The sequence below is a fragment of the Convolutriloba macropyga genome, chromosome 3, assembly GCF_964194025.1.
Source record: "Convolutriloba macropyga chromosome 3, txConMacr16.3, whole genome shotgun sequence".
In the NCBI taxonomy this organism is placed as follows: Eukaryota; Metazoa; Xenacoelomorpha; order Acoela; family Convolutidae; genus Convolutriloba; species Convolutriloba macropyga.
Window position 1 is genome coordinate 14,366,331 of NC_134470.1, and position 72,089 is coordinate 14,438,419.

Consider the following 72,089-nt stretch of genomic DNA (forward strand, 5'->3'; position numbering starts at 1 on the left):
TTTACTGTGCTGTTGAGTACGCCTATTATCTTAAATCAACCATCGGAAAATGTCTTTAGGTTTTGTAATTCCGATGGCTTTGTCCAATAGCTATCTATAATGTTCAAAATCACTGCGTTTGCTAAAACTTTTGTTAATGATTGTACAAACGCTGCCCAAATCCACTAGTGATTTTTCTTCTATGTTCCCAAATTGGATTTGCATATTGATCGGTTCTACTTGTCTCAAACTGTCATGGTCTGAGACGAACACTACACAGTTGTCATCCAATTCGTCGTAGTCGGAATCGTAATTTACATCGACACTGTTAACTCCTGGCTTTGGTTTAAATGAATTCTTCGCTTTTCGGCAAATTTTTGCAAAATGGTTCGCGATGCTACAATTTATGCAGGTTGTTCCCCGTGCTGGGCAAATTTGGTAATAGTTGGGCGAGACCAATTATATCCACAACTCGGACAGACTGTAGGCTAGAAATTGTTGATATTTTTTTGAAGGTTGTTCCATTATATTTGAATATGTTTGATAGGTGGGTTATCAAATTTTTTAGACACTGCATAAGCCGACGACTCCGATATTTTTATTTAATTCTGTATGCCTATTTTGAGGTTTGTAGCTAGTTGTAGTGCTTTCTTTGCTGTCCTTGTTTCTTTCAAAAACTCTCTCTGTTGAATGTTAGCAATGAAATCCTCGCGAATAATATACACCTCATGGCTACGCAGGTCGCATTTTAGGGAGATATCGCGAAGGCATCTAAAAGTTTTTTCCATTGGTTACCCTATTAGTTGTTGTCTTGTGAGGAAATGGTATTGATCAAAAGCTATTTCCTTTATTGGGTGAAAACATTGTCGAGAGTGTCCCACACGTCTTTTGTGGAAATCTGATCAATTTGAACGGTCGGTTCTTGAAAGCTGAAGATCCGGCAGTCTTCCGTGCCTAGCCAAAAGTATGTCAGCGAGACGGCTTTTTTACCTGAAAATTTCCTAGGTCTGTTGCCACATAGAAATCCTGTTGCCTCAATTTTTTGGCGTTTGTTGAGCCATATGTTTTTTAGTTGCTCGCTTCGGAGGCAACGATATCCTTCACTTTTTGCAGTGCTGTATTCCACATCTTCCTCGTAAATTGGTTCTGGTGGGAGTGATAATTTTTGGGGTTGCCCCTCGTAAAACGTTGATTGAGATGCCCTCTTTTGCCAATATTAGGAGCTTCAAGATGATTGTCCTTTTTTTCCATCTTAGTGGGGGCTCTGAAGTCGGTCATTCCCAGAACGGTTCTCTTCCAAGTAGAGCGCGTTCGTTAGTTGCCGACTGCGCCATGTGAAACCTCAACCATTAAAGTTTACAATTGAATAGCCATCGCTTGTCAAAGCTAGTAGTTTGGATTCGTGGCACAATTCCACTATCTAATGTTCATATTGAGTTTGCAGCTATTATAGTTTATACGGAATTCTGTTACAATTTCAATCTCAGTTTCAAACTTGGAAAGCTGACGCAAATCCACTATCAAATTACCTTAGTTCAAAACAAGAGGTTTTGTTAAGCAACTGAAATCAAAAAAAGATTATGAGAGAATTTAATTGGTTAAGGTTAATACAACTGGGAGATGTGTTTCACAGGATTTAGTACATATCACATTATCTATATATCACAGACCTAAAAAGAGCCAAGAAAATTCGTCGTTCGATATCTACAAGTCTTCAAAGATTATAGATCTCTGAAAAGTTCTTCGGAAACTTTTGCACTTTGCATATAGTTCACTACTAAAGTTGGTGTACTATGACTTCTAAACCAACGCAAAGTTGGTTTTTTGCATCGTTTCCATGGCTGCAAGAAAAAATTTTTCTGTGAGCAATGCTGGGCAGTGAAGAGAGCTCATCAAATCAAAAAAAACTTAACAACTGTTACTATTTTTAATTTGCGTCCTATTATTTGAGCTGCTTCTCAATTTTTTTCAGCTGGTGGTCTTTGTGGTAAAAAAAGGATAATTGCATGATTTGGGTTTCAACTTGCCTCAAACCGAAATTTTTCATTCCCTCTGGGTCTGGCCAACATTTTGATAAATTGTAATTCTTGAATTGGTAGTGACGGTTATTAGTTATTAATTTCGTGATGCTTTTTTTGAAGAAGTGTTCGTCTATCTATGTTTGAACGCCACTTCAGAAAAAAATCAGAAAAGGTTTGCCTTATAATCGAAATTTGGCAAAAACTATGCCTTTTCCTAACCCTACACGAAAACTTTTAGAAGTATACTTGTAAATTAATAAAGGTATTTCTGAAAATTTTTTTTTAAAAAGTTCAGAGAAATTCGTTTTAACCATTATTTTATGCTGTTGCGCCTTATTTATAGAATTCCAGGTCTAGCTTATTTCATTTCTCTAGCAATTGTTCCAAATAAGTCAATTTTGGAAGTCAAGCCCGAGTTGTTAGCAGTCATGTTTTGGCTCACTTTTTATTAATAATTTTTCATGGTTTATTGTCAGTTTGATCATTTTTGAAAAAAATGGCAGGGTTATACGATTTCACTGACATGACTTCTTTTTGCCGAAAATGAACGAAGTGACTTTTGACAAGAGCCTTCAAAACACAAAACACAATCACCTAAAACATTCACAATCAAAAAAAACTAGTATATATATATATATATATATATATATATATATATATATATAGAATGTAATTAAAAAAAAACAAACGACATTTTTTAAAAAGCACAATAAAACGATAACCCCCACCCAAATTAAATCGTTTTTGATAACATATTTTTGACGCCCAACCACGTCAAGCAACCTATTCGACCCCTGAAAAGGCTAAGTATTACTTTGAAAAATTGATTAAATTGGACCTGAACAATTGATCTGAACCATAAGATTTTTTGATGTTTCAGTATACAAAGATCCGGAAATTTTACAAAAAAGGTCCAAAGGTAACAACAACAGGGTTCGCAAAACATCACAAGAGGTTGAAAGCAGATTGAAAAAATCAAAGGACAGTCTTTGAATTTTTATCTTGTTATGTACGCCCTCGCTTTCTTTGCTTTCGGTTTTGGGGTTTTTATCCGCCCCAAATTTCCCCAAGTTGGGTGCCCTCCCAACCCCCGCGCCTTCTTTGATTTCTGTTTTAGGGCTTTACTCGCTCCATATCCCCCATGTTGGTTGCCTTCCCAACCCCCACGCTTCGTTTGCTCTTCGTTTTAGGGTTTTGAGCGCCCCAAATACCCCCAGGTTGGTTGCCTTCCCAACTCCTGCATTTTTTTGCTTTTTGGTTTGGGGTATTACCCGCCTTCCGATCCACACACGCTTTCTTTACTTTTCGCTTCTTTTGAGTATCATACAAATCTCAAGTTACCCAGCATGATTACTGTCTTAACCTTTTGCATTTCCTTAATATGTGTGGACTTATTGGTAAAGGCTGATACAGGTAGATTGCAGCTAACCAGCAACAGATTTACCGGTACTTAGAAAGTAAATATAAGTAGGTGTAAGTTGCAGCAGGTAGGTAGCAGACATTAGGTAGGTGAAAATTGGGAGCTTGCAGGTATGTACGTTTGGTATAAGATTGCAGGTAGGTAGCAAGTGTTAATTAGTTGGTTTACTAACAACCCGTAGGTAGGTTTACTTTTCATAAAAGTGTAGCAGATAGATAGCAGGTAACAGGTTGGCATTTACCAGATCGGCAACTGGTATATGTAGCAACTTCTAGATAGCGTTGATAAGTAGCCCCTAGAAAATATTTGTACCAGATACTTGTCAAGCAGTTAGTAATTTGTAGTTGGTGTTCCTTATCTGGTGAGAGTTACATAAGCCAAAAAACCAAAATAAACTATTCTCAAGCAAAGTAATATAGACAGTTTACGTTACAGACACCCGCTAGCTCGGTCAACCGCTAACTGCGAGAGCGACCAGAAAAGAAACAACTACCTTGAAAAATATTCTTTAATGTTCCATTGCTCAAACAGAAAGCCCCTCTGAAGAAAAGCCAGAAACACTTCAGAGACAGAAGATGCCTGAATCCTCAGAATTGATGATAACGGACGATATACATTTTCACCTTGACTATTTGAACTCTTCGATAGATGAATTAGAAGTTATTAGATTGTTATTAATAAGATTGTTAACATACTACAAGAAAAAGTCTAAGAGATAAAAGAGAAGCAGCGAAAACATGAAGCCGTAGTGTCACAATTATTATTTCTGATTTGTCAATCAGAAAAGAGCAATTGTTTTTGCGAACATAGTCGTCTTAAGATAGAAGTAAAACAAAGTATCAATAATTTTAAAAACTATGTCAAAAGGAAGTCATAAATAAACACTGGAGAGGACTTCAGTCTCAGTTTTGGTGCCACCAAATGAACTAATTTTCCGTCGGAAAGTTCTATTTTTCAATTTTCTAACCCACCTTATCCTGGTCTTGATATCAGCAATCAGGAGCAATATGCAGTTAGTTCATCAGCTCCCACTGTGAATAACAAAGTCAGTTTTTTTGCCCAGCAGCCTACAATTTGATTCTAACGCCGCTCCACCGTCATTTCTTATCACACAATATTTCAATTGGCCCACTCCACAGAGTGTTTTCCCTGAAACAAATCGTAATGCATCAAGCAATATTTTCGATCAAGGGTTTCTAAACGCTAAAAGCTGAAACTAATGTTCAACCAGCTCAATGTCAATATGTTTCCGAAAATCTGTCCCAGAATTTCACGAGGAAACGTTCAACGGTGATCCAATGAAGTAGAATAAATGGTATAGCATTTTAATAGCAACTTTCGACCAATCACCCATGTCCTCAGCTGACAAAATGATCCATTTGAAATCATTGTTTACAGGGGAACGTAAAGCACTAGTTGACGGATACGTTTGTTACGGTGATTTATGCACAGCAGGACTATCGAGACTGCAAGAACATTTTGGCAATTCAAAGAGGGTTGTCAATGCTTCCCATGAAAAATTTGTCGAACTCTGTTTTATTTATGACCAGGATTTCATTATCAATAAAAACATAGTTTAACAAAATTACCAAATCAAGTCAGACTCGAATGGAACTACTACGTCTTGGAAAAATCCATCACACAGCCATCTTTAAATTCGCTTGCTAACTGGCTTCTAAACTATGCAAGAACATGCCAAGATTTAACAACAAACTCCAATTTCCCACCTTCTCAACATGTTGGTGCTCAAAAAATGCCTTGGAAATTGTCGCTCTCTACTAGAAATAATGATAGTGGGAATCCGAAGCATCAATTCCTAAATAACAGGGAACAAATTCAAATTCAATCTAAAACGAAAGAAAGTGTTGGTTGTCCAAACAATGACAACTGCCAATACTTCTATGTATGCACAGCACTGAGTCCCTTGAAACGGCAATATCATTTAGTGAAGCAAAAGGTTTGTTTTATATGATTTGGGCATCACCATGTAGATCAATGCAGTTCAAAAAACGTCTGCCATTCAAAAAACTGCTGCAAAAGACATAACACACTACTGCATGATAGTTTTCTTAACAAAAACATCTCAAGCGTTAAAACAGTGGAATTTGTGGGAACAGGTCAGATAACTTTTGTAGAAGTTCAATTGTTAAACGGGAACCAGTCTGTAAAAACATATGAATATCTAGACAACGGAAGCTGTCAAATTCTCCTGCTCTCCTGCTGAAATCAAAACCTTAATCTCAAAAAACAGGTAAAATGCCAATAAGTGGCCATCACACGACTAGAGAAATTGATTGCTCTAAAGTTTGCTCTGACACAAAGCCATTAGAGAGCTCTTTTGAAACTGTAAGACTGAATGATGTGATGGCAGTACCAGGTTTGAACATGCCCTCAGTGTGCAAAAATCATGATCGTCTTAGTCATATAAACTTTCCTGAACTTGAAAGGAAGAATTTCTCAATTACTATAAGCATTGACAACTTAGACTAACTCACTATAAACAATTTATAAAAGGTCCAAAAAATGCCCTTTGGGGCGTTGAAACTCCATTAGGCTGGACCTGTGCCGGTAAAACGAATTTGGTATGGAATGACTCTACACATGTACAGTACACTCAAGTGTAAAACTGTCCTAATATGGAGGACTCTCTTTTCAAATTAGTGCAAGATTGGATGAAAGTTGAAAATGTGGGCGTTGAGTTGCTCCGAAAACCGTTTTCCGAAAACGAGAAAAGAGCGATTGACTTTTTAGAGTCAATAACAAAGATAGTTGACGTTCATCATCAGGTAGGTCTCTTCTGGAAGCAAGGCGGAATTCTTCCAAACAACAGATGAATAGCATTAAAACAACTAGATCAATTAGATCAAAAACTTTCAAAAAATCCACTACTAAAAGAAAAGTACCAGGCTACTCTTGACGCAAACTTGGAAACAGTATGAATTGTTAAATTTCATGACGCCAACTCTCTTAAAGATAATGCCTCCTTTTTGCCCCATCACCCAGTGACCGATGAAAACAAACCTGCTCAGTTTCGTAGAGTTGCAAACGCTTCCAGCATTTTCCAGGGTCAGTCCCTCAACTCTAATTTACTGAAACGGCCAGATCTGCTTAGCAACTTAACTGGTGTCATTATGAGGTTTCGTAAAAATCAAATTGTGCTGTGCGCAGACATAGAACAAATGTTAATTCAAGTGAAAGTTGACCCTATAGAGCTACGTACTTACGCTTCCTCTGGATGAACAAAGAACACAAAGAAACTTATGAAGACACCATTCATTTATTTGGTGCAACAGATTCACCCTGCATAGCTTCCTACGCGCTCAGAAAATCTGCTCAGGACAATGCAAAAATATATCCAAGTGCTCAAAAGGTCATAAAGCGGAACATTTACATGGATGACTTGTATGTCGCCGTATCGAGTCCGACTGAAGCTACAAAAATTGTCCATTAAACTCGCAATGTTCTTGCTACTGTTGGTTTTAATATAACGAAGTGGAATTCAAATAGTGTTCAAGTACTTGGCCTGCTGAATTCTGATATCCGACTTAATCTAAAATGATCCCCACCACAAAAGGTTTCTGGTCTACTCTGTTATCCAAAAACAGATACATATGTTGTAGAGCAAAAACTGTTCCATAAGGTCAATTTCTACAAAAAAAAATGAGTCAGCGTAAAGTACTTCGCTTTGTTGCTTCCATCTTCGATCCCTTAGGAGTTATCGCAACCTTTGCAATAAGATTTCGCAAAGTTCTCCAAGCAACATGGAACCACGGTTCAAAATGGGACGAGCCAGTGCAGCTCGATGAGAATTCTTATTTCGAATTCTCGCAAATTGTTGATCGAGATGTCGATTTCATCAATTGAACTACACTCGTTTAGAGATGCGTCCGAGATTTACGAATCCGTCTCAGTCTTATTTGTGATTGGTAAAGCAAGATTTGTGCCAATAATGGTCCGGTAGTATAGCAGTTTTATACTGGCTACGGACACCTGAGATTCGTAATCGGATCTTCATTGCTAACAGACTAGCCAAAACTTTGGATGTTTCTTCTGAGTTTTGGATGAATATCAACTCACGTTGGTTATTAGGCCCCTCATTTTTGTCTTAATATAAGAAAATAAGTGGCCGAAACAAGATTTATTTTGTGCTCAACACGTAAAAATTATAGTGGCTGATCAAGTAAAAGAATTGAAATGCCAAATCGACATACCCCGTTTCGGCAACTTGAATCGTTTACTTAGAGTTGCAGCACTTTGCTTCTTGTTTGCCGATAAACGCAGAAAAAGGAATCCAGGTTGTCAATAGCCAATTATACAAAAGCTTACTATTACTAAATAAAAAGTGCCCAACATCAAGGTTTTAAATCGTAAACTTCGAATTTAAGAAAAAGTATTGGAGTATCAACTACAAATATAATTTTCTCTTTATCAACATTTGTTGATCATAACCAGCATTTGCGTGCTCGAGGACGATTGTCCAAAGCATGAGACTAGAAACTGCGCGCTTCCCGATGATCCTAGACAGAAACAACCAGAGTGTTGGACTAATGATAAACCATACCAATCAAACAAACATGCACTGTGGCACAGAACAAACAATTTATAAATGGAACTCTATTGTATTTTGAAGTGCAGGCCGGTAGTCAAACAAACAGTTAGACAATTTATTCCATGCAGACGTATGATCCAGGAAATAATTGCCCACCAAATGGCAGACCTCCCAGACTTCAGATTACCAAAAAAATTATCACGTTTTTAAATTACAGGCTTAGACTTCGTAGGTCCCTTTTCAGTTAAAAAATATTGAAAAAAGGCCTAGATACATACTCCTCTTCACGAGCTTAGTAGTACGCGCTGTTGATCTAGAAGTTGCCGTCGACTTGTCAACAGTTTCAAAATTTGATTGCATTCGTCGTTTTATTAGCCGTAAAAGAAAACCAAGGTTCTTTCCCGATTGTGGAAAATCTTTTGCTGGATCAAATAACTCTTTACAATCGAGTATAGCAAGCCTTAGGGATTGCCAAAGTTTTGTTGCAAGTCATTTACATGTGATACAGGTGGAAGTTGAGTAGGTGCTTAATCGTCCTGCGGCTCCAAAATTTGGTGGAGTTTGGGAGCGCTTGATGCAGATATTTAAGTTATCTCTTTACAAAGTAATTTTGTCCAGTACCCCATTCAGATGATATTTTGTGGACGCTGGTCTGTGAGATCAACTATGAACTCTAGACCCCTAACAAATGTTCCGAGTGAAAATAACGATCCTCTGCCTCTCACGCCAAACCACTCTCTGCTCGGAAGAGCGTCATTGAACTATCCTCCCGGTCTTTTAAAAACGCAAAAAGTCACCGTGTCCAAGTCATGGAAATCTGCTCAAGAACGAGCTTCGCATTTTTGGAATAGATTTCTTTGCGAAAAAATCTTTAATCAAAGACTAGCTCGAAGTGGAACAAAATTTCTGAAAACCTGAAGGTAAATGGTTCGGTTTGGCCACATGAAGACTTCACGCCGCAAGGTCTCTGGCCTATCGTAAAAGTTATAGAAATTTACCCCAATTCAGATGGAGTAGTACGCTTCGTGAAGCTGAGAACTCCATATGGTGAGACAGTATGACCAGTCATCAAGCTAAGCAAAATCTTTGTAAACAAATGAATTGTATTTGCGTGCTCGTTGTCACGAGCAGATGTGTTCTTTAGATTTTCAATAGGAAAAGGTCTTGAAGCTTAGGTCAATTCGTCTCTAAAAGTTGATGCAAGCAGTCACATTATTGTAAAACTTCACATCAAATATCTAATTTTGCGACAAATAGTCTCGCACGGTTACATTATTCGCAGTCCCTTTTGAGCGCCAAATTTTTTGGATATCCTCATGCTCAATTTCGTTGCTCCCCCTTTTCAGTCGCCCATACTTTTAGTTCCTCCCAAAGTTCCGATTATTATATTTGCGATTGATTACTTTTCTTGATAATTTTACATCGATATCAAACAGCACAACAACGGTTCGTAATCCTACAATTAGGGCCGAGGATGTCACTGACATGAATTTTTTCGTCGAAAACGAACGGAAGTGACTTTCGACAAGAGCCTCAAAAACACAAACCACAATCATCCAAAACAGTCGCAACCAAAGGAAACTAATATATATAATCTGAATCAAAATAACAAATAACATTTTGTAAATAGCACATTGGAACGATAACCCTCGCCCAAATTAAGTCTTTTTGTTAAAATAGGTGAACAGGAATCAATTTAGGAACAATTTAGAAACAATTTAAGAACAAGGAACTTATCAACAATTTTTTTCCTCCACTGTCCTATTTGTTTTGGTTTGCAATCTGATTGCTGTCCATATGTTAAGCTATTTTAGTAAAATTGACATGTAACTTTTTCCAGAAGAAAATTGTAATGATTTTTGCTGTTTTTTGTGTTTTTGAACACAATAATCTGTGGCACCAAATGAAATAACCAGCGCGGCCATTCGATTATTGTTTTTGCAAATGTTTGAAGCGTAAATTTTCTTCAAAGTTTTTGCGAAATTGCAATTTGTTGAGCAACAATTAATTACAGTCAGTTGTTACTGAGATCAATAGGTTCTACCTTTCAAAAATTGATCTAACAAGTCTTTGGGGGCTTTTTGCAAAAACTGTGTTTTCTGGTTGTTGCGCTTTGAAGAGTATTTTGATCCCTTCACAGAAATAGGTTCTCAAAAACATTGTTCCCAACAGTTGCGATTTAAATTTTGAAAAAGATTAAAATTGCAAGCTTTTTTCTCGAATTTTTAGTGGATTAAAAAATTTGGTGGATTCACACAACTGATTTTTTCTTTTATATCCAGCACTCTTTGACATCAGTATAAAAAATGGGTCCCTTAGCTTCAAAATGAGCGAAATTGGAGAAAAACCTTGATTAGTATGCCAAATTCTACACGATGAATCTCAGTCAGAACTTCTTAAAGAGTCCAAAACTTTGCAAGTCTCGTAGCTTTTAAAGTGACAAAGTGAATAATGGTTCTGAGGCTGAGGACTTATTTTCGAATCTGTACAGAATGGAAACCCATTTTTTAATATACATTTTAAGAGAAGTGCGTTTTTTATTCCGCAAAAAACTCTCGCGAGCTTCAAGTATTTTTTTGCTTCGACCCCAGTTGTGGGGGGAGGAACTATATACTCAAATGGGTTTTTTTGTAGACAATTTTTACAGACAATTTTGGCCGACCGATATATTTATCGTAGAAAATCGAGTGGTACAATAAAAAAGCTCGTCCAGCGTAGAAATTGAATTTAAAAAGATATATTTGTATTTCATTTTTTTCGAGAAGTTATCGAAGACTGAAGTTTTGTGTCAACAAAGGGATATATGGCATGATTTTGTTCACTTATACTGTAACTTTTCCTCAAATTAAGATTTTTCTATAAAAACAGTTATTCAAAATTACATTTCACGCCACAAATGAAACCAATTTTGGGTTCCTAATATACGAAAAGCAACAAAATGACTAGTTCTGGTCTCACAGGGAAGTTAACTATAAAAAAACGAATTCTATTTCACAGCTCTTTTTTTAGAAAGTTTTTCACTATTTTTTTGGTTTTTTTAATTCAGCTAGAGACTAGTAACTTTTCATGTCCAGGTTCCGTTAATGACAAACCTCATGTACAGTCAAATGAAGCCCGATGATAAAAAAATCGCCTTCAAGTAATCGCTCACGTTTTGTTTTTTGGATTCGACTCTCAACTTTCATAAATTCAAATAAAAATTTGATTTTGTTTTAGAGATTTTACAAAATTTTTGGCGTCCTATGGTATAAACCCGCTGTCTAAAATTTTATGGGTTTTGTAGAGAGCATTAAGTGAACATATCTAGTGCATTGAGTGGGCAGCTAATGGCAGTTAAGACTTTGAAAACAAATTTTCGATTTTTTTACAACATTAGTCAACATAAGCTTATCTACGTGACCTGTAAGTCAGTCTCAATGATGACTGCAACCGCTTCTTCCCTACTGCAAGAAAAAATTAAACCGGTCGGCGGTTTTATCTACTAATATTGGTTATATGACTTTAATGCAACATGCTTTCGAAAGAATTTTTTTTAATGTTTGGACATTTCGTATTATGGGTTCCTTTTGAAATTTTATCGCGTTATCCTAATATTGATAGCTCCCATTGTTTTAGCAAAGACACTCAGTGGATCATAGATAAAGATCGCAGAGAAAAAACCTTTGTTTTAATTGGCTTCAACACATTTTTCTCGCACTTTTCAACTGAATTTTTGGTTTTTGCCTGTATTTGTTGTTGTTTTCATAATCATAAGACTTATTGTGATGTCTTAATATATACCTATTAATGACAAACATCTTTGTCTTCACATCGAGGAATAACAGAGTGTATTGATTGATTTCCGCTGAAAAATATTGAATTTGATGGCTGCTAAGACTTTAAAAATATTTTTTGAAAGGTTTTTTGAACATAAATCAATCTTAAGCTCATTTTCGTGAACGGTGAGTCAGTCTCAACAAAGACAGGAACCCTCATTTTGTCTGCAAAATAATCTGGTTGGCGGTTTTATCTTCTAACTATTGGTTTTTTCACTTCCACGAAGTTTTGGTGCATGAGTTTTCACTATTTTTTTTAAGTCTACGATTAATTTTTTCGTAAATTTGGTTTCTTTTGAAGTCTTATCACATTATCTTATTATTGATAGTTCCTGGCTTAGGGAAGAACATTGGATCATAGATAAAGTTGTGAGAGAAAAGCTTATGTATTAAATGGCTTCGACGATTTCTTCTCGAATTTTTCTACTGAATTTTGGATTTTGCTTGTTTTTGTTGCGGTTTTTATAGCCAATAATTTATTAAAAAGTCTTTTTTGATAAATTTTGAATGACAAACATCCCTATCGTCCCCTCGAGGCACAATTTAGCGCATTTAATTGCTTCCGTAGAAGGCTATTGAACTTAACGGCTTTGGTACTACGGGTTTTCTCAAAAACTTCGTGGTTTTAATGTATTTGATCACATTTGTTGATCTTGAGAAGTCATAACATTCAAATCAAGGTAAATTGCATTGTGTGAAAGAATTATTTGAAAAAAAGAAAACTTTACTGTAAAGTTCAGTTTCCAATGGCTTCGACACTTTCCTCGCTCAATTTCTTTTTGATTTTGCTGTTTTTGCCTGTTTTTTAGGTAGCATATTAGGTAGCCGTAATATGCTGGCCGGTCTCATAAGCTTGTAATTGAGGGTTGAATAAACAATGTAACCCGAAGCAGTCATATTGCAAATAGTCTTAACGTTTATGAAATTATGCATATTCATAGAATTTTTAAACTTTTCATTTTTTCTTGTTCATTTCCTCAACTTGTAACTTATTCTCACCATTGAGAGGTCCCATCCAATTCCTTGAAATTCAAAAATTAACTTGCCCGCGGATTTTTTTTTGTAACTGATGTTTTGTTTTCTGGACACTATTTGCGTATTCATAAAATTTAAGCTGTATTTTTGTTTCTTTTTCTCTTCTTGTAGCACAATCGGGTAATAACAGATCCCAACGATATTCAAGTGTGATCCAAAAGAACATTTTCATTCTTTCAGTTTAATTTTAGCTGAACTAGTATAAAAAACTTAAATACAAATACAGTATAGTCAGATAAAAGCTAATGATTTTAATGGCTTCGATAATATGTGTTTTTCCCAAATTGTTTGTAATTTTTTTGAGTTTTACCGCATCTTTAGTCCATTCCTATGAATTACCCTAACCAAATACAGGTTCCTTTAGTTTCATTGACTTTTAGTTAAATTATCAATTCGTATTTTGTTACGAGCTAATGATCTTTAAGGTTTTTGAAGTTAAGTGATATAAAAAATATTGATTGGTTATCGAACTTCGACTCATTTTTTCTTCTCTTTGACGAATTGTTACCTAGTCTCACTAATAAAAATTTCCATCTGCTGTGTAGTTGAGAGAAATTAAATTTGTGTTTTAATAGTTTTATCTGATTGCAATTTGACGTTGTAACTAGGTGCTTTTAAATTTGTATATTGCGTTTTTGCCGTGAAATTTTTGTTTTGCTCACTTTGTTGTTTGTTTTTTTCTCGTAGTCCTTTTGATCGCAGATCTCGTTAGTGCTCTAATGAGGCATGGCATTATGTATTTCAATTAGTAGTTAGGTTTTGTAACAATTTTTTAAAACTCAAACATCTATTTTTGTTCTCTTCATTTGGTTGTCAATTAGGTCAAAAATGTAGATTAAGTTGGGTCGGAACATCATGTGCGAACGCACATTAACGAGCCTCCTTGTTTGAAATTGATGTTAGAATAATGTTTTCGTGAAATTGCAAGTGAATCATTCCCTGATCATCATTAATATCATAATCACCATGAAAAAATGAAGACATACTTTTCCGTGAAAAAAAATCTATTGGTCAGCAGATAACATTTTAGAACACAAATGCCGCAATTCACAGACAATAACTGACGAGGGGGTATTTGAGAATGATGCGCCGAGCATTATTTTCCCCGCAGATTTAGAAAACGGTTGCCCATTTTTATCAACATTGTTTGAACCTTAGTTAGAACACCCGACCTATCATTTCGGTCAGTGCTATCTCGCCTCAAGGTAAATTGCATGGCATTATATTCTATGGAGTCAAGTGTATGATTTTTTGTTAGTTATAACAGAGCAGTTATAACAAATACGGAACGGATAAGTTAAAGGAAATAAAAAGATGCTCTTCAATTACACACCGCACAATTTGTACTATTTACATTGAATAATGCGATAGTATTTCCTATCTTTTCCCCCCACACACCTTTTCTACCCTCCAAATCATGTGTGTGTATATTATATCCACTCTCGTTTTTAGACCCGCACGTATAATTTCACACTTTCGTACATGTATTTTCAGACTAGTTTATAGATTTGTTCCTCATTTTGTGGTTGGAACATTAAAAGAAGGCATAATTAGACTCTTTTTTTTCAGAATACGTCTGAAAATCTGAAAATGAAGTCACATTTTATCCTTCAAACAACAACAAAAGTCAGAATGTTATTAAGCAGACAAAAAATCAATCGCTTTAATTTTCAAATCTCACTTTATTTGTTGTATTTGATCAATGAGACAGTAGTCAGAAATATTAGCTTCAAATATGAAATAATTGTGAAAAAATGTGAAAAATTAGTATTTCAATTTTTCATTCATTTTTTCTTCGTTTGCTATATTTAACTTTTTAACTTAAGGCTGTCTTTTTGTTCGCTAGGTTTGAACAAGAATAGTGGCGATCATTATCTTTTTCAGAGCTATTAAATGAATGAAAAGAAACCAATCTACAGTTCTAAAAAGATTAAATGGAAAAAAGTAAACGCTTTTGAATTCAAGTCTATTTCCCTTTTCTTCAATATTGGAAACTCTTTGAGCTGAAAATAATCTGTGAGAAAGCCGCACAATAGTGTATAGGTTGTTTTTCTTTTTCCGCTCTAAGAAGCTTTTTCCTCAGCTTATTACTCTGCGGGGGGCATTTTAAACGGGCCGCTCTAGAGGGTGGGGGGGGGGGGGGGGTTAGGGGTGTTAGAGACCTTACGCGAAAACTGACCGCTTAATCAGCCTTTGATTTGTCGCGCGCTCAAACACATTTTCGTTCAAAATCAGACAGAAGAAAAGGCACTGCAAAGAAAGAACAAAGAGAAGTGAATAACATTAGAACAAAAACTAGTATGTCTCCCTTAGAGATAGATATACACTACTTTCTTGCGTCGCTTAAATTATATTTCTCAACATTTTCTGTCCTCGCTTTCAATTTCCCCCGAAGCGAGCAGAAAAAAGAGTGTACAAGTTTGTCAAATTTTCCGCCATTAGTTACTTCTGTTTTGTATTTGGCTGTTTTTTCTAACAACCTTTTTTCTCTCTCCTCTCTCTCTCTCTCTCTCTCTCTCTCTCTCTCTCTCTCTCTTTCTATCTTTTTTCTCTGCTCTTTTTCTCTGTATTGCACTTCTATCTGTGCCCGTCCACTATACAGCATTTTCGCTGATAGACAAAATCTAATTTCCCTTAGCATACAGAGCTAGGTGTATATATAGAACTATATGAAAACAACGCGTACCCCAAATGTGAAAAAAGATTTCACGGTGTAAAAATAAATTTCATTTTTCTTCATGTCCCATCTGTGGGGAAAACATGAAGATTTTAAACGGCGTACGGTGACAAAGCTGAAATAATGGGAAAAATACGCATAGATTGAAAAATACGTCCGATTTTTCACTCATTTGATGTATAATTAAGCCGAGGGAAGCCATTTAAAAATTTATACGAGAAAAAAAACCGCAACAGCATTTCAGTATCACTCTCAAAAATGTATATTTAGTTTTGATAATACACTGCTACAGAGGTCTACATTATTTACCTTTCGTCAACATATTATAATCATCCCATTATAATAATAATATTTATATTCCCAATACGCTCGCTATCTACAATATATCCCAAATTTTGCGATCTATTATTGCGGTTTTATTTGCTTTATCCTAGCTGCTTCATTAGAGCATCAGATTATTGTTATTTTTCCCATTTCACGCATCATTTTGTTGCATTATTTTTGTGTCTGTTCGTTTATCACTGAGCGTGAAATCTAACTTTGACTTTGAACTTTATTATAAATATTTATCAAAACATACTCTAGTATGAATTGCAATTATAATTATTTTCAATTATTTTTCAGAACAGAAACACAAGAGGTTTTCAAAATCTCATTTGAAGCGTTGAAGTGGCCCAATTAAACGTTCTGAATTCCTTTAGTGAATTTAGATTGAACAGTACAAAGCTTTTGAGTGCCAATTTGGTGAAAAATAGGCAACTGGGTTACTCTGGACCAACTTTATAGTGCCACGATTACAGGTGAGTTCCTAAGAATGAATGCAAAAAATAGTACCTGATTGGCATATGTCCATCAATGTACAAACGTGAACGTTTAGTTTTCGAACGTATGCTAGACCAACTCACGCTCTAAATTCCATTTAATGCTAATAGCGTTGCCAAGTTCTGGTTTCGAAAGGCAAATTTAGTAACGGTAGTCAAATTCTATTTTTTCTAGTTTCCACACTTTTTGCTCCATGGCAGTTTAATTTTGTTAATATTCAGTTAACATCTTCTGGTTTGTACTTTATTTTTACTTATTGTGGAAGCAGAAGCCATATTTGAGTGTTTTGCAAAATATTTGGAAACAAAATTTTGGTATTTGTCACTTAAAGATCAGCTGAAACTCTCCCAAACATGAATTTGTCTAATTTTTATGGTAGGCAGCACAAGTTGCTGATTTTAAAGACTTTTTAATCGTACAATTTTGAAAAGTGGAATTCAATATGAGGTCTTCAACAAACATATTCGTAAACGGGTTTCTATTTTATTTCTTTTTGGTTGTATGAGATTAGAAAGAAATTGCATTTCACTGATAGCTATTGAGTTCATTGGAAGTTTTCCATATTCATTAAAAATGCTCATCTAAATTTATGGTAAGTCGTTTGTTATTTAGTTACGTAAGTGGTTGACAAAAAGATACAGTAAGCAGATTTTGATTAAGTTGTTGTTTTGATTGAGCCAGTTTTTTGCAAAGTTGAGTTGTCATGTAAGACAAACAAATCACTCGATAGGAATTGAGTAAACCTAAGATGAAGATTTTCCGCAAATAAATAAAATAATGCCTTACCGAGGAAAAGTTGTCTTTCTTCGTGCAGCTCTGCGACGATTCTTAAAAAACAAATACTGAGTTATGTCATTTTAGGTATTTCGCGTATTAAGAATTCAAATAATCCATGCAAAGTTAAAATTGGCAATTTTCGACGACAACCTTATTTTAAACAGATTAATTCTTTGACCTATTACTATGCTGTTTCCTTCTTTATACAGCAAAGTTTCCTACCAAAGCATAAACGAGAACGAAAACGCTTTCCTAACCAAAAATAGGTTAAAAAAACTGTTAATTTCACCATAACAAATTTGTATTTTTGCGTGCGTGTGTGTGTGTGTGTGTGTGTTTGCGTGTGTGTATATGCGTGTGTGTGTGTGTGTGTGTGTGTGTGTGTGTGTGTGTGTCTGTGTGTGTGTGTGTGTGTGTGTGTGTGTGTGTGTTTATGTCTGTGTGTGTGGGTGTATGTGTCTATGTCTGTGTGTGTCTAATTTTTTGGGCGTGTCTGTGTGTATGTGAGCTTGCACGTGTGTTCAATCTATCTGTTGATTTGAAATCAGTGTACCATGGTCAACAAAAAATTTCAAACTCGTATTTGATAACAATCGCTCGGGAAATTGTGTCTACCAGACTTTATTGTTCTGGGTTTTTTGTTCAGACAATTTTGGCCGATCGTCATATTCATTGTAGAGAAATGTGAGTAGTATCATTAAAAAGCGTGTCCAGCGTAGAGTTCGGAATTAAGTATATTTTTTCGAATTTTGTGTTTTTCGAGGAGTTATCGAGGTTTAAAGTTTTGTGTGAACACATGATGTTTGGCATGATTCTATTCACTTTTTTTGTTCAAATTAGGATTTTTCTATGAAAATATCGGTTCAAAATTACATTTTATGCTACAAATGAAACAATTTTGTGTTTCTAACAAACGGAAGGCCATAAAAGGGTAGTTTTTGTCTCAATGGGAAGTTTACTATAAAAAAATTGATTTCAATTTGAGAGCTGAATTTTGCAAACAGTTTTATATATTTTCTGTTTTTTTTCAAGTTATTTAGAGACTAGTCATATTTCAAATCCAGAATGTGTTCATGACAAGCCTCCTTTACAGTCAAATGGTTCCCAATGAGCAAATAAATCGTTTTTAAGGAATAGCTCAATTTTTTATGAGTTTCCGTAATTTTTTGGTGAAATTTTGATTTTGTTTTTGAGATTTTATTTAAATTTTGTAGTCCTTTGACATAGAATTGTTAACAAAAATTGCAATACGTTTCTCAAAGAGCTGTAATCGAGCCTATGTAATAATTTGAGTGGACAGCTAATGGCTGTTAAGACTATAATATTAAATTCAATCTTCTAACTATTGTCTTTATAAATTGGACGCCTCGAATTTTCAATTTTTTTAACGTTTGGTTTCTTTTTCATAATATTAAATCCTTTTGAGATCTGATCAAATTATTCTATTACTGCCAATTCCCATGAAACTTTCAATAGATCGTACATAAATTTTGCAGAGAAAAATTTTTCAACTGAATTTTTGGTTTTTCCCTGTTTTTGTTGTCGTTTTCAAAGTCATAAGACTTATTGTAATGTCTTCTTGATGATTTAGGATTGACACAAATTTTTGCTTTCTCATCTAAGCATAACTTTTAATAACTTATTATTTATTGATTTCCGTTGAAAGCTATTGAAATTAATGACTTTGATACTACGGGTTTTCTCAAAAATTTCGAAATTTTAATATATTTGTTCCTATTGGTTTGTTTTTTGAAGTCTATTTGATACAAAAAAATTGCTTTGTTGTTAAAAATTGAATCGAAAATTCAAAAAAAATGTTTAGTGAATAGTTCATTTTTTAATGGCTTCGACGCTTTTCTCTCTCAATTTTTTTTCTTCGCTTTGCTGTTTTTGCCTGTTGTTTTTTTCTTTAAGTAGTCGCAAATGGCTGAGAGGTCTCAGAAGCCCCCTAACTGAGTGTTTACCGAATGAAGTACTCGATGCAGTATGTTTATAGCAATTAGCCTTAAAGGTTATGAAGCTATTTGTTTTCAAAGATTTTCATAAGAACTTTTTAGTTTTCGTTGTTATTTTTGTCAACTTGAATCTAATTCTTATCTTTGGGAGAACCCACCGCCTTTCCTATGGTTTATAAAAGTTATTTAGTGATCAAAATTTGTGTTCATTTTTATATTTTTCAAGCACATTTGCGTTATATCAGATCCCAAAGATTTTCAAATCAGGCCCAAGTGAACATATTTAGATTGTTAAAGTTTAAACTGAATTAGTTTTAATAACATTTGAAAGAAAAAACATTATATTCAGATAACAGCAAAAATTTTAACGGCTTCAATAAATTGTGTTTTTGCGGTTTGTTTGTAATTTGTTCAATTTGTCTTCATTTTTAGTACATTTTTGTGGCTTAGTCTAACCAAAGACAGTTTCTATTGGTTTCGTAATGACTTTGTAGTAAATTTATCAAGAAATTTTTGTTTAAAAGCTGATGGTTTATAAAAATTTTAACTATTTGGTTTAAAAAAATATTGGTTGATTTTTGAGTTTCACCTCATTATTGCTTCTTTTTGTCAACATGTTACCTAGTCTCTTTAAAATAAAGTCCCATCGGCTTTTTAGTAACAAAAAGTAAATTTGTGTAGTTAAGATTTTTCTGACTGTATTTTGACGTTGTTAGTAGGTGCTTTTAAGTTTATATGTTGAATTTTTGAGGTGAAAAACGTTTTTTTCTTTTTGCTAATTTTGGTGTTCATTTTTTTCTCCCGTAGTCTTATTAATGGTGTGAGTTCTCGTGAGCGCTGTATTGAGGCATGGCATTATGTAATTCATTTAGTAATTTGTGTGACAATTTTTTTGTCAAAAATATAGTTGAGCGCGGGTCGGAACATCATGTGCAAACGCGCATTTGCGAATCTCCTTGTTTTATTTACGATCAAATTCAATCTAGCGACCATAATAAAAAAATTAAGTGGACATGCATGTTTTAGTTTTAGCTATGACCTCAGTCTCAAAGTTTTAAATGTGAATCACGCGAAAACACCCTTGTAGAATTCATAATAGCTTCAAAACCCATCATTATTTTCAATGAATTTACACGTAAAATATTGGCGTTCAAAAGTCCAACTAAGCTACAAAAAGTTTACTTTGATTTACTTGCTTCGAGTTGTGTTTTTTTTGATAAGACAATTTGCACAAGTATTTGTTTATGGTTACGCTTGACAGCTTTTGAGTTTTTGCTCGACTTTTTGCGTTTCACTAAATATAAATTGTTTGCTCAATTACAGTTTTCAACAGCTTGTCTTAGTTGATTCCTCATTCTCAACTTCTGGCAGTTGACCTCAATTGGCTGCAGTTTTACTATTAAAAATCAAAGAAAAAGAGTACCAATGTTGGGCTCATCTTTCCTTCAATTTCATCTTCTGAGCTATGATAACCACTAAAACCGTCCTGTGGAGACTTTTACTGAATTTATTACCCCTGAAATCAAACCATCGCTATTCCTGAAAAAAAATCCTTTATCCTGCGAGTCCCACTTGAATCCAAAGAGAAACATTTACATTTAATGTGGATGGCTGGTTGTTTAAAAGAAAGTTTAACCGTACAAATGAAGACGCAGTTTTGAAACAGGTTTTATTAATTGTAGTATTGAGCGTCTTCATTATTATATCTCCTGGCTTAGTGGGCAACTAACATTCAAGTTTTAGACCTCGATTTATGAAAAGACTTTATGATTCTAGTAGCGGGGTCCAATATTGACTATAAATACACGGTCCAGCTCCTATATAAAGTCGAGGTAAAGTCTTTTCATGGTCCAGATAAGGTCTTTTCTTAACAAATTATGGTCGAGCATGGTCTTTTCATAGGCCGAGCATGGTCTTTTCATGAGTCGAAGTTGCATTTTTGTGGGATTAATAATAGATAACTTTTCTATACTTATTTTTGTAGATGTGTAACATCTACCAGCAACACCAAACTAGCGGTGCAGCAGGCAGTCCACCTTCGATAAACAGGTGGAATTTTGCCAAAAAATGTTAAGAAATATTGAATTCGAAAGATAAATTTGTTTTCGCAAGTAACCTATATTGCGAATTTGTTCGGCTGGTCTCAACTAGTTAACAGAGCTATAACAATCGAATTTTCATTGACAATTTATTTTGATTCATTTGATTTTTAAGTTCATTTTTGAAATATATTTATAATAGCACCGTTCATTTTTTGATAAATTCTGAGAAACAAAGGAAAAACTTGAAAACCCGTGACTACGTTATAAGCACTAGCCAATTTTCAGAGCAAAAGTAAACTTTTTAGGTCCAGTGTGAACATTTTAGGTCGAGCTAAAGTTGAGCATTACATTTGAGTCGAGCTAAAGTCCAGCATCAAAAACTTGAAAACCTGGGTCCAGCCAAAGTCTAGTTGTTTGAACGATTAGGTGCAGCAAATGTGTTCTTAGGACTGTTTGAGTCGAGCATGGTTTTTCATACCACATTTGAGCCGAGCACGGTCTTTTAAAAAGTTGAGGTCTGAAGCTGGGATATTGAACCCGCCCTAATGACAGTAGGAAGTGTTTGCGAGTTAACACTTCCTGGGGATTTAAAAGGAAAACATCAGTTTTCTAAAAAAAAAGAGATTAAAATCCTTGAAAAACAGGTTGCAGTTATCTTTACAACGTTTTTTTTCGAAAATTTAGTATTCGTATACATGTAGATGTGTATGTGGCTGGGTGCATGGTTGTTTGTGTGCGTGTGTTTGTGTGAATTTGAGTATGTGTGTCTGTACGGGTTTGATATGTGTGTGTGGGTGTGTGCCTGTGCTTTTGTGCAAATCGTTTTGATTTTAATTTTCGCTTTGATATTTGCAAGGCTTGGTGGACATTTAAGTTTGTTATGTGGTATTTTTTACGACGTGTCTTCGTATACGCTTGCGGCTCCCGTAATGTGCTGTAGAAAAAAAATAATCGTTCACATCTTAGAGTGGGCGGTATTGCCCTTCTTGAGTGTTTGTTCGCAACCTTTCTATTTGTATTGAAAACGTCTGAGTTCGCCTTTTGACATCAAACTGTGATATGCCTCATTGCCGCTCATAAAAACATCTTTTTAAGAAGACAGAATCGATTAAAATTTTTATAACCAACGACCCGCAGAGGAACCACTTGACGTTGTTAAGTTTTCATTTTTAATAGTTTCTTACTCGGGACTCGATTTATGGCAAAAGCTCGAGTGGGCAAAGTCAATCATTGTAGCCAGTAGGTGAAAATATTCAACTAACTTTTTTGAAAGTTAGGCGAAAAACCAATTAAAACGCTTAAAGGGTGCACTTCAGAGGCCACTTGACGTTAAAGTGTACTCAAATGTCCCCAACAACTGTCATAACATGAAAATAAGCGCATGTAAAATGTAACTTTTTTCAAACTTTTACGTCATTTTTCCCCTGGGTAATATTCAAGAAAAAGATTTTGTCACAAGTGACAGCGGGAAGGGTAAAGAGTTTAAGGGTAAAGAAGGGTAAGGATTTTCGAAAAACTGCTTCATTCTAAGTAATTTAGATTTATGGGGTTTGAAAAACTTGTTTCAAAAGGTCAGAAACTTGATAAAAATGTTTGCTTAATTGTTGGATGGAATTGAACTGAAATGTGCTTCAAATGCACAATAATAAAAAAAACTTTTTTTGGTGTTTTCGTATGCTTTTATCATGTTAAGACAATTGCCGGAGACACTTTATTGTTCCGACCCCACTTGTGGGGGAGGAACTATATACTCAAAAAGGTTTTTTTGTTCAGTCAATTTTGGCCGATCGATATATTCGTCGTAGAGAAATGTGAGTGGTATCATTAAAAAGCTGGTTCAGCGTAGAATTCAAAATCAAATTTTTTTTTGAATTTCGTTTTTTTTTCGAGGAGTTATCGAGGATTGAAGTTTTGTGTGAACACGTGATATTTGCTCACTTTTAGTGTAATTTTAAACACTTTTTTTAAAAAAAAAGTATTTCAAAATTAAATTTCTTTAATTAAAACATTTTTAAATAAAAAAGTATTTCAAAATTAAATTTCACGGCAAAAAATGGTCCATTTTTTTGTTTCTAGTAGACTAAAGGCGATAAAAAAGACGAGTTCTGAACTCATAGGGAAGTTCACTATAAAAAAAATCGAACTCTGTTTGAGAGCTCTTTTTTTAATAAAACTTTTCTCTTTTTTTGCTTTTTTTAAGTCACCTAGAGACAAGTCACTTTTCATATCGAGTTTCTATTATTGACAAACCTCCTTTACAGTCGAATGAAGCCCAATGAACAAAAAAAATCTTTTTCAAGGAATTGCTCATGTTTTTTTGGCTTCGATTCTGAGTTTTCGTAATTTTAAATGAAATTCTGAATTTCTTTTTGAAATTTTACTATTTTTTTGGAGTCCTATGGCATGGATTGATTGACTAACAGTGCAATATGTTCCATAATGAGCATTAAGTGAACATATCTAGTGCTTTGAGGGGAAAGTTAATGGCTGCTAAGACTTAAAAAAAATTTCGAATTTTTTTGAACATTAAAGAATCATAAATTTATTATTGTGAACTGTAAGTCATTCCAGGGGTGACAGCACCCTCTTCCTCCGTAATGCAACCAAATTTAATATGGTTAGTGGTTTTATCTTTTAACTATTGCTTATTTGACTTCAATGACACAAGATTTCAAAAAAATTTTAAAAAGTTTTGGATATTTTTGTATTATTGGTTACTTTTGAAATCTTATCACCTTATCCAAATATTGACAAGTCACATTTGCTTAGAGAAGATGTTCAGTGGGTTACAGATGAAAATTTTATGAAAAAGTTATGGTTTAAATGGCTTCGACACGTTCTTCTTGCAATTTTCTATTGAATTTTTTGTTTTCAACTTTTTTGTTGTTGTTTTAATAGTCATAAGACTTATTATGATGTCTTAAGGATTACCTATGCATGACAATTTTAAACATACTCCCATTGGGGCGTCTTTGAGCGTATTTATTGACTCCGGTTGAAAGCTATTGAGTTTAATGGCTGTTAGATTAAAAATAATTTTCTGGAAGATTTTTTTGAACACTAACAAATCTTAAATTTTTTTTCGTGAACTGTTAGTCAGTGTCAGTATTAACAGGACCCACTTGTTTTCTACTTCAACTAAAAATAATCTGGTTAGCTGTTTTATCTTCTAAATTTTGGTTATATGACTTCAATGACACAAGATATCAATTTTTTTTTAAAAAATCTTGGTTACTTTTTTTATTGGTTACTTTTGAACTCTTATCACATTATTCAAACATTATATACATTATACAAACATCATTGTAATTTCATTGGCTTAGAGAGGACGTTCGGTGGATCACAGAAAAAGTTTTCAGAGAAAAGCTACTGGTTTAATTGTCTTCGACACTTTCTTCTCGCACTATTCTTCTTTATTTTGGTTTTTGCCTGTTTTTTTGAGATTGTTTTGAAACATGAGACTTAATGTGATGTCCTGTTAATTATCTATGCAAGACAAATAACATTTTCCTCCGATCGGGTTATATCTGAGCGTAGTTATTGAGCTCTGTTGAAAGATTTTGAGTGTAATTGCTCTTAAGAGATTAAAAATAATTTTTCGAAAAATTTTTTCGAACATCAACCAATCTTAAATTTTTTTTTCGTGAACTGTTGGTCAATGTCAGTACTGAAGAAATCCCTTTCCGTTCTACTGCAGTGAAAATTAATCTGGTTAGCGGTTTTATCTTCTACCTATTAGTTTTAAAACTTCAATACCTCGAGATTTCGTATTTTTTTTATTTTCGGGTACTCTATTTTTTTGGATCCTTTTGAAATCTTATCACATCATCCTACTACTGATAGTCCTCATTGGATTAAGGAAGAAGTTAAATGGATCATAGATAAAGTTTTCAGAGAAGAGCTTGTGATTTGAATTGCTTCGACGTTTTCTATGGTATAGTCTGACCAAAGACAGGTCCTTTTGGTTTTGTAATGACTTTTTAGAAATTTATCAAGGATTATTTATTTAAAAGATAATGATTTTTAAGATTTTTGAAACTTGTTGTGAAAAATGTTGATTAAGTTTTAAGTTTCGCCTCACTGTTCGTTCTTTTTGTCGTCTTGTTACCTAATTTCAATAAAAAAACTTTCCATCTGCTGCATAGTTAGAAAAAAGTAAACTTGTGTAGTTAAAGTTATATCTGACTGCATTTTGACGTTCTTACTAGGTGCATTTAAATTTAGATAATCAGTTTTTGCTGTGAAGTTTTTGTTGGTGCAAATTTTTTTTGTCTCTTAGTCTCTTTAATGTCAGATCATGTTGGTGCTGTAATGAGGCATGGCATTAGGTAATTCAATTAGTAGATAGGTTTTGTAACGATTTTTTAAACTCAAACATCTATTTTTGTTATCTCTTCTTTTGGTTGACAATTTAGTCATGAATGTAGATGAGCTCGGGTCGGAACATCATGTGCAAACGCACATTAACGAGCCGCCTTGTTTTTTTATAGCGCCAATTGGAAATCAAGCACGGTCCTTGTGTTCCGATTGTTTTCACCTAATTTCCGCAAAAAAGCTATTTGATAAATTGTGATTAATTTGTACAAAAATTAGCTTTGAATAATCTCATACGCCCCTTTGTTAAATATTAAAACGGTAAACTAACTGAATCACTTCTGCAATGTTATTACTCTAGTATACCTCTGATTTAATTGCCTTTTACGGTAATACTCGTATGATTTTCTTTATTTTTTTCAAAGCAGACTTCGAGACAAAATGTCTAGAATTTTCACTTTTAGACGTGTTGACGATGGCGTGGTACATAGTTTTGTACAAATGCCAGTGTTCATCGGTTTTCCAACGTCACTATAAGTACGCAACTTCCCATTTCAATAATTATATCAGTAGGTGGTTACTTCGATATTTTTGCTTTTGAACAATATTTTACTTATAAAAGTGCAAAATGAGCAGTTTTTAAGTCAAAATAAGGATCATTTAAAATATCTATTGCCATTGTCATACGGCAATGGATACCCTTCATGTATCCATATCCGTATTTTAAACTAATTTATTGTTGTATGTTCCTTTTGAAGGATGAATGACACTTTTAGTTCAGTGCTATATACTTCCTCCCATTTTTAGTAGTTAAGTCTGTTCACCCCGTCTGTACCGGATATATACTCATTCACGTTGTAAACAAATCAAACTTTGCTTCCTTTCTGTATGATTAAAACCTGAACAAACTTTCTTTCATAATCTGTATTATCATTAATTTTCATTCCCCAATTTGTAGCGCTAACGCTCAGTTCAATTTAATCCTTGCAAAATACCTCTCGTTTTAACTGAGTAATTCAGTTAGAGTCAATCGCACCGCGATTGCCAAATTTAGAAAGGCTTTAGTTGAAAGTAACAACTAAATCATCCATTCGCGACGCGAGTGTCTATCTCAGTACTTGCAAGGCCATTTGCGATTCAATTGACTATACTCCTTGTACACGAGTATAACAGCCATCAGAAAACTTCAGAAGAAAATCTCCAACAGTTAAAATATATAGATCAGGCTTGTTCGGGTTTCACCTTTTCAACAACAGCAGCAGCAACAACAACACTGGATATCAACTAGTAATGATTTCATATTTCCTTTTACTATTGTCAACAAAAAATCGTTTAACTTAGCGCTAATTTATTGGTTGAAACTTAGAGCTAGAGTTTGCATCATGTAAAACATATGCAGGCCTTCATTGTCACTTTAACGTGAGAAGTTCGCCGTAGACTTCGTTCTACCTTGGTGATAGCAGGAAGAAAACATTGCAATTGGTCGACCAAAACTAAAATATTTCTTTTGAGTGCAAAAATTTTTTATTCATATAAAGGATGTCTATATTCGTACTCGTGAGCAACCTCCTTCCTTCCTCGTCAAGGAGAGAATTCTACTTTCCATTGAAAATTAACCAATCACATCTGTTGACAAATCAAGCAAAACTAAGCATTAACTTGGAACTTTTTTAATTGCTCAAAAACGAGTTTTTTTTAGCTATTATATTAGTCCAGTCAAATTTACGACTTGAAGAGGTTTTTTGTCAGAATTACTAAGTGTTCATAAAAGTGTTCGTCTCATAGAATTGGCGGAAAATAGTAATCTTGGTAGTGAAGAAACTACACTCATTCGTGATGCATTCATATTAAATATGCTTGATCACGAAACTCAGAAAGGGTTATTGAAGGAAACAGTAGACCCACCAAAAGCATTGGAAATCGCCATACAAATGGAAATGGGAGCACAGAACCAGCAGAAAATTAACCAAAACTTAATGTCAGGTAATACTTCAGTGAATTACATCAATAATAATTCAATGCGCAATCGCAACGCGAATGGACCTTCCACAAAGCGAGACTTCACTCGCTACGCATCTATCCCAAAAAACTACTAATATACGAGTATTTGTATGGATTGTGGTCTTCGCTGGAGCCACAACCATAAGCAGATTTGTCCCGCGAATGGAAAAAAAAGCCATAATTGTGGTATTATGGGTCATTTCGCTAGAAAATGTCGAAAAACAAAACAGCCACAGCTTCCAATTCAGAAAACTCAAAAATCAAATGTAAACCAAATCGATCAGACGCCGGAAAAAAGTGATGATGAAGAATCAGTAAACTATATCACGAGCTATCAACAATTGTACGACCAGGTGTACGATTCAAACTATGATAGCGACTCTGACGACTACGTAGCAGCGATTTCTTCGGATTCAGTTCATCAATTAGAACCAAGAAAGACAAACATCTGCTATGATTGACTCTGGAAGTGCTGTGAGTATCATCACACAAAGTCTAGCGAACAAAGTCCTACGATCTACAAACTCAGCTAAATGGATAAAATCGACAGAAAAAAGGAATTTGAAAACTTTTTCAAATGAGCCGATCAAGGTCATTGGACACTTGGAGACCACAGTAGCCTACAATCAATGGCAAGACAAATCAGCTATATTGACTGTGGTAGACGATGGACACAAAAATATCATCGGACGAGATCTGTTCACTACTTTGGGACTTGCAGTTGTCCAACAACAACCAGAAACTGGTAAATGTGTTTATAACATCAATAATCCTACATTTAAAATTAAAGAGTCAATCGCGACGCAATTTCCACATCTCGTATCGAGAATTGGTTTATCTAAAACACATGTAGCAAAGTCAAAGTTTCATCAAACGTTCACAGCAAAGCATCAAAAAGTTCGACGTGTTCCGATAAATCTTCAAACTAGAGTATCAAGCGAATTAGAAAGACTACAGAGTGAGGGTCATATCGAAAAACTATCTAGTTGCTCTGACGAACACTTCATCTCCCCGATTGTAATTACAGTAAAAAAAGATCAGTCGATAAAACTCGCATTAGATTCAAAAGTATTAAATAAAGCAATACATAAAAACAAATACCAAATGCCTAATGTTGAAATGTTAATTGACACCATATCACAACATCTCACAGATACACAAAATGGTCAACAAGCATATTTCACCACATTAGATCTCAAATATGCATACAGTCAATTAAAACTACATCACGATACAGCAAAACACTGTAATTTTAACATCATATGTGGAGAATCTACAGGTACATATAGATTCAAAACTGGTTTTTATGGACTTACAGATATGCCGGCGGAGTTTCAAAAAGCCATGGATTATACACTCATAGGTTTACAAAACACATACTGTTTCTTAGACGATATTATAATCGTTAGTACCGGCACTGAAGCAGACCATTTAGCCTACGTCCACAAATGTCTAAAAAAATTAGATGACGATAACTTGAGAATTAACCTCCAGAAATGTCATTTTGCTAAATCTGAAATAGAATGGCTCGGTTACAAATTTACACAGACTGGAATATCACCCTTAGAAAGCAAAACAGCCGCAATCTTAACAATACCACCACCAACAACATTAAAACGCCTTAGATCATTTCTCGGGTCGGTACATTATATTGGTAAATTTATACCTCACTTAGCACAACTATGTCATACACTTAGACCACTACTAAAGAAATCAGTAAAATTTATATGGACGGACGAACATACTAAACATTTTAATCAGATTAAAGAAAAAATAGCAAATAGTACAGAAAATAGCCATTACAACCCTAAACTGGATGTTCGTATAAAATGTGATGCCTCCCGTTCAGGATTGGGGGCAGCATTGGAACAAAATACACCGGATGGTTGGAAACCAATAGCCTTCGCGTCGCGATTCCTCAATTCAACGGAAGAACGCTACAGCGTCAACGAATTGGAACTATTGGGGATAGTTAGGTCAATTGATTATTTTAAATACTACTTATACGGAAAAAACTTTACGGTAGTGACAGACCATAGAGCCCTATTGTCAATACTTAAAGAACACCGATCAAATAAGTCATACAATAGTCGACTGTCTCGATGGATAGATAGATTGCTACCGTACAATTTCACGATTGAGCATATGCCAGGTGCAAAAATGGGACTCGTTGACTACATTTCTAGAAACCCTTTTGCAAGAGCTAAAAAGATATCTACATACGACGAGCACTTTGTTGTAGCAACAATTTCTAAAATCCGTGATTCAATGAAACATTTAATTACCAATAGACAAACTACAACTAAAAAATTTAGAAACATATTAAAGTTGAATTTGCCTTCACCAAAAGTTACACAACCATTTGCATCGCGATTAACCATATCAAAAAGCAATAATTCAACTAATTGTGATATAGCATCTGCATCGCAATTAACCAGTTCACCATTGAAACCTCCATTCGCACCACAATTAACACATGCTAATTCTAAATTTAATCCGTATTCTGTACATCCATTTGCGCCGCAAATGCCACCTAAATCTACAAAATTACAATTTGTACCAAATCACTGTAAAATAAATAATTCACATTCCATTAACAAATTCACTGAAAAAGAGGTGCAAATCGTAGACAGCAAAGAATGTGAACAATCTGAACAATTATCCTTAATACAGCCTATTAATGGTAATAAGTCAAGTAATACACCTAACAACACTAAATTAAGCGCGAAAACACAAATCCCCAAATATAAATACCACTCACCCAAAAACAACTCGCTTTTTGCCCAAATTCTGCCTAAGAAACACTACTTTGTGAATAAACTCAATAAACCTTTCATTTCAAATAATTCCGTAAATAGCCTCAGCACGATGTCAAAAGCTAAAGCAACCCGCTCGAAATCGACCCCTACTAAAGCAAGAGTAACGTTCTCCGACACAACACCTTCAACACCCGAATCAAATGCAACAACTCATACTGAAACCCCAACTGGTAGTATGATAGACGAAGCTGAGGACATAATGTTCACCGAGACCCTAAATAAGGTGTTCAGTAGGAAATTTCTAGCAATACTGACTGGAAAAGACGCGATATTGAAAGAAGTAAGGGACTGTGTACTTCGAAATGATGCAGAACGACTACAAGAAATCAGTCCCTATCTCTTTTCATATTGGAGAGATCTTAGTGTGAAGCACGGGTGTGTCTGCCTAGACGAAAGGATTGCGATACCAAAGTCCATTAAAGATGCGGTGTTGGAGGACATAAACTCCACACACCCAGGCAGTTTCGCTATGCTTTCCTTGGCTCAAAATATCTGGCGGCCTTACATACACAGAGACATTCTGGCAAAGGCCAGTGAGTGCAAAGCTTGCACAGATATTGGTAAGAATCTAAAATCAGTGATTTCGCACCGCAAATGGACACCTCTACCTAAATGTAGTGAACCAAATGACGAAATACAATTAGATTTCGGTGGCCCAATTTTAAATGAGAAAGGAATAGAACAATATTTCCTTACTAGTATAGATAGATACTCTAAATATCCCACAGCAGAAATAGTAAATAACGCATCAGGCTCAAATGTAATCAAATTCTTAAATAATTATATATATCATCATGGAGTGCCTAGAACTATTAGATTAGATCAAGCTAGATGTTTTACAGGAAAAAAGTTTGAAACATTTTGTACCGAAAACAATATTACACCTATTTATGCACCTGCAAATGACCATAGAGCAGTTGGATTAGTAGAACGTACCATTCAAACAATTAAACGACAATTAGCTTGCATGAAATCACAATTAAATAAAAAATTTAATTTAGAAAATTCACTCAAAGCAATAATACAACGACTTCGTATATCAAAACAAAAAACAATCACAACCACACCCTTTGAGGCACATTTCGGTAGAAAATGTAACACACCTATATCAAATATTACAACTAAATCTGATAGTAAAAATCTCAACTATAATGCAATAATTAATTATTATTTAGACGAGGATACAATCCCGGGCCGTTCCTATCTTACAGATGAACAGTGGGCGGATACAGCTCTTTGTTCCGATACGGAAATTGAGCGAGTCATTTTTGCCGCAAGTAACCGCGCAAGAACAGAACAAGACAAATGAAAGACGGGGAAGAGCGTTTTATAAAGCCAGATGTCATTCACCGTGCAATTCCCTGCTCTGAACGAAGCGTACAAGTGAAGTTGGCCCGAAAAATACATGAAAACCAGCGCCAAAAGAAAAACTTGGACGGTCTCTACGAAGTATTAGCACCTGGCAGTACAGTGTGCAAAATAAGCCCAACGACGAGTGTCATCAAAGAACCCTCCAAACCTGAAGTACGGGTCAGAAATTCTGACATCGCCAACTTTGGAACGCGGGCCGAACTGGAAACAACTTTAGCACAGTACATAGACAGACGCCCAAAGAAACTAAACGAAAAAACTCTCGAACAAAAAATTCAACAACATAAACGAGATCTTTTTCGAAAAAATACCGGAGAGAAAAAGATAAAGCGAAACAGAAAAAACACAGACGATGTAAGTGTCATTTCGTCGGCACGATCCTGTATATCTACAACTAGCAATGTCGCAAGATCATTGAAAATGAGAGTACCAAAAAGAAACCCGAAATACGATGAGGCATTCAAAAATCGATCCGACCTTACACAAATATTAAATTTCAGTCCAATCGCGCCGCAAGTGGTATCATCTGATATAGCAGGGCCATCTGGAACACAAACAACCTCCTCGACTCAAAAACAACCTACACCCATCTTGCGAAAGACTTCGAAACGCAAAATCACGGTCAGCGATACATCGGATTCGGATACGTCTTCTATTAGAAAAAGCAAAAGGACACTGAAGAAAAAATCCCAAAAATCGCAAACAATTGTCGAAAAAGTTCGTAACGCAGAAGGTTACACTGATTACCAAGACACTGGCATTGCGGGAGGATCAAATCAAGGAGATGAGTACTCGCAAAATCAACCAAGGGAGATGACAGTTCTCCAGGCCGAAAATGCTGAAAATAGCGACAGCGAGTGATCTTCGATAAAGAAACTTTCATAAACTTCTATTCTATCTATTATTTAATATTTTATTACTTACTAACCGGTGAATATTTATTAATTTTCTGATTTTAATCTAGTAAATTAATTTTTCCCCAAGAGGGGGAAATGTCATGCGGCAATGGATACCCTTCATGTATCCATATCCGTATTTTAAACTAATTTATTGTTGTATGTTCCTTTTGAAGGATGAATGCCATTTTTAGTTCAGTGCTATATACTTCCTCCCATTTTTAGTAGTTAAGTCTGTTCACCCCGTCTGTACCGGATATATACTCATTCACGTTGTAAACAAATCAAACTTTGCTTCCTTTCTGTATGATTAAAACCTGAACAAACTTTCTTTCATAATCTGTATTATCATTAATTTTCATTCCCCAATTTGTAGCGCTAACGCTCAGTTCAATTTAATCCTTGCAAAATACCTCTCGTTTTAACTGAGTAATTCAGTTAGAGTCAATCGCACCGCGATTGCCAAATTTAGAAAGGCTTTAGTTGAAAGTAACAACTAAATCATCCATTCGCGACGCGAGTGTCTATCTCAGTACTTGCAAGGCCATTTGCGATTCAATTGACTATACTCCTTGTACACGAGTATAACAGCCATCAGAAAACTTCAGAAGAAAATCTCCAACAGTTAAAATATATAGATCAGGCTTGTTCGGGTTTCACCTTTTCAACAACAGCAGCAGCAACAACAACACTGGATATCAACTAGTAATGATTTCATATTTCCTTTTACTATTGTCAACAAAAAATCGTTTAACTTAGCGCTAATTTATTGGTTGAAACTTAGAGCTAGAGTTTGCATCATGTAAAACATATGCAGGCCTTCATTGTCACTTTAACGTGAGAAGTTCGCCGTAGACTTCGTTCTACCTTGGTGATAGCAGGAAGAAAACATTGCAATTGGTCGACCAAAACTAAAATATTTCTTTTGAGTGCAAAAATTTTTTATTCATATAAAGGATGTCTATATTCGTACTCGTGAGCAACCTCCTTCCTTCCTCGTCAAGGAGAGAATTCTACTTTCCATTGAAAATTAACCAATCACATCTGTTGACAAATCAAGCAAAACTAAGCATTAACTTGGAACTTTTTTAATTGCTCAAAAACGAGTTTTTTTTAGCTATTATATTAGTCCAGTCAAATTTACGACTTGAAGAGGTTTTTTGTCAGAATTACTAAGTGTTCAGGCGGCTTTTTTACCTACAAATGAGAAAAAAATGCCGTTTTTTGTTTGTTTTTTTAAAATAGTTCTGAAAACTATAATTAGGATATTTCAGCAATTATTGCAATTATTATTATTAGGATATTTCATACTGAGGGGACTGATTCTCTTTTTTTCTGACAAGTTTTTTGGGGTTAATAAATGCAATAATAATGTAGTTAATTTTGTAATAAATGGTTTTTTGCTTTCGAGTTTCAACCTTTTTTCTTTCTTGATCAATTTTAACCTTTAAAATAGCTTCCATTGGTTTTATCAATGATATCTCCTATAAGAAAGAAGTAAGTGATAATGTTTTGCCATTGCTGGTGACGACGAGAAAATTTGTTTCCTTGGGACTTAAAATTTCTTTTCAATTCTCGATGTTCAATTGAGTTTCCAGGACTGTGTTTACTTTATGCTCAATGTAGGAATTGAGTTGCAGAGTTGAATACTGGGTTTCGGAACTTTTTTTGACCAGTCATTTTGGGTCAGCTATCAACTCGATCAGTTTTCTGAGGTTTTCAGTTTTTGTCCACCTTTGTTTCTAACTTTTGTCCATTTCATACTGAGTTACCTTATATTCCTGGTGGACGGAACATCACCCTGCACTTTAGTTCTCTTTGCCATTTTGTATAGTTTTTGAATAGCGTCGTATTTTTTAAAATATGATTGCTTCAGTGATGTCACTTCTTAATTTGTTTTGTTACGACAGGGATTAAAATTCATGTTTAACATTGTAATTGACTGTTTTTTTTATCATCAATTTTTGTGTGACAGTTTATAATCTGACAATTTGTCTATTTTTCTTTAAAATGGGATAAACACTTAAAGCCGGGAACAGTTTCCTTAGAGCCTTACTAGTCTGTTAATATGGTATTTACCAAAGATGTCGAGGAGTAACTCCGCAATCTCGACATCTTAAGACCCAGGACTCTGTTCGCCCCCTCCCCCTCCACATTCCCCCATTCCACCCACCCTCCTTAGGCTAACCACTCCAAGCTCCAGCTAGCTGCTGACGAAGCTTACGACTCTTCAGCCGTGTGAGAGCAATTCGCCCAATGTTAGTCGGTTATCTTTTTTTATACTGCTAGACGCCCTACCCGCTACAGTCCTAGCTCTCCAAAACTGTTAGTGAGCAAAATAATTAGTTTGTAGAAAAAGCTCATTTTTTCTACACGTCAAAAGTTAAATAATCGATACAACGTATACCAAAATTGAAAAATGGTACAAAAGGTTTTTATATTGAATGAATGGAGTTCGAACTCTTCAAAAGTTCGAACTCAATGAAAAATGAGTTTGAACTTTTCAACCAATACAGCTGTATGATTTCTGCTTTGTTGATGAAATTGTTTTCTTGTTTTGATCACCTTTTCATTTTGAATTTCATTGTATTGCAAGCTTGAAGAGGGAAAACCATTATATTAATCAGGAAAATTAAGGTGTGGCGTGTGGCACTGAGTACCAGTGGTTTTTATTCTACTTTTTAGCCCTCAGAGACTTTCTCCTTGTTAACTAACAGTGGGTATCAGGTTACTATCGTGGCCATTTTAATGATCTAGTTTTTAACAGTGTCCGCCACAAAATATTTTCGAGGAAGAGTATTTAATCATGCTCTAGATCACACAAAGATGCAATTATGCTATTTGGTACCCAAGTTGGAGAAATTCGTTTTTTACTTTTATTCAAAATTTTTTGTTCAGGTTCTCACACGTTTGGATTTACGTTAACATTGCTTGAAGGCGACTGACTGAATTTCGCATTTTAATGTTCAACGTAAAAAGAACTTATCAAGACATCATAACGAAAAACAAAATTAGAGCTGACCGTTACAAGCGTTTACCCCAACCAAATTTTATAGTATATTGACTTACTTTTGTGGCCAGTTTCCACTTTTGCATCTTAATACATTGTAAATGTGGACTCTATTTGCTTATATTATCAGCTAATCCCTTCAATTAGTCAATAAATCGTAGTCACTTTCATTTAACAATGGTTTATTTTGGTACCAGTAAACCCTTGTGATAATAGAAGCATTTTACCTTGCCCAGCAAAAGTTTACCATCACAAAGCCATGCTTGCCTGATTTCCTATTAATTATAAACGGATCAAACACAAAATTAATAAACGTGAAACTCTCTCTTCTGCAATCAGTGACCGTATTTTTTTCTATGAAATTATGATCCTTGTAAGATTATCAGCTGTTTTCTGCATTTAAAAATGATTTGAAATTTTTGTCTACCTGTACAAAATAAAGCGAAATCAAAAAAAAAAAATCAGAATTTCTCTTTTTTTCGCTAATCACTACAAACCTTTACTTTTTTAAAGAATAGAATTGTTTTTAATTATAGTTGGTAAAATCTAGGTTTACAGCCGATCATTGTTATTAATATCAGTTCAGTTTCAGTCAAATCTGGAATCACTCTTGCTACTTTTTAAAAAAATCTTTTGAGGTGTTTCTCTTGTTCTCGCTCCCCAATTTTTCTTGCAACCAATTCACAATCCATACGATGAGACATAAAATTTGAGCTCCTCCCTCGTTGGGTGAGACGCCAAAAACTCATAAGTTTTGATTTTCACCGCTTATTGGGTGGCACAATCTCAAACGAAGAATCGCCTCGTAACGAGTGCAACAAGGAGTCAAAGAGACAAGTTAGAGTTTACTACAAGCTAACAGAAAAATACTTTGAAAGAAATTTGCTGTTACGTACAAGCCAATAATATGAACTAAACATAAATCAGTGCATTATATTATTATAATGGGCAGAGATATAGCAAGTGGAACCGAGCTACAAAATCAAGAAAAATTACTCGCAATTGTCTAAAATGCACTTTCGTCGTTTATTGTAACCATATCATCGTTTTGTGTATTGATAGATGTATTCGATGGTCTTCCACTGAGCATAGTTGTCGGTCATTTATACATAGACATTATTGAAGATTTTCGAATGAGAGCAGGTTGTAGTTGAGATAATTGTTGTTTTGTAAGGACTGTCATGTTATTTATGTGTTGTCTTTGGAGATTGTCTGCATGTTCATTTTCAACTGTCATTACAAGTTTTAGCGGAACTTTGTTGTTGTCAAAGTTTAGGAATGAAGGTGTGAGGCGTTTAAATATTGCAAAAGGTTGATAGGGGTACATAGCGAGAATATGCAGGAAAAAATTTCCATTAATCCCTAATACTGTTAGAATTATAGATAATTTGAGCGGTACGTATTCTTTGAGTTGATGGGCGAGTGTTGGCCTCAGTAATTTCTTTCCATGAGCGATTTGTTTTCCTTGTGTATTAAGATGTTTCATTTGAGTGATTTGTGGACTATCAATCATTTGTGTTCTGACTTCTCTTATAGAGCGACGTTTGCCTGCCTCAGTTTTGGATTCAAAGCAAGGAAGATCTTCTAATGACGGCATTTTGGCTATCAAATATTCAAGAGAGTCTGGGAGTATTAATCGTATTAATCCAATCCGCATCCATGGTATTTTGTCACAAATCTGGAAATCCGGTCTTATCTTCTTATCTTAATAATTTTTCTGATCAGTTGGAAGCCACATTCAAGTGTAATTAAGCAGACTTTAAATCCAGGGTGTTCTTTTTCCTTGGAATTTTGTTGTTATCAATATTGTATTCTCGAAGAGTAGACGATTCGCCAGCTGAAGTAATGAGCCAAATTTCATATCCTTAGTTTGAAGCCTTTTCCGTACTTGGCAATAAGTATCCCTCGGTGTCACAAACGGCTAGGACTGTTAGAGTGTTATGAAAGTAAAGATGGCAAGGCAAGATGATGATCCTAATAGTGTTGCCAGACTTTCGTGACATATTTTGTATTGAGCCAAGACGCTTGTCAAATTTTTCTCGAGAAAGAATAGCACTTTCCATAGAACCTTCTGATATCGCAAGGTAGGGGCCTTCAGTAACCCACATCAATGCTACAGATAAGCCCGCGTGTGGCATGGGTAAACGATGCGCTTCATATACATTGAATGCTGTCTATCTTGATGACATTGGAATTGCTACAGTGAGCGATATACCTTCTTCAAGTGTCGCGACTTCTCTAACTAATTGTGCATCAGAATAAAACAGAAGATTTGTCATAGCTATCGCCAGCGTAAGACGGTCTCTTGCTGTCCTCTTACTTCTATGAACAGGTCCCAAAACTGCAATCAACGATTCTCTTGGGACTAGTGACATTGGTAATCTTCTGTTTAAAAGAATCGGCACCGAGCTAATTAGGTTTATCTTATAGGCATAAAGTGCTGAACGATAACTTTTAACATCGGCAAAAAAGAGTGCAAAAAGAGAAGCCACAGAGTTTAGTTGCTTATTTGAGAAAAAAATTTGAGTGCAGTCTTGTAAGATATGAAAATTATGTTCAAAAACTTTGAATGGGGCTTCGATTATTTTTCAATTTTCTGTTTGGATCCGTTCCATTTCTTCTCGGAATTTTTTTTTATTTCACTCAGCTCATTGGAAATCATTAAACATTTATTGTTCGTCTCATCTTCAAGTTCCAAAACAAAGTCCGTTATCATTGATGTGTATTGGTGTAGGCGATCGATGTTTTCTGCATTTTTCCGTTCTGGTTCTGGCAGCCACCAAATATTCCAATTTATCCACATTCTCCCATTTCTCCAACTAAGACTCCAGTACCAAAAAGGCCAATTCCGGCAAGAACTGCAGCTCCCAGTGGTGGTGCTCGCTTTTTCCTGGCACTTTTGTCTTTTTCTGATGAAAGTGTTGACGTTTCTTGTTGTGAATTTTTGTTTTCGATATTAGCGGAACCAGTTTTGTTAACTATTTTGTCAAGCATCCAATTGATATTGAATTTTTTAGCAGAGCCGTTGACATTAGAGGAGAAATTTAATGGTCAGAATGGAGATGGAGTTTTCCACATTTCGGCTAATTTAGATAACATTTTTCTAATTGAATTTTCCGTCGAAAAACTATATTTTGGGTAAGGAAAAGTCTATTTTGATGAATTTTCCCGCTAAGATGATTTTTTTCCTTCTCATTGAATATGATACCTTTCTTATTTTCATCGTTGATTGTAGCATTGTAGATTCGTAGATAGATGGCAATGAGTAGGACATTTACCCCTGGCTTGTACATTTTGATAATTGTTAGTGAGTTCGTTATAAAAGTCGCAGCTGTTTTGTGCTTGAGTGTACTTTTTAATAAAAATCTAGATGTCTCTCTTCATTGTATCTGTTTTTGATGCTGTCAGATGCAGCTTCAGCGCTGAAGATATTCTAGATCCGCTTTCCAGTACCCATGTAAAATATGTTCTCTCTTTCATTTTTATTTTCCCAAGTCTATCTTTTCTTTAGTCCAGAGCGCATATTTTGAGAAATTCGGAGCGTGTTCGGACAGTTTTATTTTCTTGATCTGTTTAAAAGAACCGACTGCTTTCAATATGCTTTTCTCCTCTCTCTAGTTTAATATGTCTAATTATATTATTATCGGCATTGACATATAAGAAAGTCATAATAACAACTGTTTACATAATCAAAATTATTGCTCTAGTTTAATTAACATAAAGGTTAAATATGTTGGAAAGAATACAGCTTTAAATAGTTATAAGTTTAAGCACTTTAAAGTTAAATCATAAAGGCGTATGTTTGGTATTTAACTACAAGGTTGCATCAATCTGTTTAACAGAGGTTAATTGTTCCGACCCTCTTGAGGGGGGAGGAACTATATACTCAAATGGGTTTTTTTTGTTCCGTGAATTTTCGCCGCTCGATATATTCATCGTAGAGAGTTGAGACTGGTATCATTAGAAAGCTCGTCCAGCGTAGAATATGGAAATAAAAAGATTCTTTACAGTTTCGTTTTCTACAGGGACTTATCGAGTTTTAAGCTTCTGAGAAAAGAAGAGTGAATTCATGTTGTTTTTATTCACATTTTCCGGAATTTTTGCCTAAATTTTCGTCAATTTTGCTAAAATTTGTTATAATTCTTAGAAATAGTGTCGTTGATTTTATTTTTGAAGGCAAACAAGCATTGTTGATTTTTTTGATTTAATTTTTTTGGTCAAAAAATCTGGATAAACATTTCAAAATTTAGCCTTTTTCATCAAAAACAGCACGAAATAAGCTACTTTAGTCCACTTTGATTAAATTTGCCGACAGTACATCCCCAAACAACACTCATACAATCTTTGTAGACTCAGAGGGGGACTATTTCTACTTCAGAGTCCGCTGAGAGTGCTCTGTAGTTAAAACTTTGCCGTTCTTTTTGCTAACTTTACTCGTTGATTATCAAAAATGCAGAAATTATTTTGAGTTTTCAACTAACAAATTATCTATATCTACAATATTCGAAAAATCAATTGTTCCTAACGGACAATAAGTATTAGCAGGGCTAGTTTTGGGCCATTCTTGGACTGTTACAATCCAAAAAAAATCGGGTTGTAATCAGTCGGTCTTTTTTTTTAAAAAGAAAGACTTTTTTTTTAATAATAAAGAACAGAACATATCAAATCAAAGCTCAAGAGTGATAGGTCCAACCAATTCGCTTGCTAAGCAGTTCCAAGCTAATGCATTTAGTTTTTTAAATGAAAGTTTGTGGTCGTTTCTTTTTTTTAAAATAATTGACTTTTCAATAAATAATGGCTTAATTAACTTTTCCTCTATTTTTTTCTTAATTTGTTCAACTTCCAGCTTAGTGTCAGCAAAGAACGACTGCTTCTTCTTTCTACTGATTTAACATTTATTCTCGGTTGCAGTTTTAAGCCTGAAGTTATTGTTTTCTGGCTTTGATACTACAAGATTTCAGATTTTTGTTTTTGATATTTTCCAGTTTTTCACGTTTTCTAATTTTGTCACATTATCCCATTATTGACAGTTCTCATGTCACCTTATTAGCATTCAGAATAAGACACAATTGAACATATTAAAATCTTGAAAGATATACATCATCGTTTTAACGGCCTCGAACGCCTCTTTCTTGAAGAAATCAATTGAATTTTTTAATTTTGTCTCTTAACTGTTAACTGTCATTTATACTTTGTCGTTTCGGTCGTATGAAATTTCCTGTATAGTGATAGCTTTCATTGGCTTTTCATGGAAGAATAGAAGAACCGATATTCTGATATTAGTAGATAGCTGATGGCTTTCATGACTTTGAAAACAATCGTTTTCCAAAATTAAAAAAAAAATTTTAACTTCGCAATTTTCTTTTTGTGTTTTTTTGTTACCTAATCTCGTTAGTTAATTACAGGTCAAATATGACATTATGGGTGTCAAGGGAATAAAAGGGATTGGTGTCCCAAAATCTTTTTTTTTAAAGAATTTGTTATGACCTTACTGGCTTCGACACCGGTTTTTCACAAAAAAAGTAAATTAATTTGATTTTTGTCATATCTGACGTTCTTTTTGTAGATGCAAGAAATATTCTGGATAGTTACAGGTCTCGAGGGCTTCTTTTTCATGAATAAACGACCCGATTTAAATAGCTCTTTTTGTAATTAATGCCTTTCATGACATTGAATGTAATTTTGTTTCGAAAAAAAAATTAAAAGTATTACATACTTTAGCACTTCGCTTTTTTGTCTACTTGTTACCTAGTCTTACTAATGAATGGCCAAGTACTACATTATAGCTGTTTCAAGAAGGCATAATCAAGTATATTGTGAGTGCCAAAATTTGGCTTGACGGTTTTGACAGCGTTTTCTGGCAAGTTTCAATTGAAATTTTGTTTGTTCTTTGTTGTTCTTTTTAGCCGCTTTAAAAAATGAATAAGGACAGGTCCTAATGCCCATCTATAGAAGCAGTGGTAATCATAAATTTGTGGTAATATTAATTGATTTCTAATGGTTTTTATTACTTTGAAGTTAACTGTTTCAAAAAAATAAGTTAATTTTTTTACTTTACTGTTTTTGTTCTTTTTTGCATAATTGTTACCAAACCTTTTTATGGACATGTTTTCTGGTGATTTATAAGTTATTTTTGATTAGTTTTAGGTTTATCTGACGGTATGTTGACTTTGTTATTAAATTTAGTTTTTAAGAGGGACATAAATTTTTTGATGTAATTGATGTTTGTTGTTGTTGTTGTTTGATTTTGCTGTTCGTCTTGACTCGCTTTCTTAATATTGACATTTTACAGCAATCTAATGCATCAATTTTTACTCCACTGAGTTATTTGCTTTGGAGGCTATCTTATCGTTCATACAGATTTTTTTGGAAAAGACTTGGGCTTTTTTGGGATTCGCAAAAAATAATTTTTGGGTTTTTCTATCTGTTCCCCATTTGGTAGACAATTATGCCAAAATTGTGGATGGGCGGGGTCGGAACCTTATGTGCCATCGCACATTACCGAGCCGCCTTGTATAGTATAGCCTTATAAATGTCAAATGTTTATGTAGGTACATTACACTCATATAAGATTTGACAAGGATTGCAATGAGGCAAAACAAACTCCTCTGAAAGTATTCTTGCTTGGAACTGCAATTCGAGCTATGTGGAACGATTGCTTCTCAGGACAAATTTAAAGTTTGTAATTCTGTTTGCTACCGTCTTGTAAAACTATTGTCAAGAATCAAATAACTAATGTTTTTTAAATAAAGGTAGTCAATAAAAATATTATGCTACTAGTGTGTGCCATTTCTTCCAAAGGCATGGAAACATGCTTTTCCAATAAATTTTAATATTATATATATATATATATATATATATGTGTGTGTGTGTGTGTGTGTGTGTGTGTGTGTGTGTGTGTGTTTGTGTGTTTGTGTGTGTGTGTGTTTAAAAAATATGCTCTATTTTATAAGTTTTATAAGAATTAGTATGATATCATTTATAAGATCTTATGAGGTGTAAGACTTTTATAATGAGGTGTAAGACTGATATTCAAAAGTGAGTAAATTTACTCGAAAATGCGCGGTACTGGTATACTTTTATAATGATGATTATTTTTACAACTGCGTGACTGAATAGTTCATATATACGTCATTGGAAAAATTTCCTTGTTTTTTAATCACGCCCCGCAATTTTCACAAGTGTTTTTAGAGGGTACTTCAATCAGCTACGCATGACAAGCACGCTAATGCTGTTTTTGACAGTCATTCTACTTTACACATGAAAGACAGAAAGCGTTTAGAAATTTGCACTTAAATCGATTGAACCGAATTCGAAATCTGTCCTTTTAAACGGTGAAGAGGCGATTAAAATTTCTGCACTTAGAGCTTAAAACTCCTTTCAGAACTTCCACGAAGTCGTGGCTGGAGTTAATTAGCGTAGAAATGATACGCGGGCAGTTGTAATGATAACAACTGGGAACCCAATCCGATTAATGTATCAACCTTATCTTCTCTCTTCGCCCAGGAACCCAAATGAAAATGAATCCCTGGAGAAAAAATCAATTTACAGAAGGTAGGTAACTCAAATGCCCCATGAACACAACTTGTCTTCCTTTTCAGTCCCAATCTCGTCAAATTTACCTGTTCATCTTGTGCTTAATTTTTAGCTCTGCTGTTGGTGGCTCAGGGAGGGATCGGGGGGGGGGGGGGGGGGGTTGGATGTTGTAATTGCATGATAGGGTAATGGGCTAATTCGGGATTAGAGGTGTAATCCCTACTTCAAAAGGAAAGCCCCGATTGTATGCGAGCGCGAGACACGCCCTTCAATTTTGTTCTAAACTGTTTTATGCTAGCATATTGAATTAGAAAGGATTGAACTGGTCCGTTGATTGCTGAAAATGGAAAGAGCAGGTCAACTTGGAAATTGCAACATGTGAAGAATTTTCCCGGTTGCATTCCGCTTCTGATAAAATTTTGCTTCTGTAGTTCTTGAGAAAATAATGTTGCGTCATCGTGTCACTAAATTTTGCATTGTTCACAAAATTTTCTGCTTTCAAAAACATACAAGAAGAAGTTTGCTGAAACAAAATAGGCGCTCGAAAGAAACTTCATCATTAAGTCTTTTTAAACGGAAACAGTGCTAAAATTCAGGGTGTTTTGCATTTATCCCCCCCATTAGCTTAATAAATTACAGAAGCCACCCTTTAAGGTAAATTTGCGTAAATTTTTGAGAAGGGGGAGCTATACGCTCTATTTTCGCCGAACTGCCTGCTAGGGGAGAGGGCCTTAGAGAGAAAACCCAAAAATAGAATGTTTATTGTCCGAATCTAATTACAATTCAGAGGCAGACTTCACGCTCAAGGCGTTTTTGATTTCTGGCTGGGTCAATTAGTCAAATTGAAGCTATTTTAAACAAAATTTGCGTTGTAGTCATTGTGTGCTTATTTTTTACGTTGTTTTTAATCTATTTTTAAAATCTTTAGAGCTTTTTCAGTTCGACGTGCTTTTTCAGTTCGACGAACTGCTACGTTTTTAAGGTATTATATTGAGATTTGCGGTCATTTTAACAAATAATATACAAATGGTGCTCTCAAAAACGAATATCTAAAATTTTGCCATTACCAAAAATATTTTTCTATGAGGCTACACAACCACATATCGGCACAGTAAAGATTAAAGCTTGAACGAGTTCTTAACTGAATTCTGTTTTTCCTAATAGGGATAATAGGGGCTTAGCACTTATTTTGCGAGTTCTAGTTGTCTGCCAAGGTAGAGACAAAAACGGGAAAAAAAGCATGAGCTGCCCATTATTGATCTCAATAAATGGGAAACACGATATAGTGAACTTTGATTAAATGTTGAATCAATTTATGTATTCAAAATCCGTGCCCGGGCCGAGGTTTCACTCCTATTTCACCCCTAATTAGCGGGGATTAGGGTGTAATCCGTTTTTCACTGTTATTTATCGGGGAAAAGAGTGTAAGAGTGTAATTTTAAAAAATTACTTTTTTATTATACTCTTTTATCCACTCTTTTTACACTCTTCGCAAAGAGTGTTATTTAGGGTGGACTGATAAACTTTAATAAAATATTTTTTAATTTTGCTAATTTAGTTCTGGGAATTGCTACAATGGTTTTTCTCTTATTCACTTTTTCTTAACTATAGAAACTTTTAACGAAACGAAGCAAGCTATAAATTTTTTAATTGTCACCTAACAGTCAACATAAAAAGATCCATAATGGTGTTAATACATCGTAGCACATATGGCATTTGAAATATTAACAACACCAAAACTTTGAGATGATGTGTATAAGCCTTTGTAATTTAAGAATGGGCAAACATTTTAAAATTATGATTCGTTATCATTTAAAATATTTCCTTCAGTCGTAATCTTCGCTAATTTAAAATGAAATATCAATAAAAAAGTAGCTGCGCTCTTGCTTGGTTCTTTAAAATCAATTATAATAACACAATACAATTATGTTGCGTATTTCTCTAGCCAGCATTCTCAAAATTTTTGATAGACCTTTAAAAATATATTAAAACGAAAAACTAATTAATAACTCAGCCAACATATTTTTCTCCTATACAAAGACAAAAATTAATCAAGTTTCACGGAGTAACCGAAAACTTTTCGCCAATTAATTCAAAATCGGTGAAAATTATTAAACATACCGCAAAAGTTACACAATCCATTCATAATACAGACGCTAAGGTGGTGGTAAAATCCACAAAACAAATTATGGGCTTGAACTTTAAAGATAACATGTTGAATATTACGTTGAGCGTTATTTTAGGAAAAAATCTTTGGAGATTAACTATTTTGCAAGACAAGCCGGCTGGAATAATAGTAAGCAAAAGTAATTTGAAATTGCGCCGAAGATCGAAATATCTCTCACATTTGGCGTCGATACCTATTTTTGATTAAGTGTGAACAACAGTAACAAGATCTTCTGTCCATTGCTGCCCGTAAAATCATCATAGTTTAGGCAAATTGGAGCAAAGTTCCGACCCCGCTCCTCCACAATTTTGGCAAAATTGTCTACCAAATGAGGAACAGATAGAAATCCCCCAAAAATTCAATTATTTTTAAATGATGTATGACCAAAGGGATCGCCTCTAACGCAAATAACCCAGTGGAATAAGAAGTGCCGCATTAGATTCATGAGATCTGCCATTGTTAAGAAAGCGAGTCAAGATTAACAACTAAATCAAACCATAACAAACATTAATTGCTTCAATTGCAATAATAAAGTCAAAAAATAGCGTCAGATAAAATTGAAACTAAACAAAATAACATAATTGCAACAATAAAGACAAAATAGCATTAGACAAAACTGAAACTTAACAAAATAATTTGTACCTTGGAACTAGTCCTAAAAATAACACTTCGAAAATACATGGAACTAGTCCAAACTGAATCTTGGTAACAATTAGACAGGTAAAAACCAGCAAAGTTTAAAAAAATTGCTGCTTATAATTCATAAAAAATTACTTTCAAAGTAATGAAAACACTTAGATATCAACTGAAAACAGCCAACCGGTTTGAAATAAACTATGCTCCTATCAGAAAGCAATAAAACAAAATTATTCATTATCTTATGCTGTTAAAAAAGAACAACAAATAGAGACAACAAAGAAAAATTCAAATTAAACTCGCGAGAAAACACTGTCGAAGCCGTAAAGCCATATTTTGCCCTTCAATAAATTTTCAATTTCACTTTCCTTGTACACAAAGATTGAAGTATAAGACGTCTCATTAATGGAACTAGGTAACAAGTTTAACAAAAAGGAGAAAAAGGTCAAATTTGGGAAAATTTTTCGTCTTCTTCGGAAACTGTTGTTTTCTTATTCACTAACCCATTAGCTACAAAAAGAAATTTTTAACTAGAATCGTTTAACAGTTCCAAGGAAGCCCTTGAGATCTGTAATTATTCAGAAATTGTCTTACGTCTACAAAAAGAACGTCAAACAAAGACAAAAATAAATCGACAATTATATTAATTTTTTCAAAAAACCCGTGTCGAAGCCAGCAATGTCAAAACGAATTCCTAAAAACATTAGATTTTGTACACTTGCGCCTTCCCTAGACGCCAAAATACGCCATCATATGTGAACTATAATTAAAGAAACTAGGTAACAGATAGACGAAAAAATAACAATAATTGCAAATTTAAAAATTGTTTGATAATTATTTTTGAAAACAACTGTTTTCAAAGTCATGAAGTCCATCACCTGTCTACTCAAATCAAAATATAGGCTCAATTTTTTTCTATAAAAAGACAATGCCAATGAGATCTGTCATTATCCAGGAAAATTCACACGGCTAAAAAGACAAAATATAAAGGACAGTTAAGGAAAATGTTAAAAGATCAGTTAAACTCTTTGAGAAAGTGTTGTCGAAGCCGTTGAAACTATAATCGCTACACTTCAAGATTTTGCTATGTTCAATTTTGTCTCATTTGGAACGTCAACAATGTGATACGTGAACTCTAAATAATGTGATAAGGTGGCAGAAGGAGAAAAAACTTGAAAAAAGGCAAAAACCTGAAGATCAAAAAAATTTGTGAATTCCAGTATCAAAACCAGAAAACTATAAATTAACGAATAAAACCGCAACGAATATGAACTTTTAATTCAGTAGAAAAAGAAGCATTCTTTTTTTGCTGACACTGAGCTGCAAGTTGACCAAATTAAGAGAAAATTATTGGCAAATTTCAATAAGCCATTGTTTTTTTTAAGAATCAAATTCTTTTGAAAGTCAAGTCTACCAAAAAATTTTGAGTAAAAAAACCAGATTCACCAGATTGGAACTGCCCAGCAAACCAATTGGAACTATCACCATTGAGCTTTAATTTGATTTATTTTGTTCTTTAATTGACAAAAAAGATAGCATTGCTATTTCTCTTCGTCCATTAAAAACACTTAATTGTTTCGAATGTTATAGATAAAAATAATTTGTTGGTCTTTTGATAATCCTCGAGTACCATTAGCAGAACGGCAAAATTTTTTTCCAAAGCACTCTCAATGGAAGTGGAAATGGGACTAGCCCACTTTGCAATTTACAAAGATTCTATTATTAGTTTTTGGGTGTGTCTTTCCGAAAAAATTAATGAAATTGAACTAAATAGGCTTATTTCGCGCATATTTTGATATAAAAAGTGCTGAATTTTAGCCAAAATTATAGCCCAAAACTATAAAATGAAAAAGTCAACAATGCGTTTTTGTCTTGAAAAAAAATCAACATAACTTTGTTCACAATTTTACAGTTTTTAGCAAAATTGACGAAAGTTTAGGCAGAAATTCCGGAGAATGTAAAAAAACGCAAATCGGTCTAATATTCACAAAAATTTTAACCTCGGTAACTCGCTCTAGAAAACGAAAATCAAAAAAAAAATTTTAATTCCATATTCAACGCCGGATGAGCTTTTTGATGATACCACTTACAACTCTCTACTATGAATATATCGATCGACCAAAATTGGCTGAACAAAAAAAACTCATTTGAGTTTATAGTTCCTACCCACCTCAAGAGGGGTCGGCAAAATGACAAAATCGATGTGCTTCCATTACTTTTGTTCAGGATTAAAATGTCGCTTTTTCATTGTTGTCCCCGCACACTAAATAAAATATTAGATGACGAGGTTTTATCTTTGTTGTCTACGAAAAACCGAAAATGTCCCAATGTTGCCAAATGCAGTTTTGGGAACTTAATGAATGTTGTCGGCAATTTTATGTTTCCTTTCATTGGTTTAAACATTTTTTCAAACTTTAAACGTTTTAATTATAGTTTGTGTTTTTCTCAAAATTAGCTCTAGAAGAACGTGAAGCTCTTCCAAAATTTTGCTGAATGCATTGTTTGTTGGCAGGAGTTTTCTGCTTTGAAATTTCTGGATATTTGAACTAATTTTTAAATAAATGGATTTATCTTTGACATAAAGTGCTTTTGGTTCCTCTTCACGTTATAAAGTTCCGAAAGTTGAGGAAAATTTATCAAACAGACGCGGATCAGCAATTTTTGTGCAATATTCTTCCTGAATAATGGCATGAAGTAAAGATGTGACACTGTATTGTCATTTTTAATTATGAAAAAACCTTAATATGCTTCAAATAAAAATGTGTCGTGGGCAACGTAATAAAAGCTTGATATCTCAAATTTTAATTCTTTTAAGAAATTAAACTTGATCTACCAACAAAATCTCATGAATCAAATTTTTAAAGCAGAAATTATGCTTGCAGATTGGAGCTTTTTAGTGTTGCTTTTTGGCATTTCCGTATAATATAACGATTCTAACTAGGAAACCCTGTGATTAACGCCGTTTGATCGCATATCCGTAATGCCTCGAACATAGGTAGAACATAGGGCCATCTTTTGAGCCATTATCTCGCTCTTTTTTCTTCAGTTTTTCATTCTCCTACTCTAACTTAAAGAAAAAAGCAGTAAAGTGCTTATTGCACGTAAACATTATCCAAGCATCTTAGAAAAATGCATTGTTAATGAGAGTCTCCGCCAATATAATCTGGTTTCTTCCGCAATTTCTGTTATCCTATTTTCCTTTCCAAAACTTATTATGCTAAGTTTGATGAAGCTTGCACTTTTGTTCAATATCTTCTCCTCGTGGCATAACTCCAAAAAATTCGAAATTTTTGAACAGTAAAGTTGTACAATAATTGTTTTTTTTTCTTAGCTGACGAAATTCTCTTAATTACTCAAAATGCTTAAAACTCTGGCTTGTTTACCGCGTTAAATTGACAATTTTTCTGTGTTTCAGGAATGAAACTGCAACTGCGGTCTCCCGCGGGTGGACTCGAACCCACGCCATCAAACGGAGCAAACTACGCGTTCCAAACCTCAGCCAACATGAATCACAGTATTTCTGGTGCTAACTCAAACCCGCAAGGTCACCCCGCCTCCAGCTCCTCCGATTCGGACGAACTCTCTTCAGACATCCTTTACATTGCAATTGCCGCGAGTGCAGCTATTGTCATACTTCTAGCCGTTTTATTACTTCTCAAAATATCACGAGGACAATTTTTCTCGTGTTCATGCCGACAAAGACCCAACACCAACTGCTCAAATGGGAACCCCTCTGATGAGATCTCAGCTAAGAAGTGTGGGCGGGGCAAAAGTGGGTCCAAGACGAAGGCGGAGGATCCTTTGAAGAACCTAATTGTGCCTGACATTAAAATTATGGACGAGGATGGTAATATTATTCCTAGGGCATCATTCAGTTAGAGTCAGACAACTATATTTTGTAAACAAAAAACAACAATGCAAAATTCTATTGAACTGCTTCTATTTGAAAAAAAAACAAGTATGTTTCGTTTCTGATTCTCGGCGTAAAAAATCGGCAAGGGGAGTGATTCAATATAAATTTGTTCAAAAAAGTATTTAAAAAACAATTTAATAGAAGGCAAAATTTGCTTTTGTTGCAGACAACTCACCCCAGAATGTGAAAAACGTTATCCCAACCCTCCACCCCCCCCCCCCCCCCCCCCTCTTACCCCGCCCTCCCTCTCGCTCTATCTCAAGCATAAAAGGTTTCCACCACCCCACCACCCAGACGCTTAATAGGGGCGATGTTTTGTTAAAAAGAAAAGCAGCAACTCTGCAAATAACATTTCGAAAATGACAATTAATAGAAGCAGTTCTGTCATGAAAAAAAATTAAAAACTTTGCAATTAAAGAGTGCGTGTCATTGAAACTTTTTGTAGGGTTATTTGAAGCACTTTCTGCTATCCGCTCTCTTTGTCTCAATTTTTGCTGTTGCTTTCCTTAAACATTCAGATCCACGTCATTTGATGGTAGTGCTTTAATGTTGTCCTCTCCGTCTTTCCTAAAACGCCAGGTTTGAAGTCCCATCATGGGATCAGCATAGGATTCTGATAATTTTATTCAATCATTCAGGTTTCGGATCTATTCTGTTTGCCCCCCCCCCCCCAAGCTTAGAGGGCTTATATCTTTTACGCACTCCAGGCGCACCTGTTATTTTTTTACATAGTAACGTGCTAACAACATATAATTTGTAACTGGGGGCGTAAAAAACACTTGGGGAGGGGAGTTGCAAAATAGACTAGATCCCAGGTTTCTTTGACAATTAATTTCGTCAACCGGATATTTTTCGCATTCAGAAACATTTCATAACACTTGGACCATACTACCCCTTTAATTCCTCAAACGTATCTTAAAACGTGCAAAAAAGAAGGGCCTTACAGTGTAGGATCTGGCAACAAAGGAACCGTTTTGCTAATACTATTAAACAACCCTACCTGTCCTGCAATTAGCTGAACTCAGTTCAGGTAAATTTACCTCAACTTTATTTAGTGTTTTGGCTGATACTATTGAACAACAGATAGTAAATTATACCATAATATAACGTAAAGAATAATTGGTAGTATATACTTTATAATTCCTTCGTCTCAGATTTCCACAAATAAATATTAACTATAAAATCGGTTGGTAGGGGCTCGTACTTGATTTTGTTGGCACGGTTGTTTTCTTCACGTTTCTGAAAGTATTCTTTCTCGTCTCGAGCCACCCCCCCCCCTCACCCCAACTCAGCACTCAATATCAATAAAGAGTGTTCAAGGTCAAAAGAACTTTCAAGGTCTCAACAAAATTGTAACCAAGAATTACCACGTGCTTTAACAAAGTCACAAGAATTGTAACTTTCACATCGACAAGTTTGTTTCCGTTTGGATTCAAAAAGCTATACATAAGCAAAAAAAGCGTTGAAGCAGAGCTTCACTAGTAATCAAAAATATTGAAATGAACTTGTATTCATTTCTGGTCCGCCGAACAAAATCATAGGATATACCTTAGAATTAGAGTGAGCAAACGCACGCGGGTTAGGAACAGCTCACATTAGACATTAGATTCTCTATCGGGGGAGGTACATAAGACTAAGATAGGCTAAGTTGGGGTATCAAAAATAAGCTAATCATCAACAAAAAAAGCGGACAACCACTAGATAACCATCCCCCCTCAGTTCATTTAAGTTGATTAACTTAAATTTACTGACAGGTTGATTAACCTGGGTCTCGGAACAAGAGTTATCTAGTGGGGGAACAAATATATACCAAGTGTTTTTTGAGTCATTTTTTTGAAAACCAAGGAGGGTGAAACCGTCAAACTAGGTAGCATTAATCGTCCCCTCTGCGGTTCTAAGACTAAGTGTAACGTTTTTTGTGTGTTTTTCGGTTGTCTTATTGGTCGGGGGGACAGATAGCTGGGGATTTTTCGGGTTTTTCTTTTGTTTACATCTAGCAACAGTCATCTGAACCAAAGACACCCAAACCAAAGACCAACAAAGCAAAGACAAAGACACAGCAAAGACCAACACAGCAAAGACAAAGACACAGCAAAGACCAACACCTCAAAGGCAACGAGACAGCAAAGAAAAAGCAGCTAATTAGTTAACAAATCCACAGACAAACAACAAAGCACCAAACAAAAGTCTTCAACAATGACAGAAAACCTTGAGAGATTGAAAAAGTCAAGAACAGCCCACCGCACTGTTGCAACCAGATTAAACAACGAAGCCAAAACAATTACAGATAGACCTGGACAAAATGTCAGTGAAGAGGAGCTCATACGGCTGGAACAAATCTCGGCATTGTTGACAAAAAAACAGTTGTACCTGTCAGACATGAATCAGAAAGTTCAAAACCTGATCGATGACACCGACAGACTCGACGAAGAAATCGAAGAATCAGAAGATTACGACGACAAGATAGGACAACATGTTGACCTAATTAACCGCTTTGTCATGTACAAAAGAACCCCACCTAGAAATTCAACACCACGATTAGCAACTGGACCGGCCATCACCAATGTAAAACTGCCCAAGCTGGAATTGCCAACTTTTTGTGGAGACTACAAGGATTGGACGTCCTTCTTCGACCAGTTCAACGGAGCAGTGACAAGCAACAGCCAGATAACAGACAGTCAAAAATTGCAGTATCTAAAAACATCAGTGAAAGGAGATGCCGCAAAGCTTTTGACCTCTCTCCAAATCACAGACGCAAACTTCAGTACAGCTTGCGACATCCTGAGGAACAGATACGACAACAAACGTCTGATTTTGCGAGCCCATGTTCACGCAATAGTTTCACAGAAACCGGTAACAATTGAAAACCCAAAGGCACTTCGAGATCTCATGGAGACAGTCGAAGAACACAGATTAGCACTTAGGAACCTTGGACAGCCCGTGGACGATCAGGACATCTTTTTCGTGTACCTCATTGCAGAGAAATTGCCCGCCGAAACGAGAAAATGTTGGGAACTTTCATCACCAGGAAGAAATCCCCAACGCTATCAAGATATGAAAGACTTCATGGAAGAAAGAACACGCGCCCTTGAAGCAGCCACACACCAGTCAGCATCAGCCATCGACAAGAAGCCCACAAGCAGCCCACAACTTCGAAAATTTCATTCACATATAGCCACATCAGCGACCACAACGTGTGAATGTTGCGACGAAAACCATAAAATTTATCAATGCCAAAGTTTCAAAGCACTTTCAGTACAGGACCGAGCTCAGTTGATCAAAACAAAGGGACTTTGCTTCAACTGCCTACGCCCTGGACATCGAAGTGAACAATGCAACGGTTCAACTTGTAAGAAATGCAAACGAAAGCACAACAGTCTTTTGCATTTGGAAGCCAATAACAACTCGAGGACAACTTCAACAGCGCCAACAGTGACAACTAGCAGCACGGCACCACAAGAAGCAAGCAATCAAGCATCGAGAACAGTCAACAAAAGCAGAGAAAAATTTACAGCCGCAGCACAGTCGCAGAATGAAGAAGAAGAAGAAGAAGTATTTCTTCCCACCGCAATCGTTTCAGTTGACAACAACGGAAAAACTACTGATATTAGAGCAATTTTAGACTCAGGATCCCAAAGCAACCTCATCACGGAAGATGCAGTACAACGCCTTGGATTGAAAAAAGAAAAAGCCGACGGCCGAGTTTTTGGACTCGGAGTTCAAGAAGTCAACAACAGCAAAGGATCAGTAAACTTGATTCTGAAAACGACGGACGAAGACTTCATCAACATCAGAGCAACCGTCTTAGCCAAATTGACCAGCAATCTGCCCTCACATCATGTGAATGTCAGCGGTTGGACAAAACTTCAGGACCTCAGTCTTGCGGACCCAAACTTCAATCAGCCATCCACCGTTGATTTGATAATTGGAGCAGGACACTATGAAGAACTGATGATTGGAGACAACAGAATCAAGGAGTCTCAAAAACCAATTACCTACCGACTATCTTGTTTTGGTTGGCTCGTGATTGGACGTGAGAGCCAAATTGAAAAAAAGAGTACTCAACTTCAGTCTTTCTTCATTTGTTCTGAGCCAGACAATTTACAGCGATTCTGGGAGATTGAAGAAATTCTGACAGCAACACAGTGGACATCAGAAGAACAGAAATGCGAAGATCACTTCAAAAGTACCACCCGACGCAACTCAGAGGGAAGATTTGTTGTGAAACTCCCTTTCAAAGAAGACGCCAAACCCCTGGGCGACTCGTATCATCAAGCGAAAAGAAGACTACGCAGCCTCATCTTCCGACTGGAGAAACAACCAGACATATACAACAGATATAGTCAGTTCATTCAGGAATTCATTCAACTTGGACACATGGAAGAAGTTCCCAGAAAAAGAATTCATATGCCTGCAACAAACTGTTTCTACTTGCCACATCATTGTGTCATCAAAGACGCTAGCAGCACAACTAAACTTAGAGTCGTATTCGATGCCTCAGCTAAATCAGCTAGCGGAGTATCTTTAAGCGACCGTCTAATGGTTGGACCGCAACTTCAAAAGGATCTGTTTGGAATTCTGATTCGTTTTCGGTTTCATCAGGTAGCACTATCTGCAGACATTGCCAAGATGTACCGACAAGTTCAACTTGACGATGAAGACAAGGATTTTCACAGGGTTCTGTGGAAAAATCCAAATGACACAGAACTGAAAACATACAGAATGACAAGAGTGACCTATGGAATAGCATCATCTTCGTACCACTCAATTAGACCTCTCAAAGCCTTAGCAGACAGTTGCACCAACAGCAACCTTCGCCTTGCAATCAATAACGACATGTATGTGGACGATTTGCTAACAGGAGCCTCAGATGTTGAGCACGCCACTCAATTGCAGGACGAAATCATCGCGACACTGAAAACAGCTTGTTTTGATATACGAAAATGGACATCAAGTGTTTCGTCACTTGTTGAGCGATTGCCTTCCAGTTTTCGCGAAACCTCCGACGAAATGATAATCAACAGCGATGACTACACAGTCAAAACCCTTGGAATAAAGTGGAGCCCTGTTCCAGATCATTTCACCTTCACAGTTTGCCTGGACAAAGAATTTCCCAACACAAAGAGGAAAATATTATCGGAAGTCACAAAGTTGTTTGACCCACTCGGATGGTTGTCACCAACAACAATTCAGTTGAAATCCATCTTGCAAATTCTTTGGATGGACAAGTTGACCTGGGACGAAACCCTATCGTTAAACATCTTGGAACAATACGGAAGATTTCGACATCAACTCAAGGAACTGGAGAAGATCAAACTTGAACGACGAGTTTTTGAAGCACCTTTTTCGTCATCTTTGGAGCTTCATGTGTTTTGTGACGCCTCAACCACAGCCTATGCCGCAGTTGTCTACGTGCGAGAACAAATGGATGACCGAGTGCACACACAAATGCTGACAGCTAAAACACGCGTTGCCCCAATCAAAACTTTATGTGTTCCTCGTTTAGAACTCTGTGCAGCACTTCTCGGAGCACAATTGTCTCAAGCAGTTAAAGAAGCCATCAATGACAGCCGTTTTCCCAACCCCAAAGTCTTTGCTTGGACGGATTCACAAGTGACCCTCGCCTGGATTAAAGACATCCCAAGGAAATGGAAGACTTTCGTTGCTAACCGAGTTGCCAAGATTCAGAGCATCATTCCTTCAGAAAATTGGAAGTTTGTACCGACAGAAGACAATCCAGCTGATTGCGCATCGCGAGGAATTTCAGCCGACAAACTTCTTAATCACCAACTTTGGTGGAAAGGACCCAATTGGTTGCGTCAAGACGAGCAGTTTTGGCCTTCATTGGATGCTACACCTCTATATGACGCCTCAACTGACGCTTTAGCCAAAGTAAACTCATCAGCCCAACTATCTCTAGTAATGCAGCATCAGCAGCAAGACAACAGGATATTAGATCTTATCAGCCGACAGTCGTCAATGCATCGATTTGTAAGAGTCTTCGCTTACGTCAAACTATTCACTCAACGACTACAAGCAAGAACAAATAGAAGGTCAAGCAACAACTACAGTCAGTCGCAACCTGCAATTGATCATTCAAATACGTATGAAAAACCAAAACCAAAATCAGTTTCCGACAGAGAACAGCACGGGAATGTTCAACTAAAATGTTCTGACAACGACCAAGATCATGAACATCTACAACACACGATGAAACCCCGAGACCAATCTTCAAACGATTTCACAGAAAAGTTGTTCGTAACCAACCAGCAGGAAAACCCATGCGAAGATTCGGGTTTATTCAGCAACAATCCGGACGCACGTCATCTGCAGAATATCCACAGCCCATGTCAACCACAGCCCATTTTTCAGAGCAGCCATAAAGACCAATCCCTACAGCCAAACATTCATCACCGCAGCCAAGAAGCAGATTTGTGCCCGCAGCCCCCTCTCTCTTTCGAGCACGCAGAGCAAAAGGAAGAGAAATCTACGGAAAGTATGAACGGACTTCAGCAAACAACCACTGAAATCCGGTCAACACCGACAGACTCGGTTCCGCAATCCAGTAGTTTTCTTTCAACACCAGAAGATTATCATGAACTGCACACCTTTATTAACCCGAATAAACAACATCCGCACTTCAATAATCAACGTCTAAATGAAACGCAACAAAAACAATACAAATCAATGGAACAACAATCACAGAACGAATCTGTTTATGAGCTACAGACGGATTTATCAGCAAGTGTTTCATCGCCGCCAACAAGCCTTCTATCAACAGGTAAGAAGAAGAAGCAACACATGACAGCAAAAAGACAAATTGGTGTTTGTCATCAACTTTCCCCATTGGATCTCCGTTCAGCCAGAATAGCCCTTTACAGCATCATCCAACAACTCTTTCTGCCGGAATTCAAGTATATAAAAGGATCAACAATACCAGAAGACTCAACTTCAAAACTACCAGTTGAATCATCCAGTAAGCGTATCAAGAAGAACAGTCATCTACTCAGCCTCTCCCCATTCTTTGACGAAGACAACAACGTCATCCGCGTTGGTGGTCGTCTTGCAAATTCGCCGTATAGCGTGGACAAAAAGTTCCCCATAATAATTCCAAAAACATCTCCACTAGCCGAGTTACTCATTCGAGAAAGTCATTCGAGAAACCTTCACAGTGGACCCCAGATGACCCTTTTTGCCCTCCGACAAACAGTTTGGATTCCTGGAGGAATCGCCAGTGTTAAGAAGGTTATTCACAACTGCAAGCCCTGCATACGATTTGACGCCCGCATACGCCAGCCATTAATGGGAGATCTGCCAGCAGAACGGATAGTTGAATCGTTTGCCTTCCAGTTCACTGGGATGGACTATTGTGGACCGTTTTACACCAAAGATTCTTCACAGAAACTGCAAAAGTCATACGCAGCTATATTCATTTGTTTCACCACAAAGGCAATACACTTAGAGCCAGTGGAAAATCTAACCAAAGAAGATTGCCTCGATACCCTCAAGAGATTCACCGGAAGACGCGGTACTCCCCAAGCAATCTACAGTGATAATTCGACAACATTCATAGGAGCCCGAGGAGAACTCGAATTCAGGCGACTTCTTCGTGATGAAGAGTTCAAGGACCTCATTAATAATTTTGCGAGCCAAAATCACATTGATTGGTTTACAATACCACCCAGGACGCCGCATTTTGGAGGACTGTGGGAAGCAGCTGTTAAGTCTATGAAGCGCCATCTCTACAGAACAGTTGGATCGACTAAGTTATCAACCAGTGCTTTCACAACTCTCCTGACCCAAATTGAGGCCATCCTCAATTCTCGCCCTTTAACAGCGCCATCAACCGACATCAACGATCCCCTAGCTTTAACCCCTGGACATTTCATCATCGGAAGACCCATCACAGCAATACCCGAGCCATCTTCACCAAAGAACAACAGCTTGTCACGACATTGGAGAAACATAGACAAAATGATTCGTCAGTTCTGGAAGAAATGGAGTGTCGAATACTTATCTTCATTGCAGCAGCGGAACAATTGGAGGACAGAAAACGTACAACCAGCAGTGGACGATATTGTGATCATCAAAGAAGCCAACACTCCCCCAATGTGTTGGCCGCTTGCTCGTATAGTACAGACTTTCGACGGTAATGACAACATTGTTCGTGTTGTTCAAGTGAAGACACAAACTGGAGTTTACATCAGACCAGTCAGTCGCCTCATACCCCTTCATCGAGAAGAACCAGAAGATCGTGGAGCAGATTAAATCAATAAACTTTGAGAAAAACTCGAAAATTCTCAATTGGTTTCATCACAGCTTCGACAACATGTACCAAATCAGTTTTATATGAAATTGATAACATTTCTGATGATTTTCACAAAAACCAAGTTGTCAGTTTCAACAAAATCATCTTTGTACCCTCAACTGTACTCGCAGGATAACAACAAAGGAAGCCCACAGATGTCACAATTGAACGAGTTCAAGGAGGCCGGGAAATGTTCAAGGTCAAAAGAACTTTCAAGGTCTCAACAAAATTGTAACCAAGAATTACCACGTGCTTTAACAAAGTCTCAAGAATTGTAACTTTCACATCGACAAGTTTGTTTCCGTTTGGATTCAAAAAGCTATACATAAGCAAAAAAAGCGTTGAAGCAGAGCTTCACTAGTAATCAAAAATATTGAAATGAACTTGTATTCAGTAACATTTTTGAGTGTAACTAATTATGAGAATAAATTAGTAGTTACTTTTATTTAAGATGATTTTAAAATTATTTTAACACTAGATTTCGTTTCCTGAGGTTATAAGGTTTTTCTGTTTGAGAATGATATTCTTCTTTTTGATAGGATTTTCTCTCTTTATTCGGTTTGGTGATTTTTATTATTACTTTTTCTGGTTGTTTCAATGTTAGTATATGATCATTTACGAGATAATTATTTAATTCCTCTTTTATATGTTTTTCTTTTGGGTAGTATGGTACTAGATGGTTCCGGTGAATTGTGATTTTTTTTCTGATCTTGTAAAATGTATGTTGTGTCAGTGGGTTTATCAATGATAAGGTATGGTCCTGTTTTTAAAGGTAAGAGTTTTTCCGATACTCCATCACCCTGTTCTTGATTCATTAGTAATACAAATGTATAAATTTGAAGTGGTTTTGCTGTTCTAAATCTTGTATTCATTTCATCTGTTAGCTTTTATCTAAGAACCATTTTGAATGTGTTTCTTTTTGTAGTTTTGCTAACTTTGGATGATTAGACTGCTTCTCTAATTGTGTATGTGTCGGTTGTGTTTTGCAGATGCTGTTGTCTGATGGATCACAGTTTCCAAGTTCGTCTGTAGTTGTTCCTAAGTTGACTTGAGTATGTTTTCGAGGTTTTTGGTTAAATACAACTTCATAAGGTGACATCCCTAATCTGGTTGGGTACTGTGTGTTGTAGGCGTATGAAAAAAACTTTGCTTTAGTTGACCAATTATTATATTTTCCGTCAACTAATGTTCTAATGAACTGTCCAATTAATCTATTTGTGCCTTCTACTAGGCCATTGGTCCCAGGTGCATAAGCCGTGCTTGGTTTGAATTTAATTTCAAAGTATTTACACAGGTGAGTTTATTCTGTGTTCATATACTTTGATCCATTGTCTGATCTGAGTTCTTGTGGTAATCCAAATTTCACATGAACCAATGTTCAAAAAGAGCGGTGTATGCGTTGTGAGCGTTGTTTTTTGGTGCACACATTTGTGTTAAAAATTGTGAGAAAGCATCTACTATTACGAAGATATATTGATTTCCTTCGGAAGGTGGATTTATTGGTCCTTTTTGTATCGATCAGAATCATTTCATTAAAATATGTTCTCGTGGTTCCTAATTGCTCCCGTATGTGCTTTATTAAGGTTGTTTGCAAAAACTTGATTAGTTTGACATTTAATGCAATCTGCTAATAATATTTTTATCCAAGTAGTAAGGTTTGGCAATTAGTACTTTTCCATCATATTCTGTTTAGTTTTCTCTAACCCGGTGTGGCCAACGGTGTCTATGCAATGGTTTTTAAAGAATGCACATAATACTAATATCACTGGTAAACAAATTCTGATTAAGGAGTTTTTATTCATTTTTATTAACATATTCATAATTGAAGTGTTTTCATCAATTGTTACAGATCTAAATTTTCTGTAATAGGCAAAGAGTACTTTATTTCCTCTTATGTCAGGTGTGAGGGAGTGTAATTTATTATTGTTTGTTCCATTTTTTTAATTGGTGGAGTACTGGGTCAAAGATCTGTGTTTCTTTTATTAAGTGATTTGTGATATTGGTTTTTTCGTCATAGAATATGTCGTGAATTTTTGTATTGTCAAATTTCGGCTTAGCGGATTCGATGTTATTTATTAATGGTGAATAGTCATCGTTATGGTGATCTATTTATGGCCCTTTTTGATTTCGTGTTATGATAAGGTCATGTTTTTCGATTATCGGTTTTTGTTTCGCTTTGAAACTTTTCGTACGAAATGGGTTGGTATTTAATTTTGTCGATATTTATTTCAAAGAAATTATAATGGATATTAGCAAGGAGAGGGTAATGTGTTTGATCTGTTTTCTCATCATTGATGTTTTAGCAAATACTATTCTGGCATTCAATATTATTTCCAAATGGTGTTTTTGCTAGAAAGAGTTTTATGTTTTCAGGAATTTCTGTGATATCTCGTGTTTTCGTGAAATACTATTCGTTATTAGTTCTACTAAGATCTGGTAGTGCTAGGTTTATCCTTCTGCCCATATAATATGGAGGTTTGGGAATTTCATTAATATTAGTTGAAATCTATAGACTCTATGGTTGGGTTTATTTTTCTGTGTGAAGAGATATATGATAGGTTTATGATCAGAGAAAAGTACTATCGGATGTTCAGATCCAGTTATGAGGAATTCATAATCGGTCAGTGCAAAAAAGATTGCAGAACATTCTCCGATCAGAGTTGATAATCTCATTTCATTAGGTGTAAATAGTCGTGAATTTGCAGAGATGAGGATTATTTTATTTTCTGTCGGATGTTGTTGGAGTAGGGCTGCGCCTATTCTAGCATTTGATGAATCGCTTAGAATATAGAAGGGTTTACTGGTGTCTGGCATTGTGATTTCTTATTGTTTCGTTATTGTTTGTTTCATTTTTTCAAATATTTGTTGATGTTCTTTTGTCCACTTAAATTCCGCTTCGTTGTGTAATAGCTTGTATAGAGGTTGTAATATTGGTTGCACCCGTAAACATATTTTGCTAGGAAATTTATGGTTCCTAAAGATCGTTGTAGTGATTTGGGTTCCTAAATATCGTAGTGATTTCATACTATTAGGTGGTTCTAACTTCTGAAATCTTTCTGTTCGTGATGTTAGAGGTTAAACTTTTTAGTTTTCTATTATGTGTCCAAAAAATTTGACTTTTTTCAACAGAAAATATGTTTTATCAGATGCTGTTTTAAGGTTCTCAAGTTTCTAAAGTTTGATATTCTTCTAATGTTTCATACATTTGATAGTATGAGTTTGTTTGAATAAGTATGTTCTCAACATAGGTTATTACGGTTCCTTTCCGGATTAATAGAACGGGTCCAATCGATATGCCATAAAATAATGTTTTGAAACAATATTGTTCGTTTCCTTTGGTGAAATGAGTATATCGCATTGACTCGATATCAAGGGGTATTTGATTGTATGCACTATTTAAATCTGCAGTGGTGAATATTGTTCCGTTGATCCTGGTTAATGCTACATCTACAGGTTCTATTGGCCAGTTGCATTTAGATTCGTCTATCATACTGTTCAAGTAGCGGGCGTTCAAGACGATTTTTAGTGATTCTCCTTTTCTTAGGATGATTACAGAATTTGTGAATGTGTTTCCGGTCGAAAGTTGTTCTTTGTTTACTGGTGCCATATTATCGTATTTTATTACATCGAGTAATTTTTGTTTTCGTTTTCGAAGGCGAATTGATACTTCACTAATACGTTGTGTTCTGAATATTGCGTCTTTTTTCATTGGTAGGTTCAATTTGATTTTTGCTTTTCCGACATCGAATTTCGTTGTAGCATAAACATTTCTGTATTTTAAGATTATTTGTACAATTTTCTGAAACTATTTGTTTGAAGTGAGAATGTTGGAAGTCAAACATTTGAATGAGTTCCTGATCTTTGGTGTCATATTTAGTGATGTTAAATTTACATTTAAAGTTTGGTTTTCTTTCAAATGTTGCAACTTAATCTATAGTTTCAGGTGTTTCAATATTGAGGATTTCGTCAATATCCTTTTCGTTTTCGTAGGTAAGTTGATATAGAGCTGAAAATAAATATAACGAGTTTGTTTGATAAATTTCCATATGGAATGTTTTGAATGTTGTATTTTGGTACATGAAACCAATGATTTCGTTTTTATGAGCATTTCATTGTTATAGTTTTATTTATCAAATAAATGTCTCCAAAATTTTCATTTTCGAGAATGAGGTCTTTAAAATCAGTAAACGACAGGTTTTGGTATTTATTAATCTTTTCGAAGTAATGCAGTGATCCGTATAGGATTTTTCCATTTGATTTTTTCATGCTTTTAAACATTGGAATGGGAAAATTAAAAATTTATGCTGATTTGATTCGCGGTATTGATGTTCTCTGTTATATACTGTATATACTCTAGAGTATTTTGGATATTCTTTAGTTGTGTTCTGAAAGAATGTGATATCTTTATCAAAATTTGTCGAAGTGTTTATCGTTAATTTGTTAGTGTTGCCGTCAATTGTTTCTATATATTATTTGAAGAATGGTGTTCCCAGTATATTATGATTACATTGTGTGATATAAAAGAAGATATTAAATGCTGGTTGTGGATTATGTGTGTTAGGTTTAGGTCAATTGTTCCCAATGTTTGTATTTTTGTATTATTTGCTGCTGTTAGGGTTTTTGTTGATTTGGTTTGTTGAAAATGTGGGTTATTATATTTCAATTCGTTCCAGGTGTCTTCATTCAGTAAGTTCAGTATCGCTCCTGAATCTAACAAGAAGTCAATTTCAAGGATTGGTTTTTTGTTTAGTAAAACCTGATTCCAGTTTTGTACATTGGTACATGGGTAATATCCACGTTGGGTTAGATTCAATTGTATTTATTGAATTACAGGTGTCTTCTCGTGCTTTAAAAAAATTATCTAATATTCGTTGATCTTCGTCTGAAGAATCGGATGAATATTGGTATTGATCATTATCAGATGGGTCTTATTCAGAACTGGTTTGTTGTTGTTCCATTTTATTTACTCTGTTTCTATTGTATCCGTTATTGTTTGGCTTCTATCCTGTCGTTGGTAATTATTGCTGTGGTGTCGATTGTTATTGCCGTTATTTCTTCCATAATTGTGATTTCTGTTATTTGAGCTTTTATTTCTGTCACTACGGTTATATCGGTTTCTATGATTATTATGTGAGTTCCTGTTGTTATTATTATTACTACTACTATTATATGGAGATCTGGAATTATCGTGAGTTATAATTAGATCGGTTATTGTTATATGATCGGTAATAACTATTATTGCGGCTTCTATTGTTTGAATTGTAATTCCTATTATGTCTGTTATAACTTTGTGAGCGGTTACGGTTATTACTGTTTTTATTAATATTATTATTATATCTGTTTTGAGATCTATGGTTACTATATGATCGGTTATTACTATATGATCGGTTATTACTATATGATCGGTTATTACTATATGATCGGTTATTACTATATGATCGGTTATTACTATACGATCTGTTATTGGAATTATTGCCTCTGCAATTACTGGATGGTCTGTTATCTTAAATTCGCTTATATCTATTAGATGTTCTTCCTCTAATTATTAGGCACAGGTGAGGATCGTGGTAGTTGTCTGCCATTTACATTATTCGAACTAATTTGTTGATTTGGTAGAAATTTGGTTGTTCTTCATGTTTCCGTAAAATGATCTTTCTCGTGGTCTGTTTAGGGTTTCGTTTTGGTCTTTTAAAGCATTTGCCTTTTGTGTGTCCGTGTGAGCTACAATAGCTACAAAATAATGCGAATTTAGGTTTCCTTTGAAATATTTTCTGTCATATGTGTTATCTATTCCATTCAATACATTTCATACTGCGTTTTCAAACTGTTCAAGGTTATTTTGATCTACGTTGTTGGCGTTATTGCATATTTCCGTTATCCGGTTAATATCTAACTGATGTTCTGAAGTACTTTGGCTTACTTCGTACAATCGTTTATGGTTATTTGTTCTGTTTTGAGTTAGGTCCATTTGGTCTATTTTATCTACTGTTTTAAATGGCTTTCTGGTTCTCTTGGTGTCTGTTTATGGTTAGCATGTTTTTTCAATGCTGCGGTTTTCAGTTCGGTATCGAGACATCTAATAAAGGTTTGGTTCATTGCACTATTTTTTTATAATCATCTGTGTACAGTGTATTTGCTGTTTTAACAAGTGTTTCAATCCGTAAAGCAAGAGATCTCCATGATTCGTTAGTGTGTTTTTGAATTCGTTGGAGTATTATTTTTGCCTGTTGTTTTGATTTTTTGAATCGAAATTATCTGAAAATTCGTTTCAGAATAATTCTCAATCTAATTTTGTTTCACTTGGTAGGTTAGAGTACCATTTTTGTGCAGGTTCTTGAAAGGTATGTAATATTAACGCTGCTCTTTTAACTTTCCATTGGTGATGTCCTGATCTGTTAACAGGTTCTATGCCGTTACTGAAGATCATTGCTGCAATTATACTGTTTAGACATTCTTCAACAGTATATCCGGGGTCTGTGCCGTCAAATGGTTTTATAGTTGTGGGTACTGACCCATTTGAACTTGTAGGTTCCATTGGTGTTTCGTTTATACTTATTGATGTCAATTGTTTATAAAATGTTAAAGTTGGTTTCCGCGAGCGTGGTATCGTGTGATTCAGTTCTTTGTGTCTGAGCGATGTGGTCTAAATTCTGTCACTTATGTATTTCTACGTTGAGGATTACTGATGTTTCTGATTCTCTGGTTTTGTTGTGTAGTAAGTTCTATTATTGTTCGGTGGATTTGATCGAAGACTTGGTTCATTTGATTTTCTTGTTTTCGTTGTAAGCGTTGACTCATTTGGATTTCATCATTCGAGGTGCTTGCTTGGTGAGTCTGTCTGGTGTTGCAGTATTAATTGTATAATCGTTATTACTTCCGAATTCGAAGTTAATCGGTTTGCGAGGAACTATCGGTTTTCTTGGTCTTTCTGTTATTGTGGTGCTCTGGAGTAATCTTGATCACTTTCATTATCTGTTTCATTCGATGGATATTAGACATAAGTGTTTTTAAGACTAAATAGGTTTGCATCTAGGAATTTATCTGGCATTAGTGTTGATTTGTGTTTTCCCGGAGGATTGGTGTAATTTGAATTATCTTTGGTGTTGAAGTTGACGTTATATTTGTCGGTGTCATCATTAATAAGGATCCCGTTCTTTCTTTATCGTATATGCTAACTTTTTGTTGTTGCCCGTTATGTAACTTATGTTTGTAGATCTGATTTGTAGGATGTTTTCAAAATATGGTGAATTGTAATTTTGATCCCAGAGTTTTTTAACTCTAGTTTTTCTAAGAATCGTATTTATTTTTTGTACTCGTTTCCAATTACGGTTCGTACATCATTAATGTATTCAATATTGTTTAACCAATAAAGATAACATATTTCTGAGACTACTTTCAATACGTCTATAGCAGTTTCATCCTTAATTTCTTGTCTAATTTCTGCTATTTGTTTTAATCAATTTTCAAAGTTCTTTTTTACTTTTTCGTAGTGATTCGTTTTGTGTTCATTTGATTTCGGTTAGATAAGGTGTACTATCTTTTATTTTTTTGTAGGTTGATGCTATTATTGCTGATTATTTGTTTCTGTCTTGTGTTAGTTCATGTCCGCTGATAAAGATGCGTACTAACTGTTCCAGGCTATATTCGTTATGGTTATTATACTGGGTGATCGTTTTACCGTTTTCATCGGTGAGTTGATATATGTAATTTCTGTTTGATTGGTCTGTTGTGAAAAATATTGCAGGTATATAGTGTGCTAATTGGTGTTCATACAAGGTGTGTTTAGTTACAGGTTTAGTATCTAAGAACAAATTTGTATTGAAATTTATTATTATTCGGTGAATAATTTGTTTGTCTTCTGGTGGACAATCAGGATTTATATCAAAAGGTCTTAACGATCTATCGTTATCCATTAGAGGTGATTACCGGTGAGTTTATACTAAACTATAGGTGTTAATATAATGTCAGCCTATCAATCTTTAAAAAAGTATTTCGTTTTGGTTTAATATCTGAATGCTACCGACACTGGTAGCACCAGATAAGACGTGTTCTGGACTTACCTTTTCAAGGAAACTACCCAGACTGTCTTATGGTCGTCTCAAGAATACGAATAATCTTAAGGCTTAACTGACTATTTAAAGTTTTATGATTCTAGTCTGTTCCTCTTCGATTGGGAGTACTAGTTGACAGCACGGGGGCCGCAATGCTGCTATCTAGACTCAGTCTCAACTATATTTCACGAGAGTAGAGAGAGATTCATATACTTTATTGTTACGTGAGGTCTGACTCTGAAGGAACCAGCTAATGAGTGAAAGGGAGAATTTACTTGATTTTCATGGGGAAAGAATAAATATATTTTTAACCAATCAGAATCAAATATTTCAGTTTCAGTAAATTATTTGTTTTCTTTTGAATAAATAGTTTTTCTAAGTTTAGTTCTGGATGTCAATCAAGATTGACTCCATTTAGCTATAAGTAGAAAAAGTTTAATAAAAACTTAAAGCATATTGTTACTTAGAACCTACCTCATGCGAATTTTGAGGATGTCTCCCCATGTTATCTATCCGTGCTGGTTCATAACACATCACTATCATCTGTATATCTTCTCGTGTCTACTTGTGAGAAATTCTGTTATTTACCTAAACTACCATCTATGCCAACTGGTACAGGAACACATCATTTAAAGTCCGATATCTCCCTGTAAAATATTATCAAGATTACCAGCGGTATAACCAACTCAAATCTTTTTCATTTTAACAGAATGCCATAACCCTACATATGTCGGATTGTTCTAAGTACTTTTCGGAAAAGTATGTTTTACCTGATCCTGTTAACCATAGGGTAGTGATGTGATGTCCTTTCCATAAGAAACTTGCCCGCTATCCTCTTCATAGTCCTTAAAACTTTTCTAGTTTAGCAAATTTTCGTGGTGTGAGACAAAATAAAACAGCTGCTATAAAAATAAACACCAATGCTAATATACATATTATATATATATATATATATATATATATATATATATATATATATATAATATATCTCATTTTGATACATCTTAACGAGAACCCGGGTCGAGGTGTCACCGCTAAAAATCGCTAAAAGATGTAAGATTTGCGGTGAATTTGAGTAAAAAGTGTCAGATTAGCGCTCAATGCGATCAATGCGGTGAAAAAAAAACTAAGCGGTGAAAATTTTTTTTTCACCGCTTATGCGGTGAAAAAAAATTTTTCACCGCTAAAAATCGCAATTCTTACAAAAATTCACCGCTAATCTTACAAATTTTCCTCATTGGAAAAGTTGCATTAGAAACATGCAACAGTAGTGCTGAATGATCAGCAACCTCGTAATATTATAAAAGATAAAATACTATAAGTTATGTCGAACACGCTGTCCATAGAGGATCACCTAATGGATAGACAATCAGCTTACGGACAAAAGATAAGCATTTTAAACAAAGATGTTTTGATTTTAGCCGTCTCTGAGGATAATTGTTTTCGTACTTTTTAACTTAGAATTATTATAAAATATTGATCTCAATCTATGTGTCCTTCTATAAGTAAACTTTGAGTTTCAGTGTTGAATCTGTTTTGTAAGTTAATGGGTACTCGTCGTCCTTTTTGATGTTTAGGGTAAATATTCTTATCATTGTGTTTTATCCCCTATATATTTAGAGAGTGCAAGTATAAAACAATTAAATAATTTGGTCTAGCTTCTCTAAATAGTTATATTTTTTTGTTGGAAAAAGAACAAACACAAACTTTTGTTTAAAAGAGCATCTGATTTTGTCGCGTCAAAAAGTTGTTGGAATTAAACTGAAATCAGTATCATAACCTCTTCAGTTGTGGGATTCATAACAAACAAGAAAATTTTGTCCAGCATATCTCGAAGAATTCAGAATTTGGTCTTTTTTGGCTGCAAATTAGCGGGAAAATCTCCTAAAATTAGTCTATATTCATTGGTTCAATGTTTTGTTGGGGTCATATTGAACTCATTGCTATATTATGTTTACGTGTAGAGCGTAAAACACCAAAAACTGGTGGTCTAGCTTCACTAGATAAATTTCAAAGTTGCATCTATGTTTAGTTTCATCTATTTTTAGCCAACAGTCGGATAAAATATATATTTTAAAAACTAGTTGGTTGGTTTAAGAAGTTTCAACAGTTAAACCAAATGCATAAAACGCAATCCATTATTTTCCAAAAGTATATAACACTGCGTTTTTGCTTTAGCCAGCTAAAACTTAGGCTTTCGTTAGGTTAGGTCAAAAAATGGTTAGGTCAGAAAAAATCTGTCATTGAATCAAACTCTCACTCATTTTTTTGTATGCACTGAATAGAGGTAAACCGTTGTAAAGTTGTCCTCAACCCAAGCGCAATTTACAGAAATTGTCAAACAAGTCAAAAGAAGAAAAATTTAGCAACTGTGAAATTGTCAGACAAATCAAATGATGACAAATTAAGCTACTGTCAATTGATGTCAAATTGGATGAAGTACCCTAAACAGTTTTTCAACGCCTGGTTCCATCCAAAAAAACAGTAACGCAGCGCACTTCAGGGAGCACAATGACTAGTGTTTTTTGCTAATCCAGCAAAATTTGAACAAAATTGATTGTTTTTTTGACGAAATTTATCTTCATTGTTACAAACTTACTGCTTATAGTGCTAAATCCTTTAAAGTGAATTATTAGTGTTACCATATGAAAATAAAACGTATTAACTAAATTGAGTTATGAATTTTGTCTTTTAAATTTCATAGAAGTTTGAATAAATAGGTTTTGTCCCTGTCAAATGTATGTTTTGTTTCGATCTCGAACTTAAAAAAATACTTTGTTTGATAATCTTTCGAAAAAATCAGAGTTATATGCCAGACCAATTTGCTGCCTTGATAATGTTTTTTTGCATTGTGTAGAAACAATTGCCAATATTTCATTTGTATACAAATATTTAAAAAAAATTGAAATAGAAGAAATTTTCGAACGTCATGAAAAACGTTTTTTAATAAAATTTTGAAAAAGACGAATGAGAAAGTCTACTTTAGCCCATTTCGCCCTTTTTTTTGCCGTTAAAATTTAAATTTTCAATTTGTGTAGAACTAACAGCCAATATGCTGGTTTGTACATAAAAAAATGTCAAAGAGCTGTCGAACTAGGTGAAGAATATATCGAACTCCATGAAAAGCGTTTGATAAAAACATTATGAAAAGACAAGCTAGAAGGTTTATATTAGCCTGTTTTGTTGCCGAAATAATTTATATTTTGAATTTGCTTCCAAATAAGGGCCAATTTTTTTAATTGTTAACAAATTTTTAAAGAACTCGAAATAGTTGAGGAAAATGTCAAGCTTCATGAAAAACGTTTAATAATAACTTTTTGAAAAAGATGAGTTAGATTGTGTATTTTGGCTCGCTTTCGTGCAGTAAAATTTATTTTTGATTTTTATGTTAAAATAAATGCACAAGGGGCTAATTTGGATACGAAACTTGCAAAGAACTGTCGAATTAGGTGAAAAAATTATTGAATTTCATTTAAAACCTTTGTGATTAACTTTTTGAAAAAGACAAGTTAGAAAGTCTATAACAGCTTCTTTTGTTGCTGTGATACCTTAGTTTTTTTGAATTCATGAATAGAAAATGCCAATATGCTGATTTGTTTACAAAATTCATGAAAAGCGTCTGCTAATAACTTTTTGATGAAGACAAGTTAGAAAGTCTGTATTGGCCCGTTTTTTTGCCGTGTTAATGTAGCTTTTAAGTTTGTGTAGAAATAAATGCCAATCTCCAATTTTTATATACATTTTTAGAGAATTGTCCATGTGATTGAAGAAAAAGTCGAACTTCATGAAAAACGTTTGTTAATAACTTTTTGAAGAAGACAAGTTAGAAGGTCTATGATAGCTGTTTTTGTTGCCGTGACAACTTTCTTTATGAGTGTGTGTAGAAGTAACTGCCCATGTTTTGATTTGTTCACAAAATTTAAATGAACCGTCGATTTAGGTGAAGAATTAGTCGAACTTCATGAAAAACCTCTGTTAATAACTTTTCGAAGAAGACGAGTTGGAAAGTCTATGTTAGCCCATTTTGTTGCCGTCATAACGTACTTTTTGAGTTTAAATAAAAAAAAGGCCAATTCTTTGATTTAATCACAAAATTTTAATGAACCGTCGAATTAGGTGAAGAAAATGCTGAACTTCATGAAAAATGTCTGTTAATAACTTTTCGAAGAAGTCGAGTTGGAAAGTCCATGCTAGCCCATTTTGTTGCCGTGATAACGTTCTTTATGAGTTTGTGTAGAAATAAATAACAATATTTTGATTTGATCATAAAATTTTAATGAACCGTCGAATTAGGTGAAGAAAATACTGAACTTCATTAAAAATGTCTGTTAATAACTTTTTGAAGAAGACGAGTTAGAAAGTGTATGATATCTCATTTTGTTGCCGTGATGTTGTACTTTCTGAAACTAATTAGAAATCTTTTTGAAATCATTTATTTCTATCCAAAATTTTAAGAAAACTGTCGATATGTGGGTAAAAATTACTCATTTTTGTCGAAATTGGCTTAAATTCTCTCAAATTTTAGGTGCAAACCTACTTGTTTTTGGTATGAAAATAACCTAGAATTTACGCCTCCAACAACCATATAATTATCTTTTTAAAGTATTGCCAAACAAGAAAATGCGAGAGCAATGTAGAGACCGAAATCAGGGTCGATTTTCGCAAAAATTTCGAATTTTCAAAGTTGTTTTGTTTAATAACTTTTTTGTTACAAATCGTATTTGAAAGTAAATTATATCATTTTCTTGCCCATTTAATTCTCTTTACGAATATATATGGGTTGAAAAGTTTCGGTTTAATTTCATTGCCTAATTTTCCGATTTTCCAAACTTTGCTGAAAATAGGCAAATTTCAGCCAAATTGTCAAAAATCTAGTTTTTATTCCTTGACTTTTTAAACTTTTTTAACGCCAGGTAGATGCCCCAGTTCATGCTGATTCCAAAACATATTCATTTTTTAAATTTGGTTCAGTAGTTTCCAAGATATAAGCCTTTTCTGACACATACCATAGGCCCAGTCCAACAAGCGATCACCATCCCCTCCCCCCCCACCAACGCCCCCCCCAGTTGCAAACTTTTTTATGTATCTCTATTATACACTGTCCAGTTAGAGAGCTTCTCGAATATATTACTTTTACCACTTTTTTGGTTGACTTCATCTTTATAGCGGCTAAATTACATGAGGTAGTGAAATTTTCGTTTGCATCCTCCATCCGGTCACGTGACATGCTCATAGCGTATTCTGTCAGGTCAATTGACAGCACGGCCGCTGGGCTTGCCTACCTCCGTACCTCTACGAGGTAAGCATGTATAAAGATGAAAGTGAAATCAAATAGAAAGTTTCAGAAAGTCAGAGAGAGAAGGAGGAGAGAGAGCGCCAAACATACAATGCGACGAACTTCGAAACACAACGAGAAGTTGCCGCCCGACACAGGGACAGCGATGCGCCTCAAAAAAGCGATGCCATCCGACGCATCGATGCCGCCCGATGCAGCGATGCGGCCCGACGTTGGCACATAAACCATACAATACTTATATCGTTGGAAAGCTCGCGTCAAGGCGAATTTGATAGGCTATATGGCATTACCCAATAAGGGCGTACTATAATATCTATACTATTATACTATTGGCTGCTTTCTGGTGTTTTGTTAAAGAGCTTTGATATTTTTAAATGCGATTTCAGATTAGATGGTTGCCTTTTCGTTGTTGAAGGCTTAGCAATTAAGAGTTTATGGATAGAGACCAGCATATGGATATGGATATGGGTATGGATGTATATTATATGGATATGGATATGGATGTATATTAGATGGATATGGATGTGTATTAGAAGATGGATATGAATGTAAATGAAGATATGAAGAGAATATGAAGATGGATTTATATGAAGATTATGAAGAAGATATGAAGGTGGATGTATATATGAATGATGATATGAAGATGGATGTATATGATATGGATATATAGTAGTCGTAG

At 35.1% G+C, this 72,089-nt stretch overlaps 2 protein-coding genes across 6 annotated transcripts; both read left to right on the forward strand.

Moving 5' to 3' along the window:
• Positions 1-14,036: 14,036 nt before the first annotated feature.
• LOC142336883 (uncharacterized) lies at positions 14,037-49,770 on the forward strand. Of its 5 annotated transcripts, none has more exons than XM_075385849.1 (3): positions 14,037-14,060; positions 15,767-16,296; positions 49,258-49,770. In XM_075385849.1, the coding sequence occupies exon 3, from the start codon at positions 49,260-49,262 to the stop codon at positions 49,719-49,721; it is 462 nt and encodes a 153-aa protein (XP_075241964.1). In that variant the 5' UTR covers positions 14,037-14,060; positions 15,767-16,296; positions 49,258-49,259; the 3' UTR covers positions 49,722-49,770. The 5 variants fall into 5 exon arrangements, with proteins under 5 accessions (XP_075241964.1, XP_075241962.1, XP_075241963.1 ...); XM_075385847.1 differs by lacking the exon at positions 14,037-14,060 and adding an exon at positions 14,441-14,532; XM_075385848.1 differs by lacking the exon at positions 14,037-14,060 and adding an exon at positions 15,216-15,237.
• A 2,181-nt stretch (positions 49,771-51,951) lies between these two features.
• Positions 51,952-58,023, forward strand: LOC142336545 (uncharacterized). Its single transcript, XM_075385452.1, has one exon. The coding sequence runs from the start codon at positions 51,952-51,954 to the stop codon at positions 58,021-58,023; it is 6,072 nt and encodes a 2,023-aa protein (XP_075241567.1).
• Positions 58,024-72,089: the final 14,066 nt, after the last annotated feature.

Excerpts from the sequence above, each read along its gene's own strand:
- LOC142336883 (XM_075385846.1), top strand. The coding sequence starts at position 43,018 with ATGAAAATGAATCCCTGGAGAAAAAATCAATTTACAGAAG. Across the intron at positions 43,058-49,257 it reads AAAAAATCAATTTACAGAAG|GAATGAAACTGCAACTGCGG; the intron begins GTAGGTAACTCA and ends TCTGTGTTTCAG.
- LOC142336545 (XM_075385452.1), top strand. The coding sequence starts at position 51,952 with ATGACAGAAAACCTTGAGAGATTGAAAAAGTCAAGAACAGCCCACCGC.